Raw genomic sequence first — 72,089 nt, forward strand, 5'->3', positions numbered from 1 at the left:
AAATTTGATTTAGAATTGAGAATTAATTTAAGGTTGGAGTTCAAAGTTTTTTTGGCATGTTTAGTTTTGGTATTTAATTAATTACTTTATGACTACTAATTTTGTTCTATTTTTTACTTTTTCAAATATTATTTTACTTTAAAATATTGGTCGAGAAATCTTTTAGGCAACTATGTTGAATAAGAAATTATGTCTTTTAAATACATGTACGTGAAAGTGAAGTTGAACTATTAATTTAAAAAATGCATAAATTTAAATACAAATAAAGAACATCCGTAAATTTATAGAGTGTGATATTTATAAAAGAAGTTATCTTATTGAAAATTATATTCTTATTTGGTTATTTATGTGAGTAATGCATAATTCTTCCTTCCAATCGTGGGATATGTGGCACGTCACATTTGGTTGTCGCATTTTGTTCCTCGATGTGTTCTATTGACTTTGTCCACATATATGTTGCTCCCTTAGCTCATGGTTCCACAATTCTCATATTCTTGGTTAGTGGTGTTACATAGATGAAATATGGCCTTAAAACCCATTTATCTACTCCTATTATTCTTTTAATTAAATCTAAGAGTCTTCATGACCAAGTTATACCTCAATAGACTTGAGAAAAATATGTTGGATCTTACTCAGTTGTGTTTCTATTTATATGACACTGCCTCGTCTGGGAGACCATTAGATATTCCTAAAACTGTTTGTCTTTGGAACTCGGTTGAGATTTCATTTATTTTTAGGTATAAATAAATGTCTGTTGCATTGCATTATCGATTAACCTTGAAACATAAGGTGATGTGACATTCCTAGTAGTTGTTGCGCGTGAATAATGCATAATTGCACCCAAAACAAAAAAACTAATTGTTATAAACCTTATTTTGGCTTTCTAATCGTCGAATGTCTCTCTGTTTCTCGATATCAAGAATTGTAATATCGTCCCACATAATTAGTCAATGACCCCTATACGACTTTTATAAAATCTATCTTTGATCTTAACATTTCTTTTCTTTGTTCGTATCTTTGAATAAATGATTGTGTATTTTCTTCTCTAAGAACAATAGAATATCATCTTCTCAAAATTTGAACCTTCTTAGGGCCCTTTTATGCTTGTAGGACAACATAACTCTTTGTCATTTTACTAGTGGTGTGGCCTCTGCAGCTTTATTTTTTGAGGCACATGCTCAAAACTTCCATTTGATTGTGATTGGTTTACTACTAAAAGGTGGTCGAGTGAGCTCATGATTCATATTTTTATATCTAATGATTAATTAACTTTGCTTCACAAGGTTAAAGATGTTATAGGGCATATTTAGAAGAGGTGGGGATTTTACGAGATGATCATAATTTCTAAAGAAGATATGAAGATTGACACTAAACATTTATTTGGTATTTAACTTTGCTTCACAAGTTCTCATTATTTTATTTCAGCTAAGGTATGATGACCATTATTGTCCTTGACATGGATGATATCCTTGGCCTACCCCTCTGTGGTGTTAAGGCTCCCACCGGCCATGATACCTCATATCTCCTCCAGGTTTACATCTCTCTAACGATATTTCCAATTAAGTTGATTTTATGTTACGTGACATTAGAGCCACCATTAGATTTACAGAAGAAAAACACAATGCATCCATGCTCTTTCGGTTTAGAATTTTTTTTATTCGCACTGATTCCATAGTAGTCATTCAAGAGTTGCAATTGCATCTCGTTACGTTGCAGTCTAATCAAAATATAATATGAGGATCCTTACTTTTTCCTCCTTATATTGTTCCCTGCATATTATTATTGGAATAGCTCAACTAAAAGGGGACCTAGAGTGAAAATAACACCACAACACACTCGTTTATATGGCTCACCCCCTTTAAAGTGGTTTACGAAAACCCCGACCTTCGCTACCACAATATGTGATTGGTTCTAATCATTTGGAGGAAATAAGTGTTAAGTTAACAATCAGAGACACCATGTTGGAAATAATCAAAAAAATATTCCTCAAGGCATAAGTTGGCATGAAGTTTTATACAGACAAAAATACTATATTCATTCAATACCCATGAATTGGTAATTGTAAGAGTAAGACGTTATCTTCATAATTTAGTGATGGAAAGCCACATTCAAAAGTTGTCCAAACGCTTATACAGACACTTCATGCTTTTGAAGAAGAATGGGGGAAATGGCCATAGAGTTGGAGTTTCCAATAGGGAGCAAGATACACACTGTGTTCCATGTATCTAAACTTAAACCATGATGCGTCACTACCAACCTCGGAACTACTAATCTAAATCGAGAATAGTTTCTCCATTGTTCAACCATTAGCAGTATTAGATTCTAAGAAAGCAATGGATTCATCACTTGTTATGATCCTCATCTTGTGGCAAAGCCTTTTTTCTAGAAGATGCAACATCAGAACAAACAGAGGACATTCGAGACACATACCCCAACTTTCACCTTGTGGACAAGGTGTAACTTGGTGGAGGGACAGGGGATGCCATGACCTATGATGACTTATTCTAATAGGACATTCAAGTGAGCATTTCGCGGGCCTGACACGAAATAAAGATAATCAAGGCCAAATATCTCAAAGACTTCATCATTATTGAAGGGTAACGAAAGTTGGCCCACCACCAAAACCACCATCTCTAAGAAATGAAAAGTATGTTAAGGTTGGTCTTCACATCTCAAACGTAACAATGACGCATGTCCCTTTCTCCCATGTAGTTGCTCATACACCTTCGATATTGATAACCTTTCGCCCACTTTCAAAGTCGCCATGGATTTTCTAAAATTTGTAGTTATTTCTCATATTAGATTTGTCTATTGTTTATGTGTTTTCTATTTGGTACTTTTGTCTTTTAGGGTTTAATTTTTCAGTTTAAGTGTTTGACAATAAGGCTAAAAAAATTGTGTGTCTATTGGCATCTCGTAGTGATCGAGGAAGTTTATAAGTATGACACCATTTTTAACACTTTCTCTAATCATCAATTAATTTTCGAACATTGGAGAAATTAGAACAATCCCAAGATCCCAAGACAAAAGATAGTCAAAATGCACAAGTATTAGCCAAATAAATTATTCTTAATTGATTTTGAAAAGGAATGTGAATTCTCACTCCTATATTGGTGAATGTTATGTTATTATTTTTTATTTATTTGTGTTTTCTTAGGCAGGATAGGTTAACACCAAGTGTAATTCTTAAAGACTTATACCAAATCTCAACTATTAAAAGAATCGATTAAACAGTCATATTGAATGAAATCAAAGAGTAAAAAAAATAGATGACCTATTATTTCTCCTAAAAAATAATTTTTTATAAGATCGTTTATATATATATATATATATATATATATATATATATATATATATATATATATATATATATATATGAGATAAATCTAAACCATTAATTCAAATCTATTATTAAAAGTTCTCAGTTCTTATTATAGTCGAAGTTCTTATTTGACACACACACACACACACACACACGCACACGCACACGCACACGCACACGCACACGCACACGCACACGCACACACACATATCATATGAGAATGACATTTTTATATTAGAACATGAGAATAAATCTGAACCATTAAAATAAATGGTAGAGATTATGTGTCAATATTTTTTTTTCTCTCCTTCATTATTAAAATAAATGATGGAGGAGAGAGAAAAAACAATAACATATAATCTCCACCATTTATTTTAAAATCTAATGGTTCAAATTCATTCTCATATATATATATATATATATATATATATATATATATATATATATATATATATATATATATTATGGTTGTGAATGTTTTTCTTAGGATGTGTTTGAGAATTTGGAGAGGAAAGGAGGGGAAAACTTTAAAATAATAAGGGAAGGATTGATGGAAAAGAATTGAATGATTTTGATTGAAAGAGTTTTGGAGGATTAGCTTTTGTTTGTAACAGCCAAAATCTCATAATTTAGAGGACTCAAAATTTGTATTGAACAAGAATTTTGGAGGTCTTACATAAATTTTTTAAATTTTTTTTATGTTGTTATAGTATTATAAAAATTAAAAATATAATAATGATAAACACTCTTTTATGATTCTATATACACATAAAATTTAAATGTCAAATATTTTTTATAATTTATTTAGAAATTAGGCTCTGTTTGGTAACACCAGAAAAAGAGCTTTTAGCTTTTCAGCTCATATTAACAAAAAAAAATTGTTTGGTATATGTCATTTAGCTTATAGCTTGTAGATTTTTTATTAGCTTTTAGGTTTTTTTTCAAAAGCTACTTAAAGTAGCTTTTGAGCTTTTAGCTTTTAGCCTGTGACTTTTTATTTTATGTATACCCTTATTATTTTAACAAAAATCTAATTTTATCCTTATATATATATATATATATATATATATATATATATATATATATATATATATATATATATATATATATATATATATATATATATATATATATATATATATATATATAAATAAAATAGTTTTTGCGTTGTATAATTATATTCGTGTCGATTAACAAAAAAATGCAATATTTAATATTTTTTTAACGATATTAAAATTATATGCCTCGTAATGAATTTAGAGATAGTGTTTCTAATTTTTAAATTTGTGAAACATTAAGAGATTATTACGACGACGAAGATTCGTAATAATATTAAAGATTATTTTATATATCTCATTAAATTTATATATAAATTTTATTTTATAAATTCATTTAAAAATTTATATATAATTGCTCGATATATTTTGATGTTATTTTTAATTTTAATATATATTAATTTTTTTCATGTGTTTGCTAATATATATGTATTTTTATTTTTTTTAAATTAATTTAATTGTATAATGCAATAATATAATAAGACTATCAATTTCTTAATTAAGAATGTTCTTTTATGTCATTTTATATTTATCAGCTAGTATAACAACTAATTTACCAAACACTCAAATTAACTTATCAGCTACCAATTACAAGTCATCAGCAAGCTAATTTTATCAAATAGATTATTTTTCATAAATTATTACCTTCCCCTTCTTTCCAAAGTCACGAACAAAATCTTAAGATTGCTTCTACAGTAGGGATGAGGTATTTCTGATTCCAATTGTATCATGACATTTGTAATGCTGGCTTATTAAATCCATAAAGAAAATAGCCACGCCCATGGGTGCAAACAAAAATTGGACAAACTAAATCCATACAGAAATAGCCACGCCCATGGGTGCAAACAAAAATTGGACAAACCTAATTTGACACATAAGCGATTTACTCCCATTCCCTTCCTTTTTTGAAATAAACTAAATTAAATCAAACAATCCTAAAATGGTAATACCCCTATCATTCTCTTTGTTTTCCCTTTTTCTATTTTCATTGTCGACATTGTTTCTCCAAAGAAGGCTTCGAAATGTCCCAATCAATCATAGTATACCATTGTTTCTTCTTCACCATTATTGCACATCCAAATTTTAAAATAAAATATCCACCACCATTATGTTCAACCTTGGATGTATTGGCATATTTTATATCAGCCAATGAAGTCACGACATCATTACTATTCCATATCTAACTTTTTGGACAGCCAAATAATTGTCTTAGTGCGTTTGGAGATAAGGTTGGTGGGTCAATTCATATCATTATCAAGAGTTAAGGAGGTGTCATGTGGCACGTGAAGATGTTTTGCGTTTAATTAGAGGGAAATAATGTGTTGTCTGCAGTTCAAGGAAGAACATCCAATGCATGCAGTTAATCAGTTACATCCATCTAAGGTTGGTGTCTTAAAAACTTTGTACAATGATTTTTGGTTATGACTTAATTTATGGTGGAGATCATCTACCATCTGCAAAATAGTGGAGCATAACAACAACAGAATATAAACATCTAGAAGGAGGATAAAACAAACCAACATTCTATTAACTTTATTTTTTTTCTTAATTAGAAAACTATGAAATTATCATCAATATCATCGTAATTAACGAAAATTTAATTTATTATAATAATATTTGTTCCATTGTACAACTAGAAATGAAGCGAGGATAAGAAGGAATGACAGATTTGAGTTTCCGATAAAATGGAAAGGAAAGAGAGAATTTGTAAGATTAACACTTCAACGATTAAATCAATGGTTAAATATACAAACCCCATGTAATATAGGTGAAATTCGCTTTTCCCTGTAATTATATTTTTCAAACACCCCCTGAAATATAAAAATACTATGTCTTTTGTCTCCTAAGTGTAAAGTTTACTCCTGTAATATTTTTTTGTTTGATTTTCTTCCCAAATTTGGTGTTAAATTTGCACACTTAGGGGGGTAATTCAAACAAAAAAATATTACAGGGGAAAAACTAAAAAAAATATTACTAGGGGTAAAGCGAATTTCGCATATATTATAGGGGTGAAACGTGGTATTAACCCTTAAATCAATATATAACGAACAAGAGTGAATTGAAAATATGCTTGTAACTTATTACCTCAAAGTTGACTCATTCTCCCTATAAACTATATATATAGAGAGAGAAAAATAACGAACACACTATTTTATTGTTTGAATAATCTATGTATATTGACTCAAAAAAGTACTAGATACAAATCACGGCGATCAAGTGATCCAACCCCAAAGACTACTATGACATCCTAAGTAAACCCAAATAAAACAAAGCAATAAATAAAGTCTATAGCATCAACTCAACAATGCGAGTCCGAAGTTTATTTCTATACCACCCCTATATGTTATCATATTTATGATATTATCATGTATAGTGTTGATAACTTTCGCCATCCCAAAGCATTTTGTATTCTTGTACATCCATAAACCATATAATGTCTCTGTCATAGCGAGCCGGATCAAAGTTACATTTTCCCCCTTGTTTGTGCCCTGTTGGATTAGCCAGTTCAATTCCTGGCTCCAACGAACACACTATTTATTAGGAGTAAATCACGAAAAGTCGTTGGATGTGAATGCAATTGAGATCATTTGTGATCATCAGAAGAAAAATTCTCATTTGTTGAGAAGATTCTAGAAGGGTTGTGGATCCTTCTTGGGGGTTCCTTAATAGTGGAGTATAAGAACATAATACAAAAATCTAAAAGTACGATAAAACAAACCAAAATTCTATTGACTTTATTTTTTAAAATAGTTTTAAATAATTTTTATGGGAAAAAATATGAAATTATCATTAATATCATCTTAATTAACAAAAATTCAATTTATTCTAACAATATATGTTTCGTTCTGCAACTAGAAATGGAACAGGGATCTGAAGTGATGATAGATATGAGGGGAGACCTGCAAGATTAACACTTCGACGCTTAAGTTAGTATGCGAGGAAGAAGAGTGAATTAAAATTGTGTTTAAAATATGTTACCTCTATTTGACCATTCTCAATATATAAAGAGAGGAAAATAATAAACTCACTATTTGTTAGGAGTAAATTGCGGAGAGCCGTTGGATGTGAATGCAATTGAGGTCATTTATGATCATCAGGATGAGGATTCTCGTGTGTTGAGAATATTCTAGAAGGATTGTGGTTCCTTCATGGTGGTCAGCCGAGGTTGATTTGGTCGGCCAAGAACAGTTTCCCCCAAGCCCTTGCTTATGCGCAGCAAGGCGAGGATTTATTGTGTTAGCCTCAAATGTCGACAACTTCACCTTTGGGAGAGTGAAAATGAAATGTTTCAGCTTTTTGGGGATTTGTGCATTTGATTCTCCATACTTCAAATGCCTTATAAATATTAATATATTCTTAAAAAATTATGATTAAGCGGGCCTAATGGGCTACCCATGGCCCATATGGGCTAGGCCTAATGGGTAGCGAGCTTTTCAGGGATGGGCTAAAAAGGCCCGGAAAAATATGGACTATAATTTTAAGGCCCAAACCCTATGATTTTTCGAGTCTAGCGGGCCGGCCCAAATGGGCTATCCCATTTTGACTTCTCTAGTAGTTAGACGTGCAAAGTGTGTCTAAAAGTAAACTTGAATCTCTTTGTATCGGGCCTCGATCCTATCGCTCGTGCCCCAGACCCTACACACAAGCACAAGGAAACAAATATGTCAAAAAATGTTGCATCCCATATCATTTAAAACATAGTGAGAAAGAAAACATAACTAGGCAGGCTAGCTGTCGCTTATTGTCATTTTTGCCTCTTGTTCGTCTAGCCACTTCTTGGGGGACAAATGCCCCATCCTATTGAGCTGGCTAGTCAGAAAGGACATATTAATCTCCATGGCTATTGTAACACCCGTAGTTAATTAAATGCAATTTTTTTTAATCGAATATTTTGAGTATTTTGTGATATATGTGAATTTAGTAAATAGTCGGTCGAAATGTCGAATTATAGTGGGGATAAAATAATATTGGTTTTTTATTATTATTTGTAAAGTCTATTACATAAATTAGTTTAGTTTAATTGTAAGTGTGAGTTGGCATTTGAGGAGTGTTGGTTAGTAAACCCAACAAGAGTTTTAGTGGCCCAATAATTTTAATAAGGAGTAGTTGTTAAAGTAGTGGTATGTACCAAAAAAAAAAAATATATACCAACCGTACGAAACAGAGAGAAAAGAATTTGAGATCAAGGGTTTTGGTGCTAGCAGCTTAGGGGTTCAATTTAGCAGTCGCGGTTACGATCAAATTTCTGAGCTCCGTTCAATCCAAAAGGTAAGGGTGGGGTTCGACTAATATAATCGATTGTATGATAGTTTTTATGTGGGATTTAGGGATTGTATAATTTCTGCTATGTTTGTGTTTTAGTGGTTAGATCTATAAACATGTTAATGTTTGGTTTATATCGATTAATCTGTGGTTGAATTGCTGCTGTTGGTATTGTTGAACTATGTTGCCCCTTATAATTAATTTGTGTCATTTTCCAAGCGAAACGATGGAAATAAATCGTATCTTTGTTGTGTTGAATTCATAAGAAAATTAGATAAGAATATGAAGAAGAAATAGTAATGAAAATAAGAATTTTGGAGGCGGGGGTCATCCAAGGAGGGGACGGGCGTCCCTGTTTGTAAAATAAATTTATGGTTGCATATATATATGGGGGTGGACGCCCCTAGCATGGTGGATGAGTGTCCCACTCTTTTCCTTCCATTCTTTTGGGATCCACGTGTGTAGGCAATGGCAAGGCATGTTGTTTTGGTCCTGACATTTTGTTTAGTAGATAATACTAGTAACTTAGATATATGTATATATATATTACAAATAATATAATAAGTATAATTGGATAGTTGGTAATAATAATAATAATACTAGGGGTATAAATTAGTAGCAGGAACAGTAGCAACATTTTAGCAGATAATGGATTTAGCAGACAATGGCATTTTGTATCAAAACTGGAATTCTGTGATGACAGTGAGAAATTGGTAGCGTGGATTTAATCATAGTAGTAGAATACATTTAACAATTGGCTAGTATTAATAATTGAATAGTAATAATTGACTAATATTAATAATAGTTGATGAACACGGTACCGATTAGGACGTTGGTAGTTTTTAAGCGGTATAATTAATTAACCGGAATTAGACGAAATTCGTCGGGGTGGTTTATATATATATATATATATATACATATATATATATATATAGGTAATTGTGGTTGGTTGCTTTGTTGAATATTATATCGATTTTCGTGAATTGCAGGTATTGTTGGAATGAGTTGGTTTTGTCCCGAATTTGGACAAGTTTTGGTTGTAAGCTTAAATAGCCAAAGTTGAAAGTTGTTTAAGTTGCGGTTTAAGTTGTAGTTTAAGTAGTCGGTTATGTTGCTGTTATTATGATTTTGTTGTGATATTATTGATTTGATGTCGTTCATGTTGTCGCATAACATTGCATTGATTAAGTTGGCCTTGATGGCATTGATTAAGTTGGCCTTGATGGCACCCCGTTCAAGTTGTTGAAATGCCTCGATAACCTGGCATATGATTAAGTTGGGAGTTGTACTCCGATGGATCCACATGCATTTGCATTAGTCGAGTTTCCTGTTGAGTTTTCATTTTGTTGACATCATTGTTATTGCTCTGTTGTTTGGTTGATGGTTGTATTGCAGTTGTTTCAAAATGGGGTGAATATTGTATAATTCTATGTCTAATATATCAATTATCATACTCTTGCTTATACTTTTCGATATCTCACCCTTTCTTTGTTTTCGCCGTTGCCTTTATATTGGTAACGTGCAGGTAACGAGGAGTAAAGATTTAGTAGCTTTTGGGTGTCGTTGCTCTGATACGTAGCACTCGGGGGGAAACGAACGCTTGTTTGATTTGATTTATGTTGTTATTTAATTTCAAGTCGAATTCGATTGTTATTTTGAGGATTTTTGTTGTTGATTTAAGTTGTTGGAAGAGGCCATGATTACTCGCAGTTTAAGTTGATTTGTTTTCCGCTGCAGTTACTTAATTTAAGTTTAATCATTGAGACTAAATACTTGTTGAAAATTCTTTATTTTATTATAGTGCTATGTATCTTTTTAAAAAAATATTGTTGTCTCCGTTGTTGGTTTTAAAGTTAAATGTAATACCTCAAGTTAAGTCGAAATTTTGGCACTCTGATTTAATATAAACGTTGGGTAGATTTTGGGGTGTTACATTAGTGGTATCAGAGCAGGTCGGTCCGTCCGGCCAGTTGTCGAGTCGTAGTTAGTTAACGATTGAGTATTGTTAATTAATTTATCTGACTGTTGTTTATGTGTAGTGCTTAGTTGAGATGGCTGGTATAAACGATGCCGCGATTGTTGCTGCTTTGGAGGCTGTGGCTCAAGTTTTGGCACATCAACCAAATGCCGATGAGAATACTGGATCTCGTAGTTTGGCGACCTTCCAGAGGGAGAATCCGCCGGTCTTCAAAGGAAAGCATGACCCTGATGGCGCATTGGAATGGTTGAAGGAGATTGAGAGGATCTTCCGTGTGATGGATTGCACTCCAGCGCAAAAGGTTCGTTATGGTACTCACATGCTAGCAGTCGAAGCTGATGATTGGTGGCTAGAGAATCGCCATAGATTGGAGGTGGCAGGTGAAGAGATCACTTGGGTTGTGTTCCGCAGGGAATTTCTGAGAAAGTATTATCCTGAAGATGTTCGGGGTAAGAAAGAGATTGAGTTTCTTGAGCTCAAACAGGGGAATATGTCAGTGACTGAATATGCTGCAAAGTTCACTGAGTTGGCTAAGTTCTACCCGTATTATGATGGAGCAGGTGCTGAGTTTTCGAAGTGCATCAAGTTTGAGAACGGATTGCGCTCTGAGATCAAGAAAGCTATTGGGTATCAGAAGATTCGTATCTTTCCTAATTTGGTTGATAGTTGCAGGATCTTTGAAGAAGATAACAATGCTCATTACAAGGTTGTTACTGACAGGAGAGGCAAGAATCAACAGAACCGTGGCAAACCATATGATGCTCCAGCTGGTAAAGGTAAACAGAGATTTACGCAGGGTCAGAGATCTAGTGGGGGAGGTGCTCCTCCTAATGTGATTTGTTTCAATTGCGGGAAACCTGGCCATAAGAGTACTGCGTGTAACATTGAGGTGAAGAAATGTTTTCGTTGTGGTAAGATGGGGCACGCTATGTCAGATTGTAAGCATAAGGAAATGGTTTGTTTTAACTGCGGTGAAGAAGGACACATTGGAAGTCAGTGTTCGAAACCAAAGAAGGCACAAGCTGGTGGAAGAGTGTTTGCTTTGGCTGGAACTCAGACACCGAATGAGGACAGACTTATCAGAGGTACATGTTTCATAAATAGTACTCCTTTAATCACTATTATTGATACTGGTGCTACTCATTGTTTTATTGCTGCTGATTGCGTTAAAAGATTGGGTCTTGTGTTATCTTCTATGAATGGTGAGATGGTAGTTGAGGTTCCAGCTAAAGGATCAGTGACTACTTCTCTAGTATGTTTGAAGTGTCCTTTGTCGATTTTCGATAGGAACTTCGCTGTTGATTTAGTTTGTGTGCCGTTAAGTGGGTTGGATGTAATTTTGGGGATGAACTGGTTAGAGTATAACTATGTTCATATTAATTGTTATAACAAGACTGTGAGGTTTTCAACTGTTGAAGAGGAAGAAGCTGGGTTGGTGTCGCCTAAGCAGTTGCGACAGTTGTTGAAGGAAGAAGCTGAGATGTTCTCATTAATGGCAACATTGTCAATTGAGAATCAAGCTATAATTGATGAGTTGCAGGTGGTGCGTGAGTTTCCTGAAGTTTTCCCTGATGAGATTCCTGATGTACCTCCAGAAAGAGAGGTTGAATTTGCAATTGATCTTGTACCTGGTACCAGACCTGTTTCTATGGCACCATACAGAATGTCTGCATCCGAATTGGCTGAATTAAAGAAGCAACTGGAGGACTTACTTGAGAAGAGGTTTGTCAGACCAAGTGTATCACCGTGGGGAGCTCCAGTGCTGTTGGTATAGAAGAAAGATGGAAGTATGAGGCTCTGTGTTGATTACAGACATCTGAATAAAGTAACGATTAAGAACAGGTATCCGCTACCAAGAATAGATGATTTGATGGACCAATTGGTGGGTGCCAGTGTATTTAGCAAGATTGATCTGAGATCGGGTTATCATCAGATTAAAGTAAGAGATGAAGATATTCAGAAGACGGCATTCAGAACAAGGTATGGACACTATGAATATTCTGTGATGCCGTTCGGTGTTACTAACGCGCCGGGAGTAATCATGGAGTATATGAACCGTATCTTCCGAGAATATTTGGATCAGTTTGTCGTAGTGTTCATAGACGACATCTTGATATATTCTAAGTCAGAAGAAGAGCATGTGGATCATTTGAGGACGGTGTTGCAAGTGCTGAAAGGAAGAAAGTTGTATGCAAAGCTGTCCAAGTGCGAATTCTGGTTGAAAGAAGTCAGTTTTCTTGGTCATGTCATATCTGGTAGTGGCATTGTTGTAGATCCATCTAAGGTAGATGCTGTGTTGCAATGGGAATCTCCAAAGTCAGCTACTGAGATTAGAAGTTTCTTGGGTTTAGCCGGTTACTACAGACGGTTTATCGAAGGGTTCTCTAAGTTGGCACTTCCGTTGACCAAGTTAACTTGTAAAGGTAGAGCTTTTGTGTGGGATACACAATGCGAAGAGAGCTTTGTAGAATTGAAGAAGAGATTGACGACGACTCCGGTTTTGACGTTACCTAATCTGGGAGAACCTTTTGTAGTATATTGTGATGCTTCTCTCATGGGTTTAGGTGGTGTGCTTATGCAGAATGATAAGGTTATTGCTTATGCGTCGAGGCAGTTGAGAATTCATGAAAAGAACTACCCTACGCATGATTTGGAGCTTGCTGCAGTTGTTTTTGTGCTAAAAATTTGGAGACATCATCTTTATGGTTCTAGATTTGAAGTTTATAGTGACCATAAGAGTCTAAAGTATCTATTTGATCAGAGAGAGCTGAATATGAGGCAGCAAAGGTGGTTAGAATTGCTGAAAGATTATGATTTTAGTTTGAATTATCATCCAGGTAAAGCTAATGTTGTGGCTGATGCTTTAAGCCGAAAGACCTTGCATATGTCAACTATGATGGTTAAGGAGTTGGAATTGATTGAGCAGTTCCGAGATATGAGTTTAGTTTGTGAAGTGACACCGCAAAGTATTAAGTTGGGAATGCTTAAGGTTAATAATGATTTTCTGGATAATATCAAGGAGGCTCAGAAGTTGGATGTGAAGCTAGTGGACATCATGGCTGGTTGTGGCCAATCAGAGAAAAGTGACTTTAAGATAGATATGCATGGTGTGTTAAGACTGCAAGATCGAATTTGTATTCCTGAGGATGATGATATGAGGAGGATGATTCTAGAAGAAGGTCACAGGAGTAACTTGAGTATCCATCCTGGAGCTACTAAAATGTATCAGGATTTAAAGAAGATATTTTGGTGGCCAGGAATGAAGGAAGATGTGGCACAGTTTGTGTATGCGTGTTTGACTTGTCAAAAATCGAAAGTTGAACACCAGAAGCCTGCGGGGTTGATGCAGCCGTTAGAAATTCCAGAATGGAAATGGGATAGCATTTCGATGGATTTCGTGACAGGGTTACCTAATACTGCAAGAGGATATGATTCGATATGGGTGATTGTTGATAGGCTTACAAAGTCAGCTCATTTTATACCTATTAACATCACATATCCAGTTGCAAAGTTGGCAGAGATCTACACCAGAGTGATTGTGAAGTTGCATGGCGTTCCTCTGTGTATTGTGTCGGATAGAGATCCGAGATTTACTTCTGATTTTTGGAAGAGCTTGCAAGAAAGTTTGGGTTCTAAATTGAGATTGAGTTCGGCGTATCATCCGCAGACGGATGGTCAGACATAGAGGACTATTCAATCGTTGGAGGATTTGTTAAGAGCATGTGTTCTCGAGCAAGGAGGTTCGTGGGATACCTATCTTCCATTAATCGAATTTACTTATAATAATAGTCATCATTCTAGTATTGGAATGGCTCCTTTTGAAGCGTTGTATGGCCGGAGGTGTAGGACTCCGTTATGTTGGCATGAATTTGGAGAAAGTGTAGTACTTGGACCGGAGATTGTTCGAGAAACTACTGAGAAAGTGAAGTTAATTCGAGAAAAGATGAAGGCTTCTCAGAGTAGACAGAAGAGCTATCATTACAAGAGAAGGAAGGATTTGGAATTTCAAGCTGGTGACCATGTGTTTTTGAGAGTCACACCCGTGACTGGTGTGGGGCGAGCCTTGAAGTCTAAGAAGCTCACTCCTCGTTTTATCGGTCCCTATCAGATTCTAGACAGAGTGGGAAAAGTTGCTTACCGAGTGGCGTTGCCGCCAACTCTTTCTAATTTGCACGATGTGTTTCATGTGTCACAACTCCGAAAGTACATTCCAGATCCGTCTCATGTAGTACAGATGGATGACGTACAAGTGCGAGATAATCTCACTGTGGAAACTAAGCCTGTAAGGATCGCGGATCGGGAAATGAAGACTCTGAGAGGAAGAGAGATTTCATTGGTGAAAGTTGTTTGGTTGGGAGCAGCTGGGGAAAGCATAACATGGGAATTGGAGAGCAAGATGCGAGACTCCTACCCCGAGTTGTTTGAATCAGGTAAATTTTCGAGGCCGAAAATGCTCTAAGTGGGGGAGAGTTGTAACACCCGTAGTTAATTAAATGCAATTTTTTTTTAATCGAATATTTTGAGTATTTTGTGATATATGTGAATTTAGTAAATAGTCGGTCGAAATGTCGAATTATAGTGGGGATAAAATAATATTGGGTTTTTATTATTATTTGTAAAGTCTATTACATAAATTAGTTTAGTTTAATTGTAAGTGTGAGTTGGCATTTGAGGAGTGTTGGTTCGTAAACCCAACAAGAGTTTTAGTGGCCCAATAATTTTAATAAGGAGTAGTTGTTAAAGTAGTGGTATGTACCAAACAAAAAAAAACAAAACAAAATATACCAACCGTACGAAACAGAGAGAAAAGAATTTGAGATCAAGGGTTTTGGTGCTAGCAGCTTAGGGGTTCAATTTAGCAGCCGCGGTTACGATCAAATTTCTGAGCTCCGTTCAATCCAAAAGGTAAGGGTGGGGTTCGACTAATATAATTGATTGTATGATAGTTTTTATGTGGGATTTAGGGATTGTATAATTTCTGCTATGTTTGTGTTTTAGTGGTTAGATCTATAAACATGTTAATGTTTGGTTTATATCGATTAATCTGTGGTTGAATTGCTGCTGTTGGTATTGTTGAACTATGTTGCCCCTTATAATTAATTTGTATCATTTTCCAAGCGAAACGATGGAAATAAATCGTATCTTTGCTGTGTTGAATTCATAAGAAAATTAGATAAGAATATGAAGAAGAAATAGTAATGAAAATAAGAATTTTGGAGGCGGGGGTCATCCAAGGAGGGGACGGGCGTCCCTGTTTGTAAAATAAATTTATGGTTGCATATATATATGGGGGTGGACGCCCCTAGCATGGTGGATGAGTGTCCCACTCTTTTCCTTCCATTCTTTTGGGATCCACGTGTGTAGGCAATGGCAAGGCATGTTGTTTTGGTCCTGGCATTTTGTTTAGTAGATAATACTAGTAACTTAGATATATGTATATATATATTACAAATAATATAATAAGTATAATTGGATAGTTGGTAATAATAATAATAATACTAGGGGTATAAATTAGTAGCAGGAACAGTAGCAACATTTTAGCAGATAATGGATTTAGCAGACAATGGCATTTTGTATCAGAACTGGAATTCTGTAATGACAGTGAGAAATTGGTAGCGTGGATTTAATCATAGTAGTAGAATACATTTAATAATTGACTAGTATTAATAATTGAATAGTAATAATTGACTAATATTAATAATAGTTGATGAACACGGTACCGATTAGGACGTTGGTAGTTTTTAAGCGGTATAATTAATTAACCGGAATTAGACGAAATTCGTCGGGGTGGTTTATATATATATATATATATAGGTAATTGTGGTTGGTTGCTTTGTTGAACATTATATCGATTTTCGTGAATTGCAGGTATTGTTGAAATGAGTTGGTTTTGTCCCGAATTTGGACAAGTTTTGGTTGTAGGCTTAAATAGCCAAAGTTGAAAGTTGTTTAAGTTGCGGTTTAAGTTGTAGTTTAAGTAGTCGGTTATGTTGCTGTTATTCTGATTTTGTTGTGATATTATTGATTTGATGTCGTTCATGTTGTCGCATAACATTGCATTGATTAAGTTGGCCTTGATGGCATTGATTAAGTTGGCCTTGATGGCACCCCGTTCAAGTTGTTGAAATGCCTCGATAACCTGGCATATGATTAAGTTGAGAGTTGTACTCCGATGGATCCACATGCATTTGCATTAGTCGAGTTTCCTGTTGAGTTTGCATTTTGTTGACATCATTGTTATTGCTCTGTTGTTTGGTTGATGGTTGTATTGCAGTTGTTTCAAAATGGGGTGAATATTGTATAATTCTATGTCTAATATATCAATTATCATACTCTTGCTTATACTTTTCGATATCTCACCCTTTCTTTGTTTTCGCCGTTGCCTTTATATTGGTAACGTGCAGGTAACGAGGAGTAAAGATTTAGTAGCTTTTGGGTGTCGTTGCTCTGATACGTAGCACTCGGGGGGAAACGAACGCTTGTTTGATTTGATTTATGTTGTTATTTAATTTCAAGTCGAATTCGATTGTTATTTTGAGGATTTTTGTTGTTGATTTAAGTTGTTGGAAAAGGCCATGATTACTCGCAGTTTAAGTTGATTTGTTTTCCGCTGCAGTTACTTAATTTAAGTTTAATCATTGAGACTAAATACTTGTTGAAAATTCTTTATTTTATTATAGTGCTATGTATCTTTTTAAAAAAAAATTGTTGTCTCCGTTGTTGGTTTTAAAGTTAAATGTAATACCTCAAGTTAAGTCGAAATTTTGGCACTCTGATTTAATATAAACGTTGGGTAGATTTTGGGGTGTTACAGCTATGCCTCCCCCTTGGTCTTTTTGGAGAGCTTGATAGACCCTTTCCCTCTTCGAGGTCGGTGTTGATGGTGGTCGGTTCTCCTTAAAGATTATGGTACTTGAGTTTAAGGTGGATCAAAGATGCCACAACATCTAACATAGTCGTGAAGGGTCTTCCTAGGATGAAAATATGTATCCTTTTGCAAAGGATGGTGAGTAATTACTAATTATTCATTCAAGTGTCCTTCCCGTCACTTGCTAATATATCCAGGTCAACGTATCCCCATGGACGGGTGGTTATCCCATTGAATATATGCAAGCCTGGGCCTTCATAGGCCCATAAGCTTTCTCCTTTGATATCCATATTTTTTAATAAATCTGAATACATTATAACATATGATCTTCTACTATCAATCAAGATTCAGGAGACATCAAACTGTCTTATAGTGGTTGTGATTACCAAGGGGAAATTTCATTAGGGACCCCTCCTAACTTCTATGAGTCCCAGAACCTCAACATATGGATCTTCACTGAGGTACCTCCTTTCTTTTTGTGGATGATTAATATCTCGTTGACCTTTCTCTTCATAGTCCCTTTTGAATAGAGGTTTACCCTAGGTGCTCCGCTAGTGATAACGACGATATACAAGCGTTTCCCATTGTTGGATTTCTGGATCTCGCCACTGGTCCCGCCATCGAAATTCTTTGAGGGATATTTAATCTTAGGGGACTATTCCCTGTGTATTTTCCCCTTTCGGGTAATTGTTCAACTGGCCACTCTTGATCAATCCTTTGATGACATCCTTCAATTGGATACAATCCTCGATCCTGTGGTTGTGGCCTTTTAGAAAGTGGTAGTACTTTGACTTATCAGTCTTACATGTTTCTCTGATGGGGTAAAGGTTTGGACTCCTCCTTTCTTGAATTGTGTGTTTACACAATCCTAATAGATCTTCTCTCAAGAAACAATCAGAGAAGTGTACTTGTCGTACCTATGGATCTATGTGCTTGTAGAAATAAACTGAAAGCCATGTGAAAAAGATGTTCATCCTCTATCTTAGTTTGATTTTGATAAAAACAAAAGATTATCAAAGAAGATAAAGAATTAAAATCGGGTGTCAAAGATTTTTCAATGATGAAGATAACCAAGTAAAGATACAAGTAAATATTATGATTTAAGGTATATTACAATTCACATAATATCACATTGAATGCTCTGATATAATTATGAAATAAACATGTTGCATTCAAATGCATGAAATAACTCTTGAAAATTTTACTTTAAACCAAATTATTGATGGTATTAGAATACCATATACTAGTATTTGATTAATGCTGAAACAAACACAAAATTGTGTTAATGGTAGCTAAGTACTATATGATAGTTGAATATCAATGTTGATTGTATTCGAATACAACATATGGTATCCGAATACCAGTTATAAAAATTGTAGTTTTTTAACTTTTAAAAGAGTGGTATTTAAATACCATATATAGTATCCAAATACAAGTTTTCAAATTTCAAAATTTTTAATGTTTTTGAAGTGGTATTCGATTACCACATTATGGTATTCGAATACCAACCTGAAGCAATGTAATTTTTTTTTGTTTTCAAAATGTTTCTAACACATTGCAATGCTTCATGGAATGTTTTTTCAAACTAATACATCTTTTCATAACAATGCTTCATGAATTATTTTTAAGATAGTTCGTGATGTATTTAAGATGCACACTTCAAAAACTCGGATTTATCACTTTAAAAAAAATCTTTTCATACATTCAATCATATTTTTCTAAATATTCAAAAATTCTTTAAGTCATGAAACTTTATGCATAAATTTTAAATCATTCAAATGTTTCATACCATATTCTGAGCACTTAATGTACATTATTTTGGATTTTGATTAAGATAAAAGAGAAGGTCGAATTTATTTGTTGGACTTGAGACTTCACACACAAGAGGGAGTGAATTTTATGGTTTGGAGAAGCGTGGTTTTGAAAAACTTGTTGGTATATTAACTTAAATCAGAGTTAAAATCATTTTCAAATATTAAGCAGCAGAAAATAAATAGCATAAATTAAAAGATAAGGGGAAAGGAGGACACAGAGAATCATAGTGGTTCGGTCAAAATTAAAGGACCCACTCCTCTCTCCAAGCCATAATCCATTTTCCTTCTCTACGAATCAGTTGATATGAAGCCATAGAGTGATAACAACAATGTGAAGAGAATCTAGATAAACGTAACCAGGTAAGAACTTCGGGTAGCTCTCTTATCTTTTAATATTAGATACTTATATGATGTATTTCCTTTATAAATATCTCTATTAATATTTTGAATGAGATAGTTTTTAATGGTCTTTTGTTCTTCAGTTGTCTTCTTGAGTTTTCTTCATTTGGACTTTTGACATTTTTCTTTTCCTTGATTGTCATCTTCCAATGATGCTCTCTACATGATACTTTCAAAAGTAACAACCTCTACTTCTTTGTTTGTTCATATTCCATCTTCTTCATTTGAAGATGATTCTTTCATGATTCTCCCCAAGATTGATGTTTCTTTTCCTCTTCTTTATTATAATGTTGAAGAACCTTCTTAGTCTTTCTTTTGAGCAAGAGGATCCTTCGTCTAATTGTTCAATGATTGAGTATGATATTTTTGAAGGTTTGAACAAGTTTTGTATTATAGGGGCAAGATGAGGACGATGATTCTTTGGTTTGTATTTGTTCATCTTTAAGTGTCAGCTTGTTCATCTTTTCTACGATCACCTTCTTTCTTGATTTTTCCTGAAATTTATGAAGGCTTCAATCTAGGTATTTAAGAGTTGGATTAATTTTTCAACTCTTAATTCTTAGATATTTGTTAGTAAAAGCAATTCTATAATAAAGTTTCCTATATGACTTGACCTAGGAAAAAGCTAAGCATTTACTTCTTCTTTGCCTCGTGTGGTCATCTTCTCTTGTCGGATATTTTGAAGAACCTTCATATATCCTTTCCAAAGTATCCACATTTCCTTGGTGGTTTTAAATTGATGAAAGGTGAAGAGTTCAATGTCATACAAAAGATATTAATAAAACTTCTCAGTTAAAAGATCTATGTCTCTCTTTTTCGAACCAAAAGAAAAAAAAGATTTATCCACTACTTTATCATTAATTTATTGAGTGGGGTAGACTAGAACATCAACTTTTTTTGTATAAAAAATATTAAATTTTAATTTGCCTCAAATAAAAGTTTCAATTTTCAAAAAGGTGGTAGGAAGTTAAAAATATAACTTATGTAGGAAGTGAACTTCCTATCATTGATGATAATTAGAGTTGTTAAAATGGGCTAGTCCACTAAGTCCGAAAAAATATAGAGCTTGGGCCTAAAATTAGAGCTCATATTTTTCAGGGTCTTTTTAGCCCAGCCCTGAAAAGTCTGCTACCCATTAGGGCTAGTCTATATAGGCCGTGGTTAGCCCATTAGGTCCGAATAATTGTAAATATTTTTTTAAAAAATTAATATTTATATTGTCTACTCCAAAATAACACATTTATTTTTCCCACCTCACTAAATTTTATCTCTATTCTATTCAATCTTTCTCTTTTAAATATTATATATTAATATAATCAATATTCGTTCACCTTGTTATATTAATTTTTCTCTTATTTTAAATATTCAAGTATTATTTTATATAATTTAGACATATATTGTATTTAGAAACACATTATAATATTTATAAGAGATAATGTAGTACTTTAAAATGTATTGTATTTAAAATAATATAATTTTAAATTTTATTTATAATAAATATTAAGAAGTTTTTATTTTTTATTTAAAATAATATGGCTTCTTTTCAAGATTGTTATCCGGACTTCCACCTTGAGGACAAGGTGAATTTTGATGGGGAGAGAAATGATACGAGCCCATTAGTGGAAGGCCCAAGAGCATTAGTGGAAGGCCCAATACCGTTAGAGGAATGACCCAATTATGAGAGGGAAGTGAGCCCAATATTGAGAAAGAGACAACCCAAGAAACCGATATGGATGCAGGATTTTGTATGCATGTAGAGAAATCATTTAGAAGCTGCTAGTGGCACTTAATACATTCTGTTAGTCCCACTCCGTATTTTCCGCAAGTTGTTATGCGAAGTTTGCTTTATATGCTGTAACAGTGAACCAATTTTGGGTATGTTGAATGATAAAGAAAATTCTATTTCTTCCCCAATTTTTCTTCTTCTGTTCTTAATTTTTCTTAGGAGTTAACACTCACTCGAAGAGTGATTCCATTGATTTTAATACCTGAACAATTGCAGGTTGTAACATTGGTGCTTTCATCATGGACCACAATGATTTCATGAACGCCCTTCAATCCAAATTTGATGCTCAATCCGAAGCGATTCGTTCCATGATTCAAACATCGCTGGATTCTCATTCTGATTCCGTGCACTCAACGCTGCATCGTCACCTGCTTGAGGTGGATTCCAAGGTGGTCGTACTTCGTGCGAAGGTGTCATCAACTACCGCCGCCAATTCTGGGTCGGTTTCACGGACGTTGAAGCTCAGTGTTCCACGTTTTGATGGTTCTAACCCGCTGGATTGGTTATTCCAAATCGAAGCATTTTTTGACTTTCATAACACTCCGGCAGCGTCTCGTCTCCAGATTGTAGCATTTCATCTGGAAGGTCGCGCAGATGCGTGGTTTCAGTTGGCAATGCGTAATGATTTGCTTCCTTCATGGCCAACGTTCTTGGAAGCGGTCCGTCATCGTTTTGGTCCTACTACGTATGAAGATGTTGAAGGAGATTTATCCAAGTTAGCACAGACAGGTTCAGTAGCAGACTTCCAAGCACAATTTGAAGATTTGATGAACAAAGTCATTGGTATCTCTGAGCCTCTACTCATTAGTTTTTTTATTACCGGCCTCAAACAAAACTTGCGTCGTGAATTACAATTTCATCGACCTCCAACATTAATGGAAACCTTTGCCATGGCCAGAGCTTACGAGGCTCGCCTTGATGACAATCCCCCGACGTCGAAAAATTGGTCTCGTAGCCCACATACAACCGCATCCCTAAACACTTCAAACTCACAACGTAACACAACCCACTCAACCCCAGCCCAAATACTTAACCCCAAACCACCCCACATCACCACCAGCGGCTTGAAACCTAGTAACTTACCTCCTTTACTTCCCACACCGAACACCACTACACCGGTTCGTAACCTGCCGGCTGCCGAACTTCTTGACCGTCGCTCCAAGGGTCTGTGTTTTAAATGTGATGAGAAGTGGAATCCATCTCATCGTTGTCATAGTCGTGTACTTTTGTTATTGGGGGATGATGATGAGCCACCACCTGAATCTGTCAACACCTCAGAAGACATTTCTGGTGACATCTCTAGTATCCATGCTCTGTCTAGTCAGATTCAAGGTCGTTCCCTGCGTATTTTGGGTTCATACAACCATATCAGTTTTCCTATTCTCATAGATAGTGGAAGTACACATAATTTTATCAAACCAACATTGGTGGAACAATTAGGGTTGGCAGTGACTCCTTGCCCACGATTTCGCGTTGCTACAGGTTGTGGTACATTTTTGGTGTGTCAATTTTGTTGCAAAAATGCTCCACTCCTGGTCCAAGGCATTAGTTTTGTTGTGGATCTCTTTGTTTTGGCAATTGAAGGCCCTGATGTTGTTTTGGGATTCCCATGGTTGCAATCTTTGGGCAAAGTCTCTCATGACTACTCAGCACTTACCATGGAGTTTATGTGGCAGGGGAAACAGGTTCAACTTGTCGGTGACAAAACCTTAGCTTCTCAATCAGTTTCTTTCCATCAGTTGCAAGCTATGATGCAAAAGGCTGACATTGCAGAGCTCTTTGCAATTACACAGACCTCATCTATGCCTTGTCCGGAATTAGATTCAACATTTCCGGGCGACTTACCAGCCCTGTTTACAGTGTTACTTGAACGCTTTGCTGCTATATTCGCCCAACCTATAGGCCTACCTCCACATCGCTCAGTTGACCACCGCATTCACTTAATTGAAGGGTCAAAACCTGTCAACGTTCGACCATATCGATATCCACAATTCCAAAAGGCTGAAATGGAAAAACTAATCAAAGAAATGCTTGCTCAAGGAATTATTATCCCAAGCCATAGTCCTTTTTCTTCCCCGGTGTTGTTGGTTCGTAAGAAAGACGGAACTTGGCGTTTTTGTGTGGATTATAGAGCTTTGAATGCAGCTACAATTAAGGATAAATTTCCGATTCCCACAATCGACGAACTCTTGGATGAACTCGGCGGTGCTATAGTGTTCACAAAATTGGATTTGCGTGCGGGGTACCACCAGATTCGTTTGCACAACCGGGACACGTATAAGACGGCTTTCCGCACACATGATGGACACTTTGAGTTTTTAGTGATGCCGTTTGGCCTTACAAACGCTCCGTCAACATTTCAAGCCACCATGAATCAGTTGTTTTCCCAATTTCTACGGCGGTTTGTCATTGTATTTTTTGATGATATTCTAATATATAGTTCCTCCCTTGATGACCATTTACAACACTTGGAATTGGTTCTTACTTGTTTACAACATAATTGTTTTTATGTCAAACTGTCCAAGTGTTTGTTTTGTCAAGAATCAATTGAGTATTTGGGTCACATAGTTTCCTCCAAAGGTGTGCATGCTGACCCAAGTAAACTGGCTGCCATGGATAAATGGCCTATCCCTATTTCTGTCAAATAGCTCAGAGGGTTCTTGGGCCTCACAGGTTATTATCGTCGCTTTATTGCGCATTATGCCACCATTGCTGCCCCGTTGACTGATCTATTGCGCCATGATTCTTTTTGTTGGTCTGAGGAGGCTACCACGACTTTCATAGCCCTCAAGCATGCAATGATGGCTGCCCCGGTCCTTAGCCTTCCTGATTTTTCTAAGGAGTTCATCATTGAAACGGATGCATCAAATGTGGGCATTGGTGCGGTTCTTATGCAAGACGGTCATCCACTTGCATTTTTTAGCAAGAAATTGGGCCCTAAGCTACAAGCTGCTTCTGTTTATATTAAAGAGCTTCATGCTATCACCGAGGCGGTTCTCAAATGGCGTCAATACCTCTTGGGACATTTTTTCATTATTAGGACAGACCATAAAAGCATTAAAGAACTATTGCAACAGGTTATTCAAACACCAGATCAACAAGCTTATGTGCGGAAATTGTTGGGTTTTCAGTTTTGCATTGAGTACAAACCAGGAGCATCAAATAAAGTAGCTGATGCGTTATCGCGTGTCCCTATGGACTGGCCTATAGAGGAGGACATAGAAACTCAATCGGAATTGTGGGCCTTGGTATCTTCTCCAACTTTTGGTATTGTGTCTCAATTACGAAAAGAAAATGCATCTGATCCTGTTTTACTTGAGTTTCACAATCAACACCGACAGGGTACTTTGGTAGCTCCCTATACAATTGTTAATGGGTTGCTTCTACATACTGGCCGATATGTTTTAAATCCACACTCTCCATTATGTAATTTGGTTATTAGTGAGTTTCATGATACACCAAGTGGAGGTCATGCTGGTGTAAAGCAAACACTTGCACGGATTGCAGTGAATTTTTTCTGGATAGGTATGCGTAAGGCAGTGGAGTCTTTTGTGGCTGCTTGTCTTATTTGTCAGCAAATTAAATCACCCACTCAAGTTCCAGCTGGGTTACTCCAACCTCTCCCTATTCCAGAAGCCGTTTGGGAAGATGTAACGATGGATTTCATTACGGCCCTTCCTCCGTCTAATGGATTCACTGTCATCTTAGTTGTTGTAGATCACCTATCTAAGTCTGCTCATTTTGGTTCTCTTTCCAGAACCTTTACAGCCTCCAAGGTTGCTGAACTGTTTATTTCATTAGTTGTCTGTCACCATGGTTTTCCCCGTTCTATTGTGTCTGATCGCGACCCTGTGTTCATTAGCAATTTTTGGCGCAAGTTATTTGAATTGAGTGGTACCAAATTAGCTATGAGTAGTGCTTACCACCCTCAAACGGATGGTCAATCGGAGGTGGTTAATCGTGGAGTAGAACAGTACCTTCGTGCCTTTACTCAAGACAAACCTTCTTCTTGGGTTTTGTATCTTCCCTGGGCAGAATTTCACTATAACACTAGCTTTCATAGTGGATTACAAATGTCTCCGTTTGAAGCTCTTTATGGTCGCAAGCCTCCCACTATTCCAGCATACACACGTGGAGCCACATCTATTTCAGCTCTAGATGATAATTTTACCACTCGTGATGAACTCTTGCGCAACCTCAAAGCTAATTTGCTGACAGCTCAAAACCGCATGACTCAACAAGCCAATTCCCATCGTCGTGATTTCACATTTGCTGTCGGTGATAATGTGCTAGTTCGTCTGCGCCCGTACCGACAACTTTCTGTCCGTCTTCATCGCCAGCATAAGCTTTCCAAGAAGTTTTATGGCCCTTATAAGATACTCGAGCGCATTGGTCCGGTAGCGTACAAGCTCCAATTACCTTCGGGGAGTCGCATACATCCAGTGTTCCACGTCTCGACTCTTAAACCTTTTCGAGGTCAAGAGAACCCTCCACATCAGGATTTGCCTCCCGAGAGCTTTGATAATCAACCAGTTGAACGACCTGGTACGATTCTGGCCTATCGTACTGTTTTGGTTCAGGGTCAGCTTCGGCCTCAATTGCTGGTGCAATGGATCGACTCCCCGGCTGATGAAGCTTCGTGGGAAGATATGGCTTCTTTTCAAGATTGTTATCCGGACTTCCACCTTGAGGACAAGGTGAATTTTGATGGGGAGAGAAATGATACGAGCCCATTAGTGGAAGGCCCAAGAGCATTAGTGGAAGGCCCAATACCGTTAGAGGAATGACCCAATTATGAGAGGGAAGTGAGCCCAATATTGAGAAAGAGACAACCCAAGAAACCGATATGGATGCAGGATTTTGTATGCATGTAGAGAAATCATTTAGAAGCTGCTAGTGGCACTTAATACATTCTGTTAGTCCCACTCCGTATTTTCCGCAAGTTGTTATGCGAAGTTTGCTTTATATGCTGTAACAGTGAACCAATTTTGGGTATGTTGAATGATAAAGAAAATTCTATTTCTTCCCCAATTTTTCTTCTTCTGTTCTTAATTTTTCTTAGGAGTTAACACTCACTCGAAGAGTGATTCCATTGATTTTACTACCTGAACAATTGCAGGTTGTAACAGCTAGTGACACCAACACCAATACCAAAGAGGTTACAATCAGCCTCTGTTGGCATAATCTCAGGCGATGACTAATGCACTTATAGTTACGAAGATTATGGGGATAGACAAGGTGCTTATTCAAACCGATTGCAAATATCTTATGGAGGAAATCATATGGGGGTGATGATGAAAGTGGCGATTTGGATATAACTCATAAGAGTTATCTGATAGCAAACATTAGGAAAACCCTGGATTATATGAGTTTGAATAGAATTAGATTTCTTCGTAGACAAGAAAACATTGAAACTCATTTGCAAGTCTAAAAAGTCATCCACCAACAAAATTCGATAATGCTGATAGAGTCAAACAATAACACTAAGGAAGTTTTTGTAAACATTTTTTTATTAATTAATAAAATTGTTTTTAATTAAAAAAATAATTTAAACTCCTTTTTCCTTTTAAAAAAACAAATTCTTTGATACCCATGCAAATTAAAATAAATAAATAATGTTGCATGAAATTATACTATTTGATTGGTTAAGGATATCAGTGCTCAATTTAATTTAAGGGTATTTAAGTGTTCATCTTTAAAGAAAACTAAACAATATATAATTTCAGTCAACATGTATATTTTGAAGTAAATAAATTATAGCTTTCATAGTACTTTTTATTTGTCTCTGACGTAACGTAAAGATGCACTCTCTCTTTGTGCGAAATTGAGTGACGTAATAACTAATAATTGAAAATAAATTATTTTAAAATAATTGATCATTTTAAATTTATTTTCGATACAAGATTAGTCACATATTTTTTCATTGGATCTACTAGTTAGGGGTGTTCAAAATCAAACCAACCCAATAGAAAATCGCAAACCAAACCAAACCAAACTGAAACCGCAAAAAACCACATTTGGTTCGGATTAGTTTGGGTCATTTTTTAACAAAACTGCACAGTTCGGTTCAGTTTGCGGTTTATATTTTGTAAACCGAACTAAACCGAATCAAACCGTATTATGTTACAACCTAACTTTTACTTAACTCACATCCAAACCAAACTTAAATTTATTACACATTAGCCTTATGATTAAGAACAATTTTCTCATCCTTACACATAAGATTTTAGTCTCGATCTTCTCAAATTTCAAATAGCATTATCGCGTCTTCTTTGCCACATACATCTTTCATATTTTTCTATATTCTCTACTTTCTTATATTCTTTCTTTTTCTAATTTCTCAACTCTTTTGTTTTTTCTTTTTCACCTTCACTAATCTCTCGTCTCGTCTCTTCTATTTTTTTGTTTCATTCTAATAATTTTTATATTGTTTTATACTATTATTTTATGTTATTATTCCACTTTTGTCTAATTTAATTTTTACATATTAAATAGAAAGTTGTTGTCAAAATATGACGAGTTTTATTGTCATTTGATAATATATGAGTGTCTAAATACAAAATTATGTTGTCATCTATATGTATATGTGTGACTTAATAAAATATTTGTAAAAAACCGAACCAACCGAGCCGAACCAAACCGCATTAGTTTGATTTGGTTTGGTTCGGACTTTTTTTAAAAGTCAACCGAACCAAACCAAACCGCATGAATTTTTCTCTTGGGGTTCGGATGATTTTTTCCGTCAAAACCGCCTAAACCGCACCGCGAACACCCCTACTTTTAATTAATAGCTACTTGACCAAAAAAACTACTTCATCACTTTTTTTTTTGATAAGGGGGAGGGCCGAAGCCCAAACAACAAAAACTACAGAATTATCCTCCTAGAGGAGCTACTATCAATCCTATCTTTCTCAAGACAATTCCTCAGCCACTCAGGTGCTTCCTGAAGAAAAATTTACTCTGCATTAATGATAAAAGGAAATTCATCATTACATGAAAAAAAAAATTTAATAAAAAATTTCTTTCTTCTTTTTTATTTAATGATTTTTTTTTCAAAATACATGAAATGAATAACAATCCTATTATAAATAAATAGATATAGATATACTTTTTTCCCCTTGCTGCAATGCACTAACCACAATAATATTTAAGCGTGTGTTTGATTCTGTGATAAAAAAAATTAATTTTTAGTGAATTGATTATGTAAAATTGATTCTGGATAAAAATCAGATAAATGTAAAGTGATTTATGTTTAGAGAAATTTTTGCAAAAGTGAGTTGAACAATAAATTCTAATATAAAAATCACGTTTGATTAAAAATTATAAATATTAAATTCGAATAAAATCAATTTTGAAAAACATAATCAATTCTGCTCGAGATCAACCAAACATGTCAAAATTAATTTTAAATATCCAAAATTAATTCTAAATGAAATATAGACTAATTAAAATCACAAATATTATTGATTAAGTGACGAGATTATCGTTGTATTTAGTAGAAATGACTTCGGAAACAGATTAATTGCATAGAAAATGGACTAGTTTGTTTCAGCTTTAAAAAATGGATTTTTTTCTTTGTATTTTTTAAAAAATAGATTTTCTAAAACCATTTTTCAAAATATTACAAATTTTTTTATATTAGTTTTTTCTAAAATGAAACACTTAATTTGACATCTTATAACATAAACATACATAATTGAAGACCAAAATTTAGTCAAAATCATAATTTTTTCAAAAAGTTGTATTTCAAAAATAATTTTTATGAAAATCTATTTGAAATAGCTTCAAAATTAAGTAATTTTTTGAAATTTTGATATCTAAATATTTTTCCCATAAATAAATGAAATACCTAAAATCACATTTTAAGAATAACTATTCAAACAAAATTTTCATTTGAAGCTTTTATAAAAAGTTTCTTTGTAAATTTTTTTATCACAAAATTTAGTAACACTATAAAAATTATTTTTAAAAAAAGCCAAAACAAACGGGCCCATTTATAGTGTATTCAGTGGATTATATACTGGTGAAAATATAACATAGAAAATGAAAAACAATATATAAAATTAATTACAATAAATAAGATTAATTACTTGGACAGGATTGGTCACGGTGCCCACATGGGAAAGTCTAAAGTCATTCAACGAATTCAATTTATTATTAGTAGTGAAAGTTTAAATCAACTAGTCTGACACCCGTGCGTCCGCTGGGTATCCGTGGTGGCAATGTTATTTTGTTCAATATAGATATTATTACAGAGATAAATGTCCTGAAAACACATGTTTAAAATACTGAAATTTGTTTACAGTAGGTTGGGCCAAAGTTTGGGATATTTTGATCAATAAACATCATTTTCCCGTTAATATTTAATATTTTGATTAGTAACTTCATGTTCTCGTTAATATACAATATGTTGATCAGTAATTTATATCCTCGTTAATATTGAATATTTTATTCAGTAACCTCGTGTTCCCCTTAATATTCAATATTTTGATCAGTAAGTTCATGTTGGCGTTAATATTCATTATTTTGATCAGTAACTTTGTATTCCCGTTAATATTCCGAATTTTATCCTGTTAATATTCAATATTTTTATCAGTAACTTCATGTTCTTGTTAATATTCTTTATTTTGATCAGTAACTCCGTGTTCCCGTTAATATTCATTATTTTGATCAATAACTTCGTGTTCCCGTTAATATAGAAAAAATTTATGAGTAACTTAATGTTTGTGTTAATAGTCAAAAAAATTATCAGTAACTACGTATTTTCGTTAATATTCAATATTTTGTCAATAACTTCGTGTTCCCATTAATACTTTTTATTTTGTTCTGTAACTTCGTGTTCCCGTTAATATTCAAAATTTTGATAAGTAACTTAATGTTTCCGATAGTATTCAAAATTTTGATTAGTAACTTCGTGTTTCCGTTAATATTCAAAATATGTTCCCTTTAATATTCAAAATTTTGATCAGTAACTTAATGTTTCCGATAATATTCAAAATTTTGATTAGTAACTTCGTGCTCCTATTAATATTCAATATTTTAACCAATAACTCTGTGCTTCTGTTAATAATCAGTATTTTGAATATTAACTAGATACCCGAGCATTCGCACGTGGATCAGTGTGGTACGCTCATTTGTTTTAAAATGTAATATTTTGATCAATAAATATTATTTTCCCGTTAATATTCAAGATTTCGATCAGTAACTTCATGTTCCCGTTAATATTCAATATTTTGATAAGTAATTCATGTTCTCATTAATATTTAATATTTTATTCAGTAACATGATGTTCCCGTTAATATTCAATATTTTGTTTAATATTGTATTTGTTTAATAGAAATTTTTTTTTATGTAATTATTATTATGATGCATTTCGTTCAGTAAAGATACATAATAAAATTAAAAATTAAATTGATAAAGTGTATTATTATATATGTTGTGGTAAGCTGTAATGTCACTATTTTTCATGGTTATTGAAATGAAAAAGTTAGAGTAATATTTATGATCATTAATTTAACTGATTGTAACTGATTTCTATTTTATAACTAATATTTATGATATTTATGTAAATTGATCTTTTGATATCAATGTTATAAAAATTTGTTGAATTCAAATTCTAGTCATAGCAAATCTTGCAATGAGGAATGATGATATTAAATGGTTTGAATAGTTTTTCGTATATTTTTTGTATATTGGCGGCATAAAATAAGAGATAAATAATTTCTAATAATAGTTAATTTCTTTTATTTTATCATTCATATTGTCATTTATGTTATATTTAAATGTTTTACTAAAATAGTTTTTCTGTCTTAAAAAATCATAATGTTATTAAAAGATTTGATTAAATTGTTAGTGGTTGTTGTTTTTATAATTATGTGACACATGAACCCAACTATTTCGGAAAGGTGTGTTGATTATTTAGTAAATTTGAAAACAAAAGTACAATATATAATTAGCTTGGGTGATGATTGTTGGCATGTCTTAAGCCATAAAATTGTCTTTGAATTATAAGAACAATGTGTAAAAAAAGAATATGCAATATAAATATAACACCGGCGTGTATAGTGCATGTTTATAGTAGTCATGTCATCTATGGTGCAGTTTAGCATATATGTTCTTTACTGCAACAATAGAACAATATAATTATAACCTTAAACAGAAAAATAGAACAAATATATAAATCACTTCTAATACTGTAGGTATAATATTTTCTGCAATAACTACAAACATAACACTCGTCCACTTTATGAGGGATCTGTCGATGCCTAATAGTCTTTCAAATTGATCAAAATGCTTCAAACTATCTATCTGGAATGATATGATCATGCCATGTCTGACGATAAATCCCTTTATGCCCACTTTTGTATTATTCCCCATCTCCAAGCCATCAACAAAACCTGCTGGTATGGCCACAACATCTTTTAGAGTTCCATATAATTCAACTCCTTCAACATGTTGAACCTAGTTAAAATATTAATATAGAACAAAAAAAAAAAATTATAAGCACAACTAATAATATGTTAGTGTTTTACAAATTTTAAACTACTCGTTATCACATGATTCTATCATGTTAAATGTCAATATTTCTTTAGTATTACTTTAACCAAATTATGAATTTACTCCAATGGTTTCAAACCAAATAAAACAGATATGCAATGAGATTGAAAAGCTTTATTATATTGATGACAGTTTATGCTTCAATTCTATGGTGCTGCAAAGCATGATATTTTATGCTCCATTTTTATTTTACTCATTTTTCTTCTTTGTAGTAATTTAGTGAAGTCTCTTACTTTAACCCACCCTCCATCATGCCCCAACAAAATTAATAAAGACCTTCTAATGAGTATCAAAGTGATCCCCTAAATCAACCCTTGATCCAAACACAAAAATAGGCAACGAAGATATTATGTTATGGAAATTCAAAGTTGAAGATAACAAAGTAGTAAACATTATTGGTACAGAAAAATTATAAATCCCAAAGAAAATAATCATAAAGTATAAACAAAAAGAGACTGATTCAAGATACAAAAGTCTTTTCAACCTGTGGTATCAGCAACACTGATAGGAAATCAATGATGAAATATCGTCGCAGGTATTTCTTGGCTATCTGTGCAGAATCTATCACAAGCTCACCCACCCAAAGTTCGTCATTCATTTTCCCAGTTTCAGATTCGAAGCATGAAACTCAAATAGATCTTTGAGATTATAAATATTTGAAAACAAAAATGAATAAATTAAATAAAATCACAAGTGTTGATTTCAGTTTCAGACTCTGAAACGCTTTTTTTCTAGAAGTGTCAGTGCTACATAGCAAGAACTATTTCAAAACATTTTTCTATGAAATTTTGGTAATCAGCCTTCCGACCGACTAATCTGATTTCAGAATATCATACAGAAGTTAATTTGGAAAAAAATCAAATTCGTCTAGTAATTTTGATTCTGATAACAACAAACACAATCAGAACATATCTATTGAAATCAGAATACGAATTTTGAACCGATATTAAAAATAACAACAACAACAATCCAGTAAAAATATCGTCACCGGTTATAGATACATACCAGAAGGAATATCCTTTTGCGAATTGGAAGCCATGAGGGAACAAATCTAAATAACTGAAAAACAAACAAAATTGCATAGCGATAATAATTAGGTTATTAACTATACAAAAATTCAAAGAAAATTTACTAATTCAGATTAACATAATCATCGATTACGAGAAACTATACTAAGATTGTAAAAAAGAAAATTAAGAGAAATCCAAATTACGAAGAAGATTGAAGAATATGAAAACCTGAATCTGAAGTGCGATAAGAAATTTGCAACAGATCGGTCGTATGAGCAACCGCACCGCCGGTGAATCTTCCCCCTTCTGTGTGAGTCAACACCGACAAACCTGAAACAACAAACAGTAAATAAAAATCAAAATTGAACCTGTCTGATACTCAATAATAACAATGAAAAAAAGATATGAAGAAGGAAGAAGAAGAAGAGGGAGAAGGAAGAAGGAGAGGGAGAAAGAAGATGGAAGCAGGAGTCGTATAAAAGACAGAATTAATTGAGAGTGAAGCAGTTGCAAACTCTTGATTGCATAACTGCTGCATAGTGGAAGGTGGAGGGATGGAATGTCAACTTACGGAAAATGGAAGTTTAGAAATCAATAGTGACGTGGCGCTTCCAGGATGAAAGTTGAAGGACCAAATACTCTTCTTGCAGGAAGCCACTTGGCAGCACGAGATTGAAACTTGAAAAAATATACAATTTTCTTATATTATAGATTAATATTAGTGAAAGTTAATATCAATTAATATATGTGTGAACAAAACTTTAATTAATTAGTAATTACTTTTGCGCTCGTTTCATTTCTTTAGTAGTAGTTTTTATATTATAATATAATTTTGTGTATAACATAATTATGTTTTACTTCATTTAAGAATGAAAAAAAATTAGTGGTTTATGTTATTTTAAGTATTTAATTATTTTATTTTAATTTTTTTAATATCATAATTAAAAAATATATTTAAATTTATAGATATTTTAAATGATTTTTTATAAAAATAACTTTTAATATATATATATATATATATATATATATATATATATATATATATATATATATATATATATATATATATATATATATATATATATATATATATATATATATATATATGAGGAAGGAAATTCTTAATCAATGAGGAAATTATTAACACTTACTTCAAATCTGAACTATTGATTCTTCTCAATCTAATGGTTAAAAATATTAAGTAATAAATGTCGAGATAGAAAACTATAACTTTATTACTTTTAAGTATTAAATTGAGAAAAATCGATGGTCTAGATTTGAAGTAAGTGTTAATAACTTACACTTGGGATATTCTTACTGCAAGAGTAAATTATTATAACTTACTCCACATTCTCACCATTAATTCTTCTCAATATAATATTTAAAAATAATAAATAATATATTTCTCTCTCCACAATTAATTACTTATTATTTTTAACTATTGCAAAAATGTATATTTATGTTCGTGAGTGTTAAAACTAATCTTTTAATTTATAAAAAATAAGTTAAAAATCATGTTGTGCAACTAAAATACTTAATCACATCAAGAAATTTGATGTGTGGAGAAAAAAAAATTAATGATAACCAAAATAAATGACTTTCAATAAAATAACTCTATGTAATAAGGCAACAACTTAATTTGATAAAATAAGATAAAAGACAAGAAATACAACGACTTGTTTTACTGATTTTGATTAAACGGTACACTCTAGAGGAGAGGGCAATTCTCAAATTCATTATACTTCCAAGAGTTGTTTCAAAATATTACAAATGAGATACAAGAAAAAAGTCACCCAAGTTTCAAAAATCATACCTATTTTTTAACCAAGTGTTTCTCAATCACTCCATCTTTCTATATATGAATCAAGCATAAGTCTATGGTGATTATAAGTGTTTCTGAGTCCCCTTAGATACCTCAAATGGTTTCTCAAATTTATGAATATCATATGAATTTTTACCTTGCCTCATTAAGATTCCTTATGAATGTCACCTCATCCCTCTATTTCTCTTACTATATTCTGAAAGTTATAAAGACAAAAATGATAATGATACATATTTATAACTTTTGAAATCCAACAGATACTTAATGGGCCCAAAACATAACTCATTAAAAAATTGATCTACAAGTTGAAACAATCTAGCCAGATACGCAAAAAGTTGCCTTTACTAGATCTCATACCTGACATACTCAAATCATCACCCAAATCTGACCTGTCGGCCACTGCCTCCGCACCAGCTCCGTATTTATGTCATCCCTGCCACCGGCCTCCGTCGATTTCCAAACTGATTTATAGTTCGTGCAATCTCAAAGTATGCTTTGTTTCTATGCATCACTTAAGATTTTAAGGTATACATCAACTATCTCCACCTCGACTTGAAACCTTGGTGATTTTAACTTACCCATCAACCACATTGCTTCTTTATGCCAATTCAACATCTATTGAACAATTTTTATTAAGTTCAAATCTTATTTGAACCTTGATCTTTCCACTTGCATTCAATTGCTTCCAACTACCTTTTTTTTCTTTAGTAGTCTAATAAGCCTACAAGTAGATTCTTCAACCATATTTGACTCCACTTGTTTTTGAATTTCTTCATAAAGTATCAAGTTTCTGAATTTTACATCCCTTTAGCCACATTCAAATCAAAACACTCAAGGCCTACTTAAACATCCCTTTAAGATGGTACAATCTCTCTATCTCCCCTCTCTCTCTCTATGGTGTCATAAGTCAAATAATAATTAGAGGCCTCTATAATCGTTCCCTTAGTACTACTATTTTTCATAGTGGGAACCTCCACCTCAAATCGAGTGTTCTCCGTCATAATTTCTAAAAGTTTCATCCCTAGATGTTTACTTTTTTCCCCTTGTGTGACTTACTAAAATTAATACATTTACGATTAATGAAATTTGATTCTCCAAGTTCCACTCCGAACAACACATAATATTTCCTACCTCTTTGATATCCATAGAAAACTAATCCACAAATTTACCATCTAGCTGAATTGGCTTGATTTGTTCAATACAAAAAGTTTTGATGACCTTCTAAATAGAGCAAGTTACAATCTACTTACTCCAAACTCATAGCTGTTTGGAAGTTTATTTCTGTAAATGATTACTTTCCAATCAGGTAAGATGCTTTGGCACTAGTCTTACCCCAAAAACACCATGAGAACTCAACGACAAGTGCACTTTTATTCCTTGTCTTCTACAAGACTCATTAAAGTACTTTGAAACAACCTCCTATAATCTACCATACCTTTACCTCAAATCACATAACTTGTTCTTCATGAAAGGATTCATTAGCTAATGATGAACCAACAAAAATATTGGAATTTTCTAAAATATATATAAACCGCATATTTTTGAACCTTTAGCTATGATCAGTTCACCATGTAAAATCTTCAACACCTCATGTTTAAATCTAGTGCAATAACCTAGATCATCAAACATGCGTATGGATAACAAATTTAGCTCGAGCTCTAGAACATACCTCATGTTGTGAAGAAGAAACTCAAGGATTTTTAACATTTTAAGACTTACTGTACCAATACCATTAACCTTGCAAGCCTTATTATCACCAAGGTGAACAACACCACCTTCCTCAAACTCCAAAATATCAAAGTATTATTTTCCTGGACACATGTGAGAGTAACCTGAGTCCATGACCCAACCATCACCAATCTCCAAATTAGACACCACTAATGCATTAACATTTTCATAACTATCCTCACCTTAATCAACTGCAATAAAATAGAATCTTCACTGTCCTCCCTCTTGGGACAATCCCCCTTGAAATGACAAGACTTATGACAAATAAAACATTTTAACATTGACTTGTCAACTCTCTTTGATTTGGACATTCCTATACGCTCACTTCCTTCTATTGATACACTTAAGGCTTCACTACTATCGTCAGTCTATAAATCTTTAATCTTTGAAAGTTATTTGGGCCTCATAACCGACTGGACTTCATTCGAAGTAATAGTACCTCCATTACCATAAATAATGATATACTTAAAGAGCTTAAAGGATTTATGTAATGAGTTCAATCAGAGTAGAGTAATTTTATCATCTTTAATCTCCACCTCAATATACTCTAGGTTATCAATGATCATGGGAAATTTTGTAAAATGTTTCACTATAAATTTGTTATATACCATTCTAAATGAATAAAGTTATTTTTTCATACACAACATATAAGCTAAAATCTTGGCCATATACAACTATTCAAGTTTTGCACACATCGAAACCACAATCTTCTTCTTGACGACATCTCTTAGAACTTTATCCATGAGGCATAAGATAATATGATTTCTCACATTATCCATTATCACAGTCGAGTCCGGGGACAATTAATGTTGATTTAAATTGCAACCCTGCTATTGAATTTTCTAAGATGATTGATACTCCTAACATTTATTTTTCTGTTATATAATAAGTATGTTTACTTTCAGCTTTATGAACTTATCCAGCTTTATAATTGTAATTTGTTATAAACTTCTTGTAATTTTACCTAATATCTTTTGACAGCCCAAGCGACTCGGAGCATCATACACGTGCACGCTTCGACGAAAACAATGGGAGGTAGTTTATAAAGTAAGTTTTTCCAAATGTTGTGACCAAAATGTTTCATAGATTTACTCAGTTTAGAAAATTATTATGGTTATTACCAAGGGAATATAACATTGTAATGACAAGCACTGCATATGTGTTTGTCGGATTGGTTACAACACTGCTCATGATTTTGGTTTATATAGTGGCAAACTCTTGATCGCGAGGTTGTTTATAAAGTAAGTTTTTTGGTTTCAGGTTTGTAGCATCATTTCATTACTGACACTGAAAACAATAGTATATTGAGTTTCTTAATTCTTGGAAAACAATAGTATATTGATTATATTGATGTTGTTAACTGATTACTTAAGTGTATATTTAATCAATTTTTATATGCAGGACATTGATGATTAATCTGCTAATGTTGATAAAAAGTTTATGTCCTGCGGGTGGAGCATGTCGTTTGAAGTTGATACCATTGGAGCAAGAGATCAAATGTGTAAGACAGCAGGTGCATATTATAATTATCTATGCATAATCTACGGTCATGCAGTTGTAATTACATTGATCTATATTAGCAGAGTATAAATTTTGTGTTTCAGTTTACTAATTTAAGGCATGTCTGAGCTTTCCCTCCATGTGTTTGATGAAAAGCAGGAATGACACAATGGTTGTCGTTGTTGCGTTTCATAGTCTGACTATTATGATTTGTTTTGGAGGTTTGGTATTTCATTATATTGTTTGTTCACACTGGTCATTTGGATAATCCTATTATGATTTGAATTTTATTTTACCCTCTTATCAAGCTTCACTGACAGATGGAAATTATTATTTTAAGCTTTTCTAGTGGAATGATGTTTGGGTTGGAATGATATTTATTTCAGGTTGTTTGCAGACAGTTTTGTAAGTGTATATTATATATAGAACAAATTGGAACAAAGATGTGAGTTAACTATTTTATTCTGACAATCATTAGTGTTTGGATGTCTTTTAAGATTGTAAGATTACTTTGCACATCAGTCTCTTAGTTTGGAGTCTCAATTCATGTGTAGATTTTTCACTCTATCTTTTGTGAATACAATGTCTGTACAATTCATTCTCTTAGCACACCTGACCAAGAATCAAAATTGGGGTCGTTTTGTTCTTCAGAAAAATTATATACACACATAGGTACTGGCTGCTATTATAATACAGTGTTATTTGAAGTTGACCTTCAAAATGTTTTTGGCAGATATTGTATATGTTTTGTATCAGGAATATACAGTGACGGTAGCAACTGTGCAAATTGTTTCAACAATGTTGATAATGAAGCTGCTAGACGAGAGGCTGTTGAAGCTACTTTATAGAGCAATACAATTGCAGATAGGCCCGAAATTACAAGCAACCCTCATTGAATACATGATAGCAGAGTAAATATGTCTAATTTTTTGGTGCAGGTAGTATTGTATAGCAACTTTTTTGTGTGTTGATAATGCGACACTTTGTCCTATACTCCATCTATCTCATAATTCTTAAGAAAATGATTTTTAGTGATAAAATTGATATCATTTACTAAAATGCCCTTATTTATTTTAGGTAGTGAAGTAGTTGAAAAACGTGAAAGTTAATAAATAAGGGTATAGTAGTGAAAAAGATTAATAAATGTTGTATTGGTATTCTAAAAAGACATTTATTTTGAGACATAAAAAAAGTGCAAATGACACATTTATTATGAGACGGAGGGAGTAATATTTATTCCTTTGCACTGGGGTGTAATTTCAAAAGTAAAGAATTTTGTGGATATGATATAAGCTCTTTTTCTTCATGTGAATTTTTTTAATATGGTAGATACCTTCCTATTTGATAACACACCACTATTTATATCTTCACATCAATTTAGACTTATGCTGGTTTTTTTTTTTTTTGATCACTAGACTTATGCTGGTTTAGTTTTCTGAAATGCCTGAATTTATTATTAAACTACATTTCAAATGGTTATGTATATGATCTCCATAAATGATGAAAAAATAATATAGACTTGGTAATGATGAAATACTATAGTTTTAATATTAAGATTAATAGCTCCTCTTAAAATAATATATACTTTACCTATAATAATATATTATACTTGACTATAATTTAATTATTATAGATACTGTTAAATAATATAAAATGTATACAAATGTTCAATTACCTAAAAAATATACAAAACTATAGAAATAGATTAGTAAAAGTAGAATGATAAATGTCAATTTTTTTAAAAACTAAACTAAATACTCTTTTATATATATATATATATATATATATATATATATATATATATATATATATATATATATATATATATATATATATATATATATATATATATATATATATATATATATATATATATATATATATATATATATATATATATATTTTGCATACTGTGTTTTTAAATTAGTTATTATCACTACTTCAAAGATTAAACTACTATTATGCTAATCATATTTTTAATTGAAAATAATATATATTTTACCTATAACTAATATATTATACTTGAATATAATTTAATTAGTATAGATATTATAAAATAATTTTTTTCTTATTAATATTTTTATTACATTTTAAAAACAAAAGCGTGTGTACCACACCAGTATCCGTGCAAAGGCACTAGTAATATATCAGCACTCGTGCGAACGCACGGATAAAACATCAGTACCACGTGAATGCACGGGTAACACACCAATAACATATGAGTGCATAGGTAACCATTTCAAAATCAGTGTGAACGCACGAGTTATTATATTTTTTATACATGTTTTTTACAAATAATTAATTTTATTGATAAAATAATTTTATTATTCTGATTTACACTTTTAATACATTTAAAAAAATAGTTATGTTGTTGATTAAAATATATTTATACACGGAAAAAAATATTAAAACCATTTTATTTTTTCTTTTAAAAATAGTAAACTGTTTTAATCAGGTAATTTTCTCATGTTTCTATTTATTTTTCTTATTATTTCCATTTTGTCATTTTTCTTAAAATGTTATTATTTATTGATTTAATTAACTTATATATATTTATATTTGACTATTTTTTTTTATTTTTCCTTTTTTATAGTTATATTTAAATATTTTTATTTTATTTGAATTTTAAAATTAAATTAGTGACAATTCCACAGTTCAGACCAGTATCGGTGCGAACACACGGATATCCCACTAGTTTAAAAATACAAAGAAGAAACCATTTTTTTAAAAGTAAAATCATTTTTTAAAAATACAAAAAAATCTTCAAAATCATTTTGAAAATGCTATAGGAAAAACTTACTTTTTTTTTTCTTCTCAAATCATCAACGTAAATGGAGTTTCTCTTTTGACTCTCATTATTAATGGATTTACTTATTTACACATATTTACCTATTCATTTTTCTTTAACAGTGTTTAATTCTATATTTATCTCTTTGTGTGTTAGAATATATATTAGATTAAACACACAAGAAAATACATATAGCTAGTTTATGCAATATCCATTGGAAGCAAATATAAACGATGGTTAGTGAAATATAATTTAGTCATTTGTTTATTCTCTCTTTTTAATATTTATATGATGTTTTCATTCATTATTTATCTAATTAATCTTACAGGAATTGTTTATAGTTTGCATTTTGATCCTTTCTATTGCCTCATGCAACTCATGGAATGTAAATGGTCAGAGTAATGAGTTAAATGTGCTTCAATATGGTGCTAAAGGAGATGGCAAAACCGATGATACCCAAGTAAGTATATACATTAAAAAAAAACATTGTAATAAAACTTGTAAAAATAAATTGATTTTTTTATAAAAAGTATTATAAATTTTAATTATCAAATATTAAAATTTATGTTACTTAGATAAATACATTAATCTCAATATACATTACTGTTTTCATTGCTATCAAAAATAGATTATTCATAATTACAGTAATTCTTTTATTTTTAATCTCAATACACATTATTTTTTTCAACAGGCTTTTATGAAAGCATTCAAAGCTTTATGTGATGGTAAAAATGGGAATACCCTATTGGTGCCAAAAGATCGTTCATTTTTTCTGCGTCCAACGTTAAATTTCACTGGCCCTTGTCAATCTAAAAATATTAACATCAAGGTATAAGAATTTATAAACCTTCATATTAATTATTTTTTATCTCTTCCAATATAGTACTAAATAATAAGTTAATTTTATCAAATTTTGCAGATAAATGGAAACCTATTAGCACCAAAAAGAAATGATTGGGGAAAAGAATGTGCATTATATTGGATTCATTTCTCTCAAATAACAGGATTGACACTTGATGGATCTGGAGTTTTCAATGGTAACGGTGAAGGCTGGTGGGATAGGGTAATATAACACACATTTATATATTGATATTGTAACTCTAACCTATTGAACAAAAGCTATTTGATATTTGGGATGTATTGGATCAGACGATACGAAACTGATACATGTGATTAAAATTATTCATTATTAGTAACATATTTGGAAAAAAAAAACATGTTTGATGTTTAAGATATGTTGTAACATATTTGGAAAAAACATGTTTGATGTTTAAGATATGTTGGCAACATATTTGGAAAAAATTAAAAATTTTTGATGTTTAAGATGTGTTGGTAACTTACACTAACATGAAACTGATATATATTTATGATTATGTTCCATTTATTTATTTTTATAAATTATTTATTATTTGTAACATTAAATAATACATTATTTTAAAATTTGCAGGTGAAAGGAAGTGGGGATTGCCCTAGAATACCATCTGTAAGAAACTCTTGTTATTTTCATTTAAGTAAATTTATGAGGATTAGATTATAAATTAAAATATATTTACTTTTTTTTGTCAAAATTAAAATATATTTACTTAATAATAATTGAATTAATATATTTTTTTAATCTCTTATTTTAACCTCTGGTTTTTAACTCTTAAAAAAGGTACTATGTTAGATCTTTTAGTCTAATTAATGATAAAAAAAATAAAGAATTAATGGCTAAATGTGTGTTAGTTAGAAGTAAAAAAGACTTTCATAATACATTAAACCTTTATATGCAGGCTATACAATTTGATCATTGTGATGGGCTTCAAATAACTGGACTCACTCACATCAATGGGCCTGGACCACATATTGGTGTGACTGATAGCAATGACGTAACTATTTCAAAAATTAACATTAACTCACCACCAGAAAGTCACAACACTGATGGAATCGATTTAACTAGAACAACTCGAGTCAATATTCATGATTTTTCAATAAATTGCGGTAAATATAATTTTTTGTACACTTTTTATCCTCTTAACATTTTGACAATCGTAATCAAAACACCGTTCCAATATAACGTGTAATTTTATCTTTTATAGCCGATGATTGTGTTGCCATCAAAGGTGGAGCACAATTCGTAAACATAAGTCAAATTACATGTGGACCTGGCAATCACGGCATTAGGTCTGTCGAAATTCTCTAAATTTAGATTCATAATTCAATAATATTATTTTTCATAAATATTATTTTTGATTGATTTGAAAAATGAATTACTAATTTATGTATTTTTTTTTCTCATGCAGTGTTGGGAGTTTAGGAGGACACGGTTCAGAAGAATTTGTACATGATTTGCATGTAAAAAACTGCACAATCGATAGAGCTGCTAGTGGTGTTAAAATCAAGACATGGCCAGTAAGTAATGTTACAATTTTAAAATTAAATAATAATATTATATATTATTTTATTAAAATTAATTAACAAAAATCTTATATATTTTTTAGGGTGGAAAAGGATATGTCTCAAATATTATCTTTGAGGATATTAATGTAATTCAAACAAATTTCCCTGTAAATATTGACCAACATTATATGAGGACACCAGAACAGGTAAATGTAATTAATTTTTTTATGGAAAATATATAATTTTTTTAATGAATTAAAATGCATAATTATTATTTTTTTTCTTTTTGATTTCAGTCTCAAGCATTAAAGATAAGTAATGTGACATTCAGTAATATCTATGGAACATGTGTTGGTGAAGATGCTGTTGTGTTGGATTGTGCCAACATAGGATGTCAAAATATTAACCTTAATAAAATCAACATTGTTTCAATTGATCGAAAGAAACCAGCTTCTACAAAATGCAAAAATGCTCATGGAAAAGCTACTAATATTATTTCACCTAAAGGGTTTTGTGTTAATTAATAAAGAGACTCATTTTGTTTACCTCAACAAAATAAATTAATGGTTGTTGTTGTTGTTGTTGTTCAAGTAGATGAAGAACCTTAGCTGCATAATCTTAATTAGGGATTCAATTAAGATTGATCCTATTTAAATTATAAGTTGTGATAGCAAGATTTTCTTGTCTTTAGTTATGCTTATCTTTTTGTAATATTTGTATCTTTAAATAATATTGATTTGTGCTATGCTGAATTGAGTAATAATATGCATTTTGGTAGATTTGTCTAAGATAATATTAGAAACAACTTAAACATTTTTATAACCTCATAAGAAAACAGCATTACAATATAAATACTAAGGGTTATCAAAGATATGGGCCACCGGCATGGTCCAATAAAACAACACAATTATACTAAAAATGAGATATTGATAATTGCACCCCATTTTAAAAGGAATAAAAATCCTTAAGTCAAATAGATTGTTTTCTTCTCTAATGGGTTTATTGGGCTTCATAATATTCTTCTTATCACATTTGCTCTCTAATGATTATCAATGTATTTGTATCATTTATATACACCCATTAAATATGTATCACAATAAGATATAGTGTTTTTTCAATTATTAATTATGGTAAATAAGTTTGACAATGAATTGATTCATAAATCAAATTAATCGAATTTGAATTCAATAAATATATCTTTATTGTACTTTTTGTTTTTTGTTTTTTTTTGACAAAGTTGTACTTTTTGTTTTTGTATATAATCAAATTTGTAATCCATAATTCAGCGTGTTGCTAACTTGTTTGGTTAGAATACTGAATTTCATTTATATGAGAAAACATTTTGAGGGATCAATTACTATTTGATTATGAGATTAAAAGGACAGCTCGAAGAATCAACATCAAAATCAGAAAGTGAAAGCAGTTACCTAGACAAAAGGAGCAATAAGAAGGAAGTTGTATTTCTTCCTCCTCAGACCATGATTGATTGTAATATTCTGGAAGAATTTTCACTCACTAGATTCCTTTTTCACATAATAAGTTTATGGAGGCAAAGAACACTATTGATGTTTTCTCCTAAAGATCAACTGAAACATTTCTTAAAGTATGGGAAAAATACATGTCTATGCAAATAAGATGTCTCAACCATGGTTTTGATAACCTGATTCATTCATATCTTATGCAATAAACTTCAACAACAACAACAGCTTTTATTGGATGCAACTATCAGTGATTCGTTAATGTCAAAGAGTGTTGAAGATGCAATTGCTATCATTGAAAAATAACACATTGAGATTAGTAAAGTCAGTTCAATAGAGGTCTCAAGTGTTGACTAAGTGACTCAAACATAAGAGGGAGTGAATTGTGATATTAGAAATTAAAAAAAATTATAAATACTTTGTTTTTAAAATTGTTTAAGTTAGAATCAAAAACAGAAAAATGGAAAGAAGAGAGAAATACAATGAAAAAATAAGAGACTAAAAGTAAAAGAGATAAAAGATAGAAAGATTGCACTAGAGATTTATCTTGTTTCGAGCTCAACCACTTGACCTACTCAAGTCCCCGAGATTTTAACCCATGAGATTTTCACTAAAATAAACTCTGACCTTTTAAACGATCAACTCAAAAAACCTTCAACTATAACTTGAGCTTTTGCATAAGATCACCCCATAAACCTTTTAACAACAATCAGAGCTTTTACATTGGCTTAGCTCAAGAACCTTCAGTCAAGCTTTTTTTAGGTTAAGCTTGCAACTTTATAATCTTACAAAGATATTTCACAAGAGAGTCACACTCTTGAATAAGACAAAATTTAGCACATCACTAGAAAAACATAACTATTAGAATGAAATTTTCGCTCTTTTGACACTGAGGCAACTCTAGTGAAAAAACAAGTTTTTAGAATAAAAGAGAGTCTAGCGATATATTTGTAAACACCCATCAAGGGCAATGTAGTCGTGGTCGTCAGTAAAGGATGACACTTTTCTAAGGGCGACGCTCCTCTGCCACCCGTAATCGAGGGTAATCTCGCCCTTCTCGCTCCCTACTCTCTTCGTCGTGGGAAACATGGGAAAATACATGCCTTTGTCAGAGAGAATTCAAAGTCAACACACTCAATTGCATCGCCCTAGAAAATAGGGATTCAACAGTTCACTACTATGATTGAGTAAGCGGTTATCATTCCTGAGAAACACTTGAAGCAAGCATAGCAGCAAGCAACAAAAGATTTGAAGATATTGATCCGGGAATTATCGTCCTCAGAGATGGAGAGATGCCATTCAACAGTTTCTACGGCTTCGAGCTTGGGTTTGAATGAACAAAAGATAAAAGGATATAGACAGGAAAAAATAAACAAATACATTCTTAGAAGAGAAACAACTTATCAGGCATGCAAATATACTCACTCGTCTCAAACATAAACTTACCGACCCATTATAATTAATCTACGATACTCATCCATGTTATCACGTATCTCTCACATAAGCGTCCATCTCTAGAGCACAAACGAGATCATCTCACAACTATGATTATCTCTAATGTGAAGCTGCGAGAACATCCGTATTCTCGCGTCGGCGATCTCTTGCGCGCCGCTCAAACACGAAAGCATTAAGAACAGATACAAACAGTGAATGCTAACTCTAAATCTATCTCTAGAGTTCAGGAACCAACAGATGATCATCCTAGATAAAGATTTAAGAAGTTTATCTCTAAAGCAACTCAAATCTCCAGCACAGAGCAAAAATCTAGGATAACATCAACACAGATTTGTAAAGCAAGTTAAACATAACATTATAATCGGTAAATACACATAAGATTCGAGTAACTCTACAAACAAACCCAACACAAAGAAATACACAGAGAATAGAAGAGATAAACCAAACATCTCGCAGATTGTCAGCTCCGGTTGATGAGAAATTCACCTCCGATCTTCCAAGTGCATGACCCGGTGTTGTTTTCTAAGCTAATGCTACTCTAAGAATGAAAATGATGGAGTTGGAACCAAAAACTCACCAAAACCATAACCCTAAAATGGTTCAAATGAAAGGAATATAAACACAATTCTGCACAGGTTCGCTAAGCGTACTACACTTATTCCCCAAAATATCTGTAACAGTACACGTAAGCTTGCTAAGCGGGCTGCCTCCGCTAAGCGGATTCAAAAATCTTCCAGCTTTTGTTTTGCTCCTCTTCAAACGGGCTTATTGAAAACCAAACGCATAAGCGCGCTGGTGCTCCCCTAAGCGGACTGCTCTGCATAATTTTGCTTATTCAGCTCCAAAATTGCACAATCGAACCCGTGCCTTCGACACTTTATTCCTCGAGGCTCCGATATGCATAAATACCTATAAAAACAAAGGAAAACTATTAAACGATACATAAACGCATCAAAACTCAAATATACACATATTTACACAAAAGTTGGGATTTTATTACAAAAACTATACGAATAGAATCGATAAGTGCCACAATTATATACTCAAAATATCGATATTTTGACACTTATCAGAAACCCTAGACTTCATGCCGAAGAGCCTCTACAAGTATCTCATCTAGAGAGAGAAAGGACAAGTTGTAAGATGCACGGAATACCTCAAAAGCTACAGAGCTTCTTACCTCACACGAGCTTGCTCTTCAATCACTGTAAAACACCATCAAGAAGGGTCTCTCACCTCCGTGAGCGATCCCTAAACCATCATAAAAATACTAAGGCCTCTAGATACCCATACCATTATAGGGGTGTCACGCATTGTGTATTTTTTACAAGTTCAATGGCGCCCCATCGTAGGGTCCTAGTAAAACTAACTATGGGACATCATCACTTTCTCTAACAATGATGTCATTAGAATCCTCCCTCACCAAAACGACGCCTCTAGCAACCCATACCATTATAGGTGTCACGCATTATGTATTTTTTAAAAATTTCAATGGCACCCATCGTAGGGACCTAATAAAACTAATTATGGGACATCATCACTTTCTTTAGCAGTGATGCCATTAGAATCCTCCCTCATCATAACGGCCCCATGGTCATCATTGTGCAACATGGAAACTGGGATATCAAGCGAGTCTTGATAGACCCTAGAAGCTTAGTTGACATCCTATTCTACAAACTCCAAAGAATTTAAAGGAAGTTTGGATGGGTCATTTGGCTCACCAAGTGACAAAAATAGGCACCTCACTTTCCAAAAAAGAGGCGCCCGAGCTTATAGACCAACTCATTGGGAATGTCGACTTGTTTTCTTATGCTTCATATGATATATTAAGCATAGACACCTTAGCAGTATGTCATCTCCTTGCTATCAACACTTTCGCCACGCCAATGGCACGAAGAAAACGAAAAGTTGTCAAGGAGAAAAGAGCCACCACCGACGACGAAGTAGGCAAGTTGGAAAGTATTGGCTTCATCAAGGAGAAAAAATATCCAACTCGGTTAACAAATGTAGTGTTGGTGAGAAAAACAACGAAAAAGTAATGCATGTGCGTGAACTTCCCTAGGCGCGCCCAACACGTCATTCATGTCAAACCATGACAATTACTACTATAATGTCAGTCCCTTCAGCCTCAAGATGATGGCGTCGTCTACGTGTGACTCATGGATGTAGTATTCTCCCATTAGATGGACAAAATCTAGAGGACTATATTGACGACATGATATTGAATACCACCGAAGGTCGTAGTCATGCAACAAACTTGGAAGATGTCATGCAGTCAGTCACGAATTATAACATGCACTTGAATCTGTCGAGTACTCTTTCAGGGTGTAGACAAGAAAGTTCATTGGCTTCATGCTGACAAAGAGAGGAATTTAAGCAAATCCATATAAGTTTCAGGCTCTCATCAAAATGAGAAGCACTTCCAATGTCAAAGAAGTTCAATAGATTATGTGTTACCTTGCCGCCTTATCCCGTTTCCTGTCCTGTGCAGGTGATAAGGTTTTCTTCTTCGTCGCCGCCCTAAAGAAAAATGAGAGGTTCGAGTGGACCATAGAGTGTGAGGAGGATTTCTAGAAAAATAAAATCCCTCCACATGTCTCCACCTATCCTCACTCGTCCAGGGAGGGATCGCAACTGTTTCTTTACCTTTCAGTCATAAATCATGCGATGAGTTTGGTACTCGACCAAAAAACACACAAAGCAGAACAGCCCGCGTATTTTGATAGCAAACTGTTCAATGGCACCAAAACGTGTTACTAGAAGATCGAGAACCTAGCTCTGCCCATTGTTAGTGCGAGGAGAAAGCTTCGACTCTATTTTAAAGGTCACAAAGTGCTCGTAAAAGCAAACTATCATGTCCAACAAGTCCTCAAGAAACCAGATATAGCAAGAAGAATGGTATCTTAGGCGGTGGAACTCTCAAAGTATGACATCTAGTATGTCTTAAGATGAATCATAAAATCCCAAACTCTAGCATATTTTTGGTAGAATTTAGCTTGCTAGTCGACGAGGAGAAGTCCTTAGGGTGGATACTATATGGTTGATAGTGCCTAAATTTTAAAAGGAAACGACACTAGAATAATACTTGAAGGACCTGATGATCTATTGATTGAAAAAGCACTAAAGTTTGAATTCAAAGCTAGAAATAATCATTCTAAGTATGAAGCTCTCATCATCGGCGTGATCCTTGCCCTAGAAATGGGCGCCTCTGGTTTAAAGGAAAAAATGATTCCTATCTAACTGCCAACCAGGTCGTCATAAAGTACCAAGCCAAGGAAACAAAACTTATAAAATATCCCCATAATGTATGAAATCTATCAACATGTTTTAAATATTTTGTAGTAGAACATGTTTCCATGGAGCAGAACTTTAACGCAGACCTCTTGTCCAAACTCACCAGTTCGAAGATGGAGGGTTTAATTAGACAGAAATACAAGAGACTCTCGTCACCTGCATTATTGATACAAACAAAATAAATAACATGGAAGTCATTTGTGAGTCAAGTTGGATGTCACGCATTTTGTGTTATCTATAGGAGGATAAACTCCCTTAAGAAAAAGGGGGAACAAAGAAGATTCGGAAGTAGGAAGCAGAGTACATTGTTCTTTTCAAAAAACTCTACAAGATGGGAAGAGCCTCCCAAATTCTATGATGTTTAAGGGAGCATAAAAATGCCTTAGTCCTCCTTGAGGTCTATCAAAGGGCCTGCGACAGTTACATTAGCAACAGAGCTCTTGCCCACAAGCTACTGAGGTTGGGATATTAATGGCCCACCTTGCTAAAGGACATTGTGGCTTTCACCAAGAAGTGCGACCAGTGTTAGAGACACGTCGACCTTAATCACGCTCCAGTTGAACTTCTTCATTCTATGACATCACCCTGTCCTTTTTATAAGGAGAGGGTGGACATCCTATGCCCATTCCCCCTAGTGCTACGCAACTAAGGTTTTTGATTGTAGGAGTTGACTACTTCAAAAAATGGATAGAAGTGAAAGTTGTCACAAAATTAACAGCAGAAAGAGTTCTCTATTTCTACTGGCAAAAGATCATGTGCATGTTCGGACTGCCCGATATCATCGTCTCCAAAAATGGATTTAATTCTCTAGCACTACAATCATTGACTTTTAGGGTGAATTAGGAGTTCTAAGGAATTTCATCCATATTGTCCACCCATAAGCCAATGGACAAGAGGAGTTAGAAAACAAGGTGATCCTAAAGGGAATCAAGAAGAAGATTGGTGATGCAATGGGTTATGGGCTGAATTTTTCTGTGACACATTGTGTTTGTACCACACCACATCCCACATAACTTCCAAGGAAACTCCCTTCACCATGGAATATGGGACATACATTATGTTTCCCATGGAGATCGACACACCCTCATGGAGACGCTCCCAATTCAACCAAGATGTGAGTAATGGATTGCTAAAGTGCACTTCTAATTTGGTCAATGAGGTAAGAGAAATCACCCACATTCGGGAATTCTTCACCAATTAAAGAGCTTCTAGAAGATAAAACTTTAAGGTCATGCTAACAAAAATGCAAGAAGGCGACCTGTTGCTGGGACAAGTAGTTCTACATGCGCAGTAGGGAAATCTGTAATCCAATTAGGAAGGATTGTACTGCATGGTCCAGAAGCCTCACACGGAGCTTACAAGCTGCAAAAGTTGAACGGACAACTCATCCCCATAACCTGGAACTCCATCCGTTTAAAATATTATTACAGTTAAACTATTTTTAATTTTTGAGTGGCATATCTCCCACCTATGTACAAACGTTTGAATATTTATGAGCAGGGAGAATATTTTGATTTCGGTATTATGTATGCTGGACTTCCACTCGAAGATCCTTGCTTCCTTCCCATGCAATATGAATATGCTAGACTTCTAAAGGAAGATTCTTGTCGCGTTCCCAGGTAATACAAATATGCTAGACTTCCACAGGAAGATATTTGTCGACTCTTTATGCAATACAAACACACTGTAATTCCACTACAAGATCATTGTCGTCTCTTAAATGAATGAGAATATGATGGATTTCCATAAGAATCTCTTTGTCACCTTTAAAAACAATATGCATGCACCATTCATTATAGGCCACCTTATCTAAACTCCCTTCCTGAGGAAATTAGGTTTCCTAAAGCAGGACCATCATAAATTCTCTCCTAAGGGGCACAATTGAAGTTTGTCCCAAGATACTTACCTCATAAGTCTTGCTTGAGTGTTTGACCAGAGTCTCGTTCGAGAGACTCAACGCCTCATTTGAGGGGCTTAGAGTCCCATCATACAGGCTAAATGTGAAATCTCGTCTAAGGGACTAAATGTCTCGCCTAAGGAATGCAACCAAAGTCTGGCCAAAGAGACCTACCTCATGAGTCTTTCTTAAGCGTTTGATTAAATTCATTCTCGAGAGACTCAATGCCCTGCCTTAGGGACTTATGGTCCCATCATAAAGGATGAATGTGTAACCTCCCTTGAAGGACTCCGGGTCCTATTAGGCATACTCAATATGTAATCTTGCCTAAGGGACTAAAGTTTTCTCAGGCAGAATCCAACCTGGTCTTGCCTAAGGGATGCAACCGAAAACTAGCATGGAAGACTTATATCATGAGTCTTACTTGAGGTTTTGAGCAGAGTCCTTCCTAAGAGGCTCAACGCCTCACCTAAGGGACTCAGGGGTCCCATTAGGTAGGATAAATTTGAAAAATCACCTAAGAGACTAAAGTTCCTCAAGAGGGAGCCAACCTAAAGTCTTACATAAGGGACACGATTGAAGTATGGACTGAGAAAATGACCTAATAAGTATTGCTTGAGGATTTGATCGGAGTCTCACTTGAGAGACTCAACACATTGTATGAGGGACTTAAAGTCCCATAAAACGGGCTCAATGTATAATATCATTTAAGGGATTGAAAAGTAACCAAAGCATTTCACCCTTTATCAAGACCTCATGCTTAAGGAACTGTGTAGTTATATATTATAAATACCAGCTAAGGGAGAGGGAGTTGTGGTCGTCAGTAAAGGATGATGCCTTTCTAGGGGCGACACTTCTCTTCCTCATGTAATTGAGGGTAATATCGCCCTTCTCGGTCACTACTTGCCTCGTCATGGGAAACATGGTAAAAGCCACATCTCAATCTGAGAGAATTCAAAGTCAACAGACTCAATTGTGCCCTCCTAAGAAATAAGGATTCAACGGTCCACCACTATGACTAAGTGAGCGGTTATCATTTTTTAGAAACCCTAGAATTCGGGCCCAAGAGCCTGTATAAATATCTCACCCTTAGCGAGAGAATAGATAATTTGTAAGATACACAAAATACCCCAAAAGCTACATAGATTCTCATCTCATGTGATCTTGCTCTCTCATGACCATAACACACCACCAAATAGGGTCACTGACCATCGTAAGCGAGCCCTAAACACCACCAAACAGGGTCTCGATGATCAATTTTTACAGACTGCATATCACTTCCTTGCATGTAAGATAGACATTATTCCCTTTAAATTTCTAGGCATTACAATTTGAGGAAACCCTAGAAGATGTGAATTTCAGAAACTTGTAATATCAATGTTGAAATCTAAACCACCAGCATGGAAGGAAAGCTTATTTTTAATAGGTGACAGAGTTGTTATGATAAACTCTACCCCCACTAATCTACCTGTTTATCATTTTTGAAAGCTCCAGCTAAAGTGATTCAGGAAATTACTAGTATCAAAATATTGTTTTTTGGCAAGGGTCAATACAGAAGACAAGCATAACATGAATAAGTTGGGCATCTATATGTAAGGCTAAGAAAGAGGGTGAATTTAAAATCAAAGATGATGCTAGCTTTAATAGAGCATTGATAAGAAAATTGAGGTTCCTTAAGAAAGATTGCGCAATTTGGGTGGGGGTCCTACAAGAGAGATATGGTAAGGTACATAGAAGATTGTTATTTAACGAAGGGCCAAGAAAAAAAACAAAAGAATCACTTTTGGTGGAGAGACTGGATGAAGATTGGAGGCTTTAATGTGGTTGATGGGATTATGCATATGCTAACATGCATGTTAGGTGATGGGGATAGTATTCTATTTTAGTGTACTAAATGGTTGGGACAGACTTTCTTGGCAAATCAATTCTCAAACTTGTATCAAGTTTGTACTAACAAAGTTGGTAGTGTGAAGAACATGGATGCATGAAGTGGTGATAATTGACAGTGGAGAATGTAACGCCCGGAAATTTGATTATTCGTTTAATCTAGACGTCCGGAGTATTTAGTGAAGTTTTCGTATTTTGAGACGATTTAGTCGGTATTAGTTCGGGATGGCGGATTGATATTTAATCAAGAGTTTTGATATTTTCAGTATTAGAAATATTATTGGAAGAATATTTGAAGTTTTGGGAATTTTCTGAGTAATTAAGATTAGACCGGAAATATTCGATTTAGTCGAATTTGGATTGTCGGTGTTATTTAAGGGCACATTTGAAATTATTAAATTGTAGTCGGAAAATAATATTAAGAACAATATTATTTATAAGTCGGAATTATTATATCGGTGGAATATCATTTAAAGTGATATATTGTTATTTTGAGTTATTATTCTTATTGGGCCTAAATTAGTTTGTGAAGAAGAAATGAAAGACTAAGCCCAATGGAAATAATAAAATTAGGGTTTTAGAGATGAGAAATTTAGTTGTCATTTTTGGAGAAGACAAGATTTGAATAGAAGAGGCAAGTTTTGGAGAAGATGAGCCAAGCTTAAAGATTTCCATCCATGGTACCCAATCGGAAGTGTGAATCGGAGATCCATTGAGTTGCTTCAATTAATAAGGTAAGGGTGGGATTCTATTCCTATAATGGGGCTCCTGAAACCTTGTATGTGGGGAATTGGGTGTTTAAATTTATTGCGTTTGTTGTGTTAATTATTGCTGGAAAATTGGACATCTATGAAATGTTTCTGTAAATCACTCTTGTTGTTGAAATTGCTATGGGTGTTCTGGAAATGAACATTTTTCTTATGCGTGGATGCGCTGATGCTGTGTGAGGCAATATGTATTATTCTATGCAATGACGGGCAGAACATGGTGTTCTCTTAATTGTTTTATTTCCTATCTCATGGTTAGGTGCTGCTATGCATTTCTTACTGTTCCCAACGTGTGTTTTTCATGTTCTCAGTATTTAAGATATAATATATAATAGCATTACTAAGTAAACATGAAATAGTATATATATATATATATATATATATATATATATATATATATATATATATATATATATATATATATATATATATATATATATATATATATATATATATATATATATATATTAGAAACAAGGTATATATAATAGTATTAATAAGTGAACATTAAACATTATATAATAATTAGAAACAATAGTAGATATGTAACTAATAAATGTAAAACAACTCGTTTGATCGAAATAGCCGAATTGAGCGGTATAATTAGTTTTTTGGAATTTGATGAAAATTTACGTGGTAGTTAAGTTTAATTAGTACCTTAACGTGGTGGTGTTATTTTGTCGAAATTGTGATATTAGTCGGTCGATTAAATTAATGGTTGAACTAATTTTCAATGAGCCTATTTAATTGGAATAAACTTGAACTTTGATTAACTATTCGGTTTATCGGTAAATTACGATATCTTGAGTATTTAACCGGGAATTAGATAACCGGTAGTGACGTAGGATAAATCTGATTAATTAGAGATTATTAGGTGAATAATTTTGGTCAGTTGATAGTGGATTAGTGAGTTAATAAATCGACTAATTTATAGAGAATTATAAGACGAATTTGACTTGGCTTAATGTGTCGATTTGTTGTGATGATTTTGTTAATATGTGAAGTTATATGATTCGCGATGATGTGTCGAAACATGATGATGTTTGTGATGATTGGTAATACGTGATGTTTTATATATTTGTGATGATAATTTTGTGACTAAGTGAAGATGAATGAGTAATTGTGACGTTGAATTACCTCTAATAATTGGTAATTATAAGTGACGTAGGCGTATGCCTAGTGATGATGTATGATTGTGATGAGTATGTTGTGTTGTCTTGTTTATCTCATGCACATTCCATATGCATACTCTGTGACGGCCTGAAAACTATGGCAAACATGACGGCCTGAAAACTATGGCAAACATGACGGGCCAAATGGCAATTGGTGACGGGGGCTGAAGCTCTGATTGGTACCACATGCATATACATGAGTCATGTCCCATGTGTCTTATGTGATTCATAGTTGTGACGTTTTGTGAATATATTGTGATTGTATTTGGTGACTTGTTAAATGATGGAAGTATGTGAAAATGTGAATTGATGATTTTATGAATAGTATGATGATATCAATACATGTGAGTGCAATTAACTGAATATGTCTGGGTGACTTATATGTGATGTTTTTGTGACTAGATGTATAACTTATATGCGGTGATGTTTTAGGATTAAAATTGTGATTTATACTTATGATGAATTGTGACTTGGCTTGCAAAGTAAATGAAGTATATGTATAATTGATGTGAATATGAAGTGTTGTGAGTTGTTGTGAGATGTACAGCATGTGAGATTTCTGAATTAGTGAAAGCATGAAGTGTATAGCAATATTAATACTTGCGATGTGATGACTACATATGCTTGGATCCTAATATACAATTTATCATGCGCTCACTTATATGATTTGATATCTCACCATTTTCTCTTGTTCGCCATTGCCTTTATATTGGTAACGTGCAGGTGTTCGAGTATGAAGATTTAGTTACCGTTAATCGAGTCGGTTGTCGCTCTGATACGTAGCACTCGGGGGGACGATTTATAATATTTATGATGTTGTTGTTTATTGTGACTATCCTGGTTTATTAGAATGATATGTTAAGTGAAGTTGCTTTATTAATATGATGTTGTTTATGTGATTAAGATGTTACTTGATTCGGAAATTGAGAATCATGACTCTGCTATTTTATTAATAAAAGAAGTTATTCTGTTTTAGGAAGTGCTATGTATCCGCTAAATGCGATGAAGTGATTTATTGTTGAAGTGAATATGTGACGCCTCATTTTTTTGTCGAGAAATTTTTAAATACTCTGATATTTTCCGCATTATACTTATCGGGTAGAAATGAGGTGTTACAGAGAATAAGGTGAAGCATATCAGAGGAGGGACCTATTAAAAGAATCAAGAGTGAGAGAGAGAGAGAGAGAGAGAGAGAGAGAGAGAGAGAGAGAGAGAGAGAGAGAGAGAGAGAGAGAGAGAGAGAGAGAGAGAGAGAGAAGAGAAGTATTGCTAGAAATTTTATCAAAGACCATTCCCAGTAGTAATCAAGGAGACTTGTTGGTATGGTCATATGGATATGAGAATACATTCTCAGTTAAGTCATGTTATACTAAAATTATGCATGATCTTGAAGGCTTAGTGACAAATGAAAGACTAAACCATGCCCTAAATGTGGTGGGGGATTCAAGAGTTCCATCAAAAGTAAAGATATTTGGATGAAGACTTTTCTATGAAAGGTTACCAACAAGGATGCACCTATCTAGAAGGAAAATTATTCATAGCTCTCATGATAAAGTATGTGGGCTCTGTTTTAGACAAGAGGAAGATAGTGATCAAGTAATGTTAAATTTTCCTATGGCGAGGAAAGTGTGGGATAAGATTCAGATTTGTCTGGATAAAGACATTGTTGTTGAAGAAGGTTGTTGCAGTCACTTCTTGAAGGTTGTTATGATGTTGTAAGAGATGATAAGTAACAAAAGGGTGGAAGTCCTTTGGCTGACAGTATGTTGGTGTGTATGGAGAATTAGAAATGAAATCATATTCAAAGGTGTAGTAGGGGATTCGGAAGAAATTGTGTTCAAAGCTTGTAATAGACTAAAAAAAAAAAAAAACTCAATTGTAATTTTTATGAGTGGTGTAAAAGTCCATTTGATTATCTTAAATTGTATTGATAAATTTTCTTGATTGTATGATTTATTAATGTAATTGGCTTAGAATATTCCTAATACTCTTCTTTTCATTAAAAGTTACTAATAAAAAAAAAGTCTAGTTAAATTTTCACCAATTATTATTTTTAGATCTGAGTGTTATTAGTTTTGTGAAAAACTTTTTGTAACGAAAATTTCAGTGAGGTGAAGTGAAATAGTTAAAAAGGATAAAATTAATTTTTTTTAAAAAAAAAAATTATAAGGGTGAAATTATAATGGTAAATGTCTGGTGTTAAATTTTCTTGTACATGAGATAGTTTGCAAAATTATTTTATTTTAATTTAATTCACACATGAAAACATAAACTAGTATATTTCAAATTGCCAATATGAAAAAAAATGAATCTGCCGACACAATGATTTAAGCAACCTTTTCAATGTCATCAATTTCTAGTCACATGTGAAATATCATTAAACACATGATTCATGAGAACTCAACATTACTTCAAGCAATCATAGAGAACTGTTTAAAGAAACCTATAACCATGAGCCATCCTATTCACATTGCTCATGGATAATTACTAATTAGGATTGGTTTATTTCCCTCATCCATTAATTGTGGGGAGATTGAGTCTTTTAATTATGTTATTTATTTTCTTTAAAGATGATTAAGTATAAAGTTGGATTTTTTACTAATTAAAGTAAGAAACACATGAATGAAAAAATAAAAGTGAAAGATGAAATATAAATTTCTAAGGAAATTTCTTTACCCACCTCCTAACTTTTTTGGTCACCTCTGGTGAATTTACAAAAATACCCCTTGTTTCGGAAGTTCATTTCCGAAAACGTATTTTTATTGAAAAAAAAGGTGTTTTCGGAAATGCATCTCCGAAAAGGTGAATATTTTAATAAAAAATATTGATTTCGGAGATGCATCTCCGAAATAAAGTTGTTTTTCAGAAAATTGGTGTATTCGGAAGTGCATCTCCGAATTCACCCCCTTGGAGGAATTCGGAAATGCACTTCCGAAATAAGGTCTGGACAGAAGGAAAATAACAAACAAGAACTCAACATCACTGAACCAAACCCAACCCTTGTTTACCTACCTCCTCCTTTTCATATTCCCGGTAATTACACTTTCTTTACTTTTACTGTTTTTTTGTTCTTACATTCCACTCACATTACTCTCATGATCATGAAACCCTCACATTACTCTCATGATCATGAAACCCTAATGGGAAAATACACCTAATTTAGGGTTTGTTTTGATTATTCATCTAGTGTTTTTACCAAGAGGTGTAGAAATTGTTGCCCTTTTGTTAAGACAGCTGTTATCATTTAAACATGTTGTAAAATATCTTGTAGGATACTGTATGAGTACAGTTAATGAGTACTAGTACATTCATATATATGAAGTGTGTGTTATGAGTAAATTAATGGTAAATTCATGTGTTAATAGAAGTGATTTAGTTTCCAAACCAATGCAAAATGTGATAAATCCATAGGTTTTTATTAAGAATTGAACTGAACAAGTTTAGTTCGTGCGTAAAGCAAATCGAATCACTTGTGGGTGTTATTGTTGCAGGTTTAGAGCTGAATTGAAGCTTGAGAAGAACATGAGGAGGAAAGAGAGCTGGAAGTCTCAAAGGCAGAAGAAAAAGATGGAAATTGCAAAGGGCGCGCCGCGAGAGTTTCTAGAGCGCGCCGCGAAAATATCTCTGTTTTGAAGCGCGCCGCGCCAGTCCGATGCCGCGCCGCAGCCTCGGCGCTAAAAGCCCAAAACTTCTATTTAAAAGCCCTAGCTTCCAAGAGAAAAATAACTTTGGGGAAGAGCGAAATTAGGAGAGCAATCTGAAGGTGCAGCCACAATCATCAACTGAAGACCAATTCTCTATCAAGCGAAGACATTCCTTTGATGAAGATGAATTCTTCCATTAATCTTTGTGTGTTCTTCATGTCTATGGAGAGCTAAACCCCTCGTGTTGAATCTAAGGTAGTAGTTAACCTATGAATATACAATACCATTAATTAATTCCTGTGAATAATTGTTTGAATTCATTATCAATAAGAAATCTTGTTTTTATTCTTAAATTATCGTTGAATCTTTGATCGAAAGAAAGGATTTAACTTTTGCCCTAGGTTACTATATTGATTCAATACCAATTTGCAGAGATGGAATTGGGATTGAGTTTTCATAATTATCGTTCTTAATTACTATTATCGTTATTGATATTTGGAGAGATCGAATCTCAGACCGGTAAGAGTTATCTAATTTGATTTGCAGACATGGAATCTTATTTGAGGATAAGTGAAGATAATGATTCAAAAGATTGTTCAATTGTGAATTAATTGATAATTGTATAGGAATAGGTTGATGAACCCAAAGGTTCAACATATTTCTCTAATCGTTAACAACAGTTCATTACTCGCTTTTAATTTATTGTTTACTTTTGATATTATTAGAATCATAAAACAAACCAACTCAATTTTCCTAACTCAAAATAAACAACTATAGAACGGCAGTGATATTAACCAATCCCTGTGGATACGATATATTACCGAAAATATTTACCCACAAATACTTTCAACAACGTGCTTTAGTCAAGTTTAACCCGATTGACTCTCATATGAGTGGGAATTTGAAAAGTCCCGATCCTGATGATAAAAGAATGAGGTTAGAAAGACGATGGAGGAGACGCTGCAACAGGTTAGAAAGTCCTGATCCTCTAGAAATCCATACCACATTGTAACTTACCAACATAATAAACAACAACAAAAACTATACACTTAAAGTTCAAAAAACTTATGAGCAAACTATACTTACATCATAGTGGTGTAGATCCTTATCAGCCACTCGCAACTGAAAATGATTAGCACGAACTTGAATTTTCCTTCCAAATTGACCGTAACCAGGTCGGTTAGGGAACCTAACCGCCTTCTGAGACGACGGAGCCGACTCTAGAGTAGCCTTCTGTTTAACTTCGGCAGTCAGGCTCTCGATGGAAATCGGAGCCGAACTCAAGGAAGCAACCGGCGCATCAACAGATGGAGTAACAACCGGCGCTGCAACAGATGGAACAAACGGCGCTGCAACAGGTGGACGAACAACCGGAACTGCAACATATGGAGGAAAAATGGGTGAGAGAGCAGGCTTTTAAGTAGGAAGAAAAGACACTTCGAAATTTCAAATCAGGTTGATTACAACTCGTTCTGCATTTACTATCATTTAAGAGACTTCCCAATTTACTATCAATGCGATTACAATTTTTGTCCTGTAATGGTGAATAATTAAGACACTCATTTTTTTTATTTTTTTTATAAATATATAACAATTATTATAAATATATAAATAAAAAATTATAACTTATTTTGTAAGTGAAATTATTTTAATTATTTTAATTAAAATTATTTTAAATTTTAAAATATGAATTAGGATAGAAATATATAATAACTATTATTCATAACTCATAAATTATATCAAAATATATAATTATTATTATTCATTACTCATAAATTGTATCAAATTTATGATATGTGAATTAATTAATATCCTAAAATTAATTTTTGGGATTTTTTTAGATTTTTTTTGTTTTTTCTGAGATGCATCTCCGAATTAGTCAAAATATCAATTTTTGGGATTTTTTTCGAAAATGCACTTCCGAAGTCTGGAAAAATTTAGAAAAAAAAATAGTTCGGAAATGCATTTCCGAAGCGGGGTAAAATGGGGTTTTCGCTGGGGTGACTCCCATAGGGAGGTGGGTAAAGAAATTTTCATTTCTAAAAGCATGTGGCGCCTCATGTCAAGTCCCACATGTTTTTGAGAGCTTCTGACATTTGGCGAAAAGGGAATCAGTTGATCCTAAGTTCAAATGTTTGTCATTCTCAACTAGTAACAAACCCGTGCGTTCGCACGAGTTTTGGCACGGGACGCGCATTAGTTTTAGATGTATATTTTTTAATAGAAAAATGTCTAGTTTCTGTAAAAAAAAAATAATTGAATGTAGAGAAAAATGTCTGGTACCCGTGAAAAAAATAATGATTGAATGTATAGAAAAATGTCTGGTACCCGTGAAAAAATAATAATTGAATGTATAAGAAAAATGTATGGTACCCGTGAAAAAATAATAATTGAATGTATAGAAAAATGTCTGGTACCCGTGAAAAAATAATGATTGAATGTATAGAAAAATATATGGTATCTGTGAAAAAATAATAATTAAATGATTAGAAAAATATCTGGTACCCGTGAAAACATAATAATTGAATTTATAGAAAAATGCCTGGTACCCGTAAAAAAATAATGATTTAATGTATAGAAAAATGTCCGGTACTCGTAAAAAAATAATAATTAAATGATTAGAAAAATACCTGATACCCGTGAAAAAATAATAATTGAATGTATAGAAAAATGTCCGGTATTCGTGAAAAAATAATAATTGAATGTATAAAAAAGTCTGGTACCCATAAAAACATTTAGATCAATAAGATTTTTTAATACAAAATAAAATTTTGTTAAAAAAATGTGAATATTAGAAGCTAAAGAAATATAATATTATATCAATTAAAAAATTATTTAAGAAATTGAATTAAAAGTATTTTAAGTCATAATTAATATTATATCAATTGCGCAAATAACACATTTTCTTAGTTACTTTTTATTTATTGCATTTATATAATTTTTTTTTATTTTTTGCATGTCATTTTTAAGGTTTAATATAAATTAACATATTTATGACATCAGTTTTTTATTATTTGTTATAGAAAAAAATCAAAAGAAATAAAATTATAAATGATTTTAAATATAGAGAAAAGAAAACATTAATATTTAAAATAATAAATTTATTGGTTATCTGATATGCATAAACAATAAATAGAAAATAAATAGAAAGTAATTAATTATCAAAAAAATAATAGAAAATCATGCAAGGAATTAATTATCTTATATGTATCTAGTTCTTTTTATTTTATATTATATTTGTCTTTGTCTTTTGATCAGTGCATATTTATGCACATTCTCCTATATTTTTACTTGGGCACTTCTTTACTTTACCTTGATTATTTTTCTATTTTAATGTGTTTTTATAAATCAGTTTATTTTTGCACTTATTTAATTTTCGCACTTTATTTTCAGCATTAGCAGTCTACACTAAAACGATCATAACTGGAGTTCCAGGAATCTGATTGAGGCGTTCTAATAATCGCCGGAAAGCTAAGACAGAGAGTTACAATTCTCGTGTTGAAGTCAAAGTCAGATTCGGAACGGATATTTTCTAGAATTTCGTTTGAAGCTGCAGCATTAGTTTTATTTAGTTTTGGGTCATTTGTTATGGGTCTGGGTTATATTTTTGACCCGGTTCGGATTTTTAGTGAAAACCTTATTTTGTTTTATAGGGGTTGGCAGTCGCTACAGTACTTTTACATTCTATTCCTGAAAAATATTATTTTCTTTCACGATTATGATGGAGAACTAATTCCCTGAGTTGATCTACTGTAATCGCGTTCCAACGCTTTGAGGTTTTTAATTTACCAATTCAATTTCGTTTCTCTTTCAATTCTACTTTATGAAATTACATTTGCTTAATCTGTTATTTCATGGAATGTGTTGATTAAATTTGTATGATTGTATTCCTAATCTTTAATCGCTATTTGCGTCACTTAGTCGTTGAATCGCGTTTGTAATTCGTGTTTGCTTAATTCACGAGGGCTTAATCCGTTTGCTTAATTCGGAAAATAGGAATTCAATCTATTCTATATCAGTTTGTGCTTGTCTGTTGATATTGAAATCGAATAGAGATCGAAGCCGCTTAGGGAATTGGTAAGGTAAAAATTAGTGATTAGCAGGAACCCGAAGACAGTAGATTAACTTATTTATTTAATCACTTATTTTAATCGCTTAATCTATTTTATAAGTTGATTCTGAAATCATAAACCCCCTCATAATAGTTTCTATTGGTTAATAACAATACAAGAATCCTTGTGAGAACGATATTCGAGTTGTCGTTACCGCTAAACTACAGTTTTACAAAATACTCGTTTTTGATTCGTGTGCGACAGCGGATCAAATTGGCGCCGTTGCCGGGGATTCTTGTTGTTATTAACTGATATTAGAGTCATAGGTTTAGTGTTTTTGCTTGTTCTTTTTTTTTTGTGTTTGTTGATTTTCAGGGTTGCAATACTGGTTGCAGTACAGTGATAAGTTTTCCAGCCTATCAGGTAAATTTTGAAACCTACTGTTTCTAAAAGATTTCGACCCTAAAAATCGCAAATTCCTCTTTTTTCTATTTTTAATTAATTTTTTTACTGTTTTCATAGTGTCAAAAAATTCCAAAAAAAATCTCAAAATTTTTATTTGTCTTCATTAGATTAAATTTTGTGCTTTTGTATTTTTTTTTTGAATTTATTTTAATCATATTTGTTCTTTCGTGTCAAAAAAAATGGGAGACTCATTGGATCAATTGGCTTATCTTATTAATTTGATGGAAGCAAGAGAACATCAATCGTGCTATCAAAATTATATTCCACTTGCAATTTGCAATATTTGTTCTTCAAATTTTCATGGTAATGATGCATGTCCTATGTTGTTAGATACTAATTTTTATGGTGAGGCCCAAATGGCAGGTGATCTTCAAGGACAATACTCATACATTGAAGAGTAGCCTATTTGGCCATCTAAACAATTTCAACAAAATGCATCATTGAAAGCTGACACACAATCATATTTGGAAGAAATTATCAAGCAAATGGCTGCAAATAATAAGTGAATGACTGAAAATAATTTGCAATTTCAACAACATATGCAATTTATGTTTCCAGTTAAAAAAGTCCAAGGTGAACAAATAATCTCAAGCGTCCATCAAATTCAAGAGAACGTGATGTTCATGATGATGTACAACCTGTTGCATCATTAGAGTTAGCACGATGTGATACCAGTCTTAATGAATTTCCAGGTGAGCCCATTAAAACTGTGTTTGGTTCATATGATGAACTTATAGTAAGAAACAAAAGTTCAAGTGAATGCATGAAAGAGATTATGCCACAAAATTTCTTGAAATCTGATTTGGATGAATTATATACTTCTCTTGAAGTAGATAACTCTCTTGAAATTTTTGCTTGTGAATGTGGTGTTTGTAATGTTTGTCTTGAGATTAGTGCAGCCATTTCAAGTGAAGATAGTTTGATGCCGACAACCACTTGTGCAGAAATTCTAGCAAATTCAACAACTCTTGAATTTGACACAAAAAATGTGGATTTATGCCATAAGCAACCATTGCCCATAGCAGAATTTTTTTGGGTGGAAACTCTAATTAAGCCAAACAACATGGAGTTATCTTTCACCATTTGTGCATCTCTTCCACCTATTTTATCTGACTCACTAGCTAAATGTGGATTTTCTATTCTTCATACTTTTGTTATTGTAGGTTTACCATATGTGCAGACTATTCTTCCTAAGCCACCAGATTTTTTACTAATATCCAAGTTCGCTTGCTATTTACTTTTTCCTATTTCATGTGTTCGTAGTGCAGAAAGGCCTCCACCAAAACCACCAGACATGAAAGCTACATTCCACCTTAACCTCTCGGGTGTGTTCTTTCCTTTCTCTCACTCTTATTTTATATTTATGTCCTTTCATTGAGGGCAATGCTTAGTTTAAGTGTGGGGGAGGGAATCGTGCGCTTTCTTTGTTTTTGTTAGTATTTTGTTTAATTTCAGTCAATAAAAAAATTATTAAAAAAAATGCATCGTTTTGAAAGTTTTAGGCTACAGACTGATTTGAGTCGAGTTTGCGGAGACTTGGGAAAAATTCACAAGATCGGTATCGTTTTAACACCGTAAGTCTCCTGCATATGGAAATCGATTTGAATTTTTTATTATGTTTTAGCCTTAAATTCTCATTCTCTGACAGCTCTTGAGTAGTTTATTTCAGCAGTCGGCACCATCTCTCACACACTTTACCCAAGGAAGCCGATGAATATAAGTGAGTGTTCCGGAAAAAAATAGAAAAAGAAAAAGGGAATGCACCTTCTAAGTTTGGTGACCCTCACTCAGTCACTTAACCCAACGGTTGTGGAACCTTCAAAAAAAGTTAAAAATAAAACTCTTTGTTAGTTGGTTCAGTGGTTTCTGGTGCTGAACTTGGTAAGGCGGATCACGGTCCGATCCCCCGCAACTAAAACTGAGTAAGCAAAGGGTTATGCCACGTAAGTACCAGAACCCCGTGCAGAAAAGGATCAGAGTCACTAACCGGTCGTCTTGCTATAAATGTGTGGAGATAACAGGCTTAATGTGATTGCGCCTGAATGAAAAAGAGCAAAAAGGATGAGTAAGTTAAGCTATGGTATAATAATATGATTTGAATTCGTTTGTGTATTTACGAGGCTTATGTCTGCACAGTTGTGGATTAGTGTTCCTACTATATCCTTAGTGTGCAAGATTAGTACCTATTGATGCAAACTTAACCGAAGAAGACTTTTAGCCTGAAATGAGTAATTGTTGATGTGTTTGTGCTTACTTTGTTTTGATTTTATTTTGCTTGGAGGACAAAAGTTCAAGTGTGGGGGAATTTGATCAGTGCATATTTATGCACATTCTCCTATATTTTTACTTGGGCACTTCTTTACTTTACCTTGATTATTTTTCTATTTTAATGTGTTTTTATAAATCAGTTTATTTTTGCACTTATTTAATTTTCGCACTTTATTTTCAGCATTAGCAGTCTGCACTAAAACGATCATAACTGGAGTTCTAGGAATCCGATTGAGGCGTTCTAATAATCGCCGGAAAGCTAAGACAGAGAGTTACAATTCTCGTGTTGAAGTCAAAGTCAGATTGGGAACGGATATTTTCCAGAATTTCGTTTGAAGCTGCAGCATTAGTTTTATTTAGTTTTGGGTCATTTGTTATGGGTCTGGGTTATATTTTCGACCCGGTTCGGATTTTTAGTGAAAACCTTATTTTGTTTTATAGGGGTTGGCAGCCGCTACAGTACTTTTACATTCTATTCATGAAAAATATTATTTTCTTTCACGATTATGATGGAGAACTAATTCCCTGAGTTGATCTACTGTAATCGCGTTCCAACGCTTTGAGGTTTTTAATTTACCAATTCAATTTCGTTTCTCTTTCAATTCTATTTTATGAAATTACATTTGCTTAATTTGTTGTTTCATGGAATGTGTTGATTAAATTTGTATGATTGTATTCCTAATCTTTAATCGCTATTTGCGTCGCTTAGTCGTTGAATCGCGTTTGTAATTCGTGTTTGCTTAATTCACGAGGGCTTAATCCGTTTGCTTAATTCGGAAAATAGGAATTCAATCTATTCTATATCGGTTTGCGCTTGTCAGTTGATATTGAAATCGAATAGAGATCGAAGCCGCTTAGGGAATTGGTAAGGTAAAAATCAGTGATTAGTAGGAACCCGAAGACAGTAGATTAACTTATTTATTTAATCACTTATTTTAATCACTTAATCTGTTTTATAAGTTGATTCTGAAATTATAAACCCCCTCATAATAGTTTCTATTGGTTAATAACAATACAAGAATCCTTGTGAGAACGATATTCGAGTTGTCGTTACCGCTAAACTACAGTTTTACAAAATACTCGTTTTTGATTCGTGTGCGACAACGGATCATCTTTTCAAGAAAGATTAAAAAAAATTGGCAAAGCATGCAAGATGAAACGAAATGATGATGAGTACCGAGTAGAAAGGCAAACCAACAACAAATACATGGAGAAGGTGTCCACGTGGCTCAATATAGAAGCAGAGGGACATTATGGTATTTTCCAGATCATTCTCTTTTCTTATATTGTAGATTAACAAATTAACTATTTTAGGTGCAAACAAATTATTTATGTGTTGCATGACATTGCATTATTTTATAGGATTATCTTCAATGTTCTCTTCAAACATTGGTAACCTCTACTTCCCCGTAAGCTTCAGCATAAGGAAGAAGAATATTATAGTATTGTTCAAAACATTTATGCCAAGGCTACATGTCTTTAAAAAGTGAACTTTATCCTTTAATTAGTTTTAATGGTCTTATGAAAACCAAACCTATAGATGATCAAATGATGTGTGAATTTCATGATATCGTCTTGTCCCCACTTTAATTGTTGGATGAGATACTACCCATTTAGTGAAGGAATCATTAGTCATTATTATAGTATTGTTTCTCCTAGATTGAGTAGGGTATATTTTTCTCGTTAGATCAATATTATATTGTCTTAAAGGTCAAGATTTGATCATTTGATGTGGTAATATGATTAGTGTTGTTTGTATTTGTACTAGTCAAAAAGTACAAGTGTGTGTTTCTCTTGCATGTGTAGGGACACTCATAGGCCTTAGTATGTTGCTTAGGGCTTGCCTCCAACAGCAAGAAGCCTTGTATTGTTGTATTTTATGGTGGTTTTGAGGATCTGCTCACGTGAGGTGAGAGGCTCTATAGAAGAATGATGTGCATATGTATAAACTTATGTAGGGTGTGATCTGTATAAATTAAGATCTATCTCTTCTCCCCCTGAGGGAGAGGTAGTTATAGAGGCTTCTTGGGCCTAGAATTTGGGTAAACCTTAGGGGCGGAAACCGCCTCCTCATGAGCAGGGGAAGTTGTTGACCACCTAATATTCAAGAGGTAATGGTGGACTCTATATCCTTTTACTAATAGAATTACACATGTCATTAGTGCTAAGGGCGAGGGCGTCCTTATTTAGGACAATCACAAATATAACACTATATAATCCCTTAAGCACGGGAGATTTGTTAAGAGCGAAATGTTTTCAAAGCCCATTTTATTTGTGAGGTACGCCCATCGCTCTTCGGCGAGTCCCTTAGCTGATGGTGACTATTTACTTAAAGGGTGAGTCCTTCAATTGAAGGCGACTATTTATTTAAAGGGTGAGTCCCTCCACTTGGGACGAGTCCTTCGGCTGAAGACGACTATTTGTTTAAAGGGTGAGTCCCTCAATTGAAGTTAATTGTTAGTTCTTACGCGAACGCTTCTTAGATAACTAGACGACATATGGATATGCTTAATTTACTTTTAATTAGACTCTAATATGACAAAACGCCAACCACTATTAAAAGCTTGAGTGTTTTAGTGGGAAAAAGAGCGTGGGTGGCATTTAATGCACCTCATGATGACATTTTTTGGGAAAATCAGTATATCTACTTTTGCTTACACGTGTCTTCCAAGTGTAGAGACTTTCCATCTTCTCGTGGCGGTTACTGTCATACCCCGAAATTTGCCCATCTCATTTCATCTGAAGGGTACAAGAGATTATAGGTCCTCCAAAAGTCAACAAAAGATACCTTTTGGGTCAAAGCTCATAACTCGAGCATGGAAGCTCCAATTGAGGTGAAACCAAAAGGAGGTTCTAAAGGACTCATCAAGCATTATAAAAAGTCCTAAAATGCGTTTATATGATTAAAATTGAGGGAGATACGATATGCACAAGTTGGTCAAATTCCAAGGAATGCATGGAACCCTAGTGGGCGATTTTCACAATTTTGAATTGGTGAGCCTAACTTTTGAATTTTAAACAGGATTATGAGTCCATGTAGGACCTATAAATTTATTCATATATTTTTTTGGGATTATTACTTAATTTATTTGTATTTTTATAAAAGCAAATTAATTAAGCAAAAAATCAAAAAAATTATGAAATAAATTGTATGGGTTTATTTTCCATCATCTAAGGGCCCAAGAGACATCCAAAAAAATATCCAAATTCATGATGCATAATTATGGAGAAAGGCCTTCCAAGATGAGAGAGAAATAATATATATTTCCATCAAGAAAATTTTCTCTAAAAATAGAAGAGATCCAAGCCCATTGATAACCCTAATTAACTCACATATATACTGAGAATATTGGCAGACCCAAGGGGGGAAAGGGAGGTGAAAGACACTAGGGTTTCAAGGAGTAAAAATATCAAAGAAAGGTGAGATTTTTCGTACTCTTAATCCAGGGACTTTCAAGACCAAATAACGGTACCGGGTTCTCTCCAAGGAAGGATAGAGTAAGCACAAGCCACGAAGAAGGTCCCATGACGTGCAAGACCTTGGTATCACGTCCATGCTATCTCATCCATGTATAATTTTTTGTTTTTGATATATTGTTACGTTTTAATTCGATCTAACCATTCCTTTGAGTTCCTGGATTGATTCTAAGAAGGTTTGAGGCGATTGAACGTAGCTATCATGCCCGGAACAAGCTCCACCATTGTTAGGGCATGGTGAAGGATCTTTCTCGTGTTCACATTTCCAGGGGTTGTTAGGCAAAACTAAAGGTGTGTTCGTGATCAGGGGGCCTTGATTAGAGGATCTGGGTGATATATAGGTTCAGACAGCATCGTTCATGGCTGCTTGGAGGTCACGAAATTTAAAGGGAAGAACCTGCGAAAATCCGCAGGTAATTCCATAGGTATGTTCGCGGCTGAATCCACAGGTACGTAGGAGGAAGACAATAAACAGTGCCAGGCCCTCGTTGATCACGCATGTTATGCCCTTAGTAGCCAGTCAGCAACCACTGACTTTCTCCCCTTTCTGGATTGGCCGTTCAAACGCTTCGTGGGACCCAGGCTGCCAGATTCGTTGACTTTCTATATCTCTTTTTTCGTTTCATATTTGTTTATTAATATTGGTGTTGTAAACAGATTTAATTGGCAGATGGGTTGGTAGAGAAGGAAAACAGGCGTATCACATGGCATGGGTTCAAACCCCCACCATGACATTTAAATTTTACAATATCATTTCTTCCAGATCCCATGCGCTTCACATACCAGTATGCACCATGCACCTTCAATGCTAAGCCATCAGATCTCCTATAATCCCATCTAACGTACCAGAATTGCAAGGTGCACCATGCACCCTCACAAAGGAGCTGCATGGGATCAAAACCAGGTTCTTATGTCATTTTTTTTGATTTATTTAATTATGTTGATTAGATTTAATTATTTAGATTTAATTAATTTACAAAATTAGGATTAGTATAATAAAACTAGGATCAGGGTTAGGATATAACATTTTCCCCGATTAGTCGATTATTTCGATTAATTTATTTAATTAGTTTTAATTATTATAATCACATGAAAACCCTAGGAAGATTACACATGCATCAGGGTTTGCCCAACCCCATTACCATTTGGGTAAGAATTTTAATTTAATTAATTCTTGAATAATTCTCTCCTCGACCCGACTAAAGCTATTAGTCGCATTAGACGAGAGATAAAAAATATATAAAAATTAAAATATATTTAATTTGCTGCCCGCGACGATCAATCTATCGATCTGAGTAACCAGCAATGCCCCATAATCCGTTAGCTATACTGACCAAATCTATTGGTCACCGCATCTAACGGTGCCATATCAAATCAGGGTTGTACTCCCAAACACTTAAAACACATCAAACCACAAACCATAGATTTTCATCTCTTCGATACTGCGAAACTACGAAGGTAACTCAAAATACCTTTTCAAAACTACGAAACGGTAATTCAAAATTCCGTCAACCATTCAAATCTAATTCTAAGGCGTACAATCCTGTGCCCAAACTATGTTGACTCTGATTCTCCATAAGGAGATACGTAGGCACTTGGATAACCAAGGCGAGTCTCCCCCCTTACAATTTCAATTTAATTCTAAATCTCAATTTTCGCCCTATTCATTCCTTTAGCTATTATCCTAATTATTTTAGCCATAAGCCTTAACCTTAGATACAAACCTTAGGAAAGGGTTGAGGGTGCCTAACACCTTCCCTCGACCTGATTATAATAACTTACCCCGATCTCTAAACTGCGTAGGGTTTCCTATTCGCCCTTCAGAATAGGTGGCGACTCTAAAACCTTTATTTTTAGGGAAGGTTGCTACAGTTACCTCATTGGGTGAATGTATGACTTGTGCTATTGGGTTTCCCATATATTGTTTTGGCAAAACCTTTTCTTTTCTTCTTCTTTTCCATTTCTCTTTTTCTAGAAAAAAAATACCAGTCTAGGGAAATGATGGGGAACGTGAAGAGCTCACTCTTTTTCCCAAAGTGAAAAAATATTGTCTCTTGTTTCTCTACCCCAAGTGAGAATGTAAAAGAAATCTTAACTCGTTCACGTTCGAGACACCACGTCCTTGTACTCTACCGCAGATGCGATCAACAGGTTTCCTCATGGCATTAGATTCTCCAGCACAAGACAAAAGGAAGATGTAATAATAGAGCCTTATTCAGAGGAGGAGAGGGTCAACATGGATACCTCCATCGAGCCATCTGATCCCTATTTTTACATCCACTTTCCATTAGTCATGGGCTAAGGGTTTTGGTTTCATTCACTTCTTTCAAAGCATATTTCCCGACGACTATCGATGTTTCCCCTTCTCAAATCACCTCGAACGTGTGGAGTATACTGTTGTACCCCAATTTTTGACTTTGATATCCCACCTCAATTTGAAAAGAGTATGATCATCATGTCATTATCATCATTGTCATTAATTATTTATGCATCATTTACTAACCAAAAATATAAAAAAAGATTGTGTTTGCTTGTTGCTTGTTTCCCAAGGTAAGTAACTGATCAAGAGGCTCAAGCAAATTAGGATTGTGAGGCTCAAAAAGGAGCTCAAGCATTCTCATATGCTTAAGTGATTCCCCTCATCAATATCCAAGCTCAAGTGTGGTTCAATTGAAGATCAACAACTTCCAAATTCATCTAGTACACAATTAGGGTTTTTGACCTAATTCTCTTGAAAGTTCACTTTTGTCAAAGTATGGTTTCTTGGCTCAAATCATGATTTAAGGATCCATAATGCCTCATTATAATCCACTCATAACATCCATTTGGTTAGAAGGGCTTGATTCCATTGATGCTTAGAAGAAATCAATTCATTTGGAAAGATCACCTTTGACTTTTGAGGAATTTGGTCAACCACGGACTTTTAAAGATCAAAATAATGAATGTATTATTATTGAAGTCATT

General features: G+C 33.5%; 4 protein-coding genes across 4 annotated transcripts in view; all 4 read left to right on the forward strand.

Annotated features, from left to right (window-relative positions):
- The window catches only part of LOC131596324 (CBL-interacting serine/threonine-protein kinase 25-like), a 1,874-nt gene extending 1,819 nt beyond the window's left edge, over positions 1-55 (forward strand). Inside the window, exon 1 of the mRNA XM_058868946.1 lies at positions 1-55. This exon is cut by the window's left edge and continues 1,819 nt beyond it. The gene's annotated coding sequence lies outside the window, so the exon portion shown is untranslated.
- A 10,636-nt stretch (positions 56-10,691) lies between these two features.
- LOC131600505 (uncharacterized) lies at positions 10,692-12,404 on the forward strand. The gene has a single exon (XM_058872658.1). The coding sequence runs from the start codon at positions 10,692-10,694 to the stop codon at positions 12,390-12,392; it is 1,701 nt and encodes a 566-aa protein (XP_058728641.1). The 3' UTR covers positions 12,393-12,404.
- Positions 12,405-12,623: 219 nt separating this feature from the next.
- LOC131598495 (uncharacterized) lies at positions 12,624-38,950 on the forward strand. The gene is made up of 6 exons (XM_058871090.1): positions 12,624-13,337; positions 13,545-13,840; positions 14,465-15,048; positions 21,702-24,065; positions 24,159-26,259; positions 38,836-38,950. The coding sequence occupies exons 1-6, from the start codon at positions 12,624-12,626 to the stop codon at positions 38,948-38,950; spliced, it is 6,174 nt and encodes a 2,057-aa protein (XP_058727073.1).
- Positions 38,951-42,596: 3,646 nt separating this feature from the next.
- LOC131598496 (probable polygalacturonase At3g15720) lies at positions 42,597-43,882 on the forward strand. The gene is made up of 5 exons (XM_058871091.1): positions 42,597-42,870; positions 42,969-43,053; positions 43,173-43,281; positions 43,371-43,475; positions 43,566-43,882. Exons 1-5 carry the CDS (start codon positions 42,597-42,599, stop codon positions 43,791-43,793), a joined length of 801 nt encoding a protein of 266 aa, XP_058727074.1. The 3' UTR covers positions 43,794-43,882.
- The last annotated feature ends 28,207 nt before the right edge of the window (positions 43,883-72,089 follow it).

Source organism: Vicia villosa, linkage group LG4 (genome assembly GCF_029867415.1).
Source record: "Vicia villosa cultivar HV-30 ecotype Madison, WI linkage group LG4, Vvil1.0, whole genome shotgun sequence".
Lineage (NCBI taxonomy): Eukaryota > Viridiplantae > Streptophyta > Magnoliopsida > Fabales > Fabaceae > Vicia > Vicia villosa.

Excerpts from the sequence above, each read along its gene's own strand:
- LOC131600505 (XM_058872658.1), top strand. The coding sequence starts at position 10,692 with ATGGCTGGTATAAACGATGCCGCGATTGTTGCTGCTTTGGAGGCTGTG.
- LOC131598495 (XM_058871090.1), top strand. The coding sequence starts at position 12,624 with ATGCCGTTCGGTGTTACTAACGCGCCGGGAGTAATCATGGAGTATATG. Across the intron at positions 13,338-13,544 it reads TTTATGGTTCTAGATTTGAA|TTCCGAGATATGAGTTTAGT; the intron begins GTTTATAGTGAC and ends TTGATTGAGCAG. Across the intron at positions 24,066-24,158 it reads TCACATAGTTTCCTCCAAAG|GTTATTATCGTCGCTTTATT; the intron begins GTGTGCATGCTG and ends TGGGCCTCACAG.
- LOC131598496 (XM_058871091.1), top strand. The coding sequence starts at position 42,597 with ATGGCTAAATGTGTGTTAGTTAGAAGTAAAAAAGACTTTCATAATACA. Across the intron at positions 43,282-43,370 it reads TTAAAATCAAGACATGGCCA|GGTGGAAAAGGATATGTCTC; the intron begins GTAAGTAATGTT and ends TATATTTTTTAG. Across the intron at positions 43,476-43,565 it reads ATATGAGGACACCAGAACAG|TCTCAAGCATTAAAGATAAG; the intron begins GTAAATGTAATT and ends TTTTGATTTCAG.